The 72,089-nt window shown below is 40.1% G+C and overlaps 1 protein-coding gene and 1 long non-coding RNA gene across 4 annotated transcripts; one reads left to right on the plus strand and one right to left on the minus strand.

The window, feature by feature from the left end:
- Positions 1 to 36,602: 36,602 nt before the first annotated feature.
- Positions 36,603 to 40,317, minus strand: LOC134738997 (uncharacterized). Its single transcript, XR_010125351.1, has 3 exons — positions 40,077 to 40,317; positions 39,199 to 39,269; positions 36,603 to 37,517 (listed from the first exon to the last, which is right to left on the minus strand). It is a non-coding gene; the product is annotated as an uncharacterized LOC134738997 (long non-coding RNA).
- Positions 40,318 to 64,675: 24,358 nt separating this feature from the next.
- Positions 64,676 to 70,085, plus strand: PBDC1 (polysaccharide biosynthesis domain containing 1). Of its 3 annotated transcripts, none has more exons than XM_054473121.2 (6): positions 64,676 to 65,119; positions 65,512 to 65,577; positions 66,795 to 66,854; positions 67,377 to 67,517; positions 68,765 to 68,876; positions 69,500 to 70,085. In XM_054473121.2, the coding sequence occupies exons 1-6, from the start codon at positions 65,090 to 65,092 to the stop codon at positions 69,790 to 69,792; spliced, it is 702 nt and encodes a 233-aa protein (XP_054329096.1). In that variant the 5' UTR covers positions 64,676 to 65,089; the 3' UTR covers positions 69,793 to 70,085. The 3 variants fall into 3 exon arrangements, with proteins under 3 accessions (XP_054329096.1, XP_063516753.1, XP_063516754.1); XM_063660683.1 differs by having other exon boundaries at positions 64,967 to 65,119; positions 69,573 to 70,085; XM_063660684.1 differs by lacking the exon at positions 68,765 to 68,876 and having other exon boundaries at positions 64,967 to 65,119.
- The last annotated feature ends 2,004 nt before the right edge of the window (positions 70,086 to 72,089 follow it).

Below are 72,089 nucleotides of genomic sequence, written 5' to 3' on the forward strand. Positions count from 1 at the left end.
TGGGGATTTTGAGGCTACGGTGAGCCATAATTGTGTCACTTCACTTCAGCCTGAGTGACAGAATGAAGCCCTATTTCAAAAAAAATAAAAAAGAGAGCCCTTGTCATCCCAAATTCCAAGTCTTCACTCTTAAATTGGACTTCTAGACCTGCTCTGGGACAAAGAAGAGCCCACTGCCCTGAAAGGTAAGTCCCAAGGCTGGTAGCATTCACCATGAGGTCACTGAAGAGTTCTTGGGCCTTAAGTAAACATTGGTGGTAGTTTGGCAGTACTCTCCATGGGCCTGTGGTGGTGACAGCCATGAGGAGAGGCTCCTCTGTCTGTGCAAAACAAAAAGGCAAAGTGAGAACTTTGTCTCATGGTTTGAGTGCCAGGTTAGCCACAGTAGAATAGAGCACCAGATTAATTTCTAAGGTTTTTGGCTCAAGGCCTTGGCTCCCAGACCACATCTTAGGACCTGGTAGAGGCCTGGGAGAATGCACTACCTTGAAAAGAAAAACACAAACCTGGCTGTCTTTATCACCTGCTCATTGTAGAGGTCCAGAACCTTGAGAAAACATAAGTGGTAGCCTGGCAGTGGTTACAGCAGGCCTTGGGCAAGTGCAATACTGGCTTCAGTTTTGACCCAGTGTATTCCTACTGGTGGTGGCCACAGATATGCTTGTGTCACCCCTCACCCAACTCCAAATAGCTCAGCAGAGAGAGAAACACACTACTTTTGTTTGGAAGAAAGTAAGGGATGAGAACAAAAGTCTCTGCCTGATACTCTAGAAAATTCTTCCAGATCTTATCGAAGACCACCAAGGTGGTACCTCTACAAGTCTGCAAAAACCACAGTGTTACTGGGCTTGGGCTTCCTCCTAATGCAGATACATCTTAGATCACAACATCCAAGTCCCTTCAAATACCTGGCAAACCTTCCCAAGAAGGATGGTACACAGAAACCCAGTTAAGTATAAGAAATACCTAACTCTTCAATGCCCAGACACAGATGAACATCTACAAGCATCAAGATTATCCAGGAAAACATTACTTCACCAAATCAATCAAATACAGCACTGGAGACCAATCCTAAAGAAATAGGGATATGTGACTTTTCAGACAGAGTAATCAAAACAGCTGTTTTGAGAGAATTCAAATAAATTCAAGATAACACAGAGAAGAAAATGTAAAAAAGAAATTGAAATAGTAAAAAACATATTCTGGAGTTGAAAAACGCAAATGAGTCCAGATTCAGTTTCTACTACCCTAACTGACAAGAATGGCTCATTGTGCCTAAACTGTTTGTACAAACAATATGATTCATGCTGAACACCTGCTTTCCTTCTGGAAGTCTGAATTTTGGTAGATGCCAGGCAGGGAATGCCTATGTGGTCAGTCCCCAGTAAAAACCCTGGGCACTGAGTCTCTAATGAGCTTCCCTAGTTAGCAACATTTCACAAGTGTTGCCACAACTTGTTCTTAGGGGAATTAAGCATGTCCTGTGTGACTCTACTGGAAGACATCCTTGGAAGCCTATGCCAGGTTTCCACCATATTTTGCCCCATGTTCCTTTTCCCTTTGCTGATGGTGCCTGGTATCCTTTTGCTGTAGTATATCATAGATGCAAGTACAATCATACGCTGAGACCTGAGTCCTCTTGTGAATGACCTAACCTGTGAGTGGTCTTGGGGACCTCCTGATACAACTTAGCACTTCTGGGAGCTTACTATATCCACACAAAATTATATATATACAAGATTGTTCATTATAGTATTATTGTAATAAAAGACTAAAAACAAAAAAAAAAAAAAAAAAAAGAAAAACGCAAATGAGAAAGAATGCATCAGAATTTCTTAAGAGAGTTCGTTAAGCAGAAGAAAGAATTAGTGAGCTTGAAGACAGGCCCTTTGAAAATACACAGTCAGAGGAGGCAAGGAAAAACAATAAAAAACAATAAAGCATGCCTACAGCATCTAGTAAATAAGCCCCAAACAGCAAATCTAAGTGTCATTGGCCTTAAAAACGAGGTAGAGGAGATAAGTGTAGACCGTTTATTCAAAGGGATATCAGAGAACTTCCCAAACCTAGAGAAAGATATCAATATTCAAGTACAAGAAGGTTATAAACACCAAGAAGATTTAATCCAAAGAAGACTACCAAAGGCATTTAATAATCAAACTCCCAAAGGTTAAAAGTAAGAAAGGATCGTAAAAGCAATAAGAGAAAAGAAACAAATAAGATAAAATGGAGCTCCAATACATCTGACAGCAGACTTTTCAGAGGAAATCTTACAGGACAGGAGATAGTGGCATGACATATTTGAAGGGCTGAAGGAAAAAATCCTTATATTCTTGAATAGTATATCTGGCAAAAATGTTCTTCAAACATGAAGGACAAATAAAGATTTTCCAGACAAACAAAAGCTGAGGGATTTCATCGATATCAGAACTACCCTACAAGAAACGCTAAAAAGAGTTCCTTAGTGAGAAAGAAAAGGCCATTGGTGAGAAAAAAAGAAATAATCTGAAGGTATAAAACTCACTGATAGTAGTAAGTACACAGAAAAACACAGAATATTGTAACACTGTAATTGTGGCATGCAAACTCTTATCTTCAGTAGAAAGACTAAAAAATGAACCAATTGAAATAATAACTATAACTTTACAAAACATAATACAAAAAGATATAAAAGAAACAACAAAAAGTTAAAAAGCATGGGGATTAAGTTAAAGTGTAGAGTTTTTTATTTTACTTTAAGTTCTGGGATACATATGCAGAACATGGAGGTTTGTTTCATAGGTATACATGTGCCATGATGGTTTGCTGCACCCATCAACCCATCATCTAGGTTTCAAGCCCCACATGCATTAGGTATTCATCCTAGTGATCTCCCTCCCCTTGCCCTCCACGCCTCAACAGGCCCCGGTGAATGATGTTCCCCTCCTTGTGTCCATGTATTCTCATTTTTCAACTCCCACTTATGAGTGAGAACATGTGGTGTTTGGTTTTCTGTTCCTGTGTTAGTCTGCTGAGAATGATGGCTTCCAACTTCATCCATGTCCCTGCAAAGGACATGAACTCATAAAATGTAGTTTTTATTAGTTGCATTTTCACATGTTTGTGTGTTTTTTATGCAATTATTGCAAATTTTTATCAGTTTTTATAAATTGGTTTTAAGATAACATTTGGAAGCCTTATGATAAACTCAAATCAAAAAACATACAAGGGAAACCAAACAATAAAAAGAAATAAATTAAATCATACCATCAGAGAAAATCACCTTTACTTAAAGGAAGACAGAAAGGAAGAAAAAGAAGATCACAAAGCAACCAGAAAATAAATAACAAAATGGCAGGAGTAGGTTCTTACTTATTATAAATAACGTTGGAGGTCAATGGACTAAACCCTCCAGTCAAAAGACATAGATGCCTTAACGGATTTAAAAAACACTCAACAATCTGTTGCCTACAGGACAAACACTTTACCTGTGAAGACACACACAGACTTGAAAAAATAGGAAAACATATTTCATGCCAATAGAAACAAACAGAGAGTAGGAGTAGCTATACTTATATCAGACAAAATATATTTCATGATGAAAATTATAAGAAGAGATTAAAGAGATAATAATACCCATGACATTATCACTATATAATGATGAAAGGGTCAATTCAGTGACAGGATATATCAACTGTAAATATATGCACACCCAACACTCAAGTACCCAGATATATAATGCAAATGTGATTAGAGCTAAAGAAAGAGATTAACCCCAACACGATCATAGCTGGAGACTTCATCACCTCACTTTCACCTTTGGACAGATCTGTCAAACAGAAAAACAGAGATATCAGATTGAATCTGCACTATACACTAAAAGGACCTAATAGATATTTACAGAACCTTTCACTCAACAGCCAAAGAATACACATTATTCTCTTCAACACACGAATTATTCTTAAAGACAGACCATATATTAGCTCATAAAACAAGTCTTAAAACATTCAAAAAAATTTCAATAAAATCAAAAGTCTTCTCTGACAATGATGAAATAAAACTGAAAATAAAAAAGAAGACGAATTTTGAAAACGATACAAACAAATGGAAATTAAACAATATTCTGAATGACCAGTGGGTCGGTGAAAAAATTAAGAAGGAAATTGAAAATTTTCTTGAAGCAAATGATAATGGAAACACAACATATCAAAACCTATGGGATACAGTGAAAGCAGTACAAAGAGGGAAGCTCCTATACAAAAAATTTTGAAAAACTTGAAATAAACAGCCTAATGCATCTTAAAGAATTAGAAAGGCAAGAGCAATCCAAACCCAAAACTGTAGAAGAAAAGAAATAATAATAAAGATAAGAGCAAAAATAAAATATAAATGAAGAAAACAATACAAAAAATCAATGAAAGAAAAAGTTGGTTTTCTGAAACGTTAAACAAAATTGACAAAATTATAGCCACACTAAGAAGGAAAGAGAGAAGACAAAGAAATAAAATTGGAGATAAAAACGGAGACATTACAACTGATACTCCAGAAATTCAAAGGACCATTAGTGGCTTCTATGAGCAACTATATTCCAATAAATTGGAAAAACTAGAGGATATTGATAAATACATAGGCACATACAACATACCAAGATTGAATCATGAATAAATTCAAAACCTGAACAAACCAATAACAAGTATCGAGAGAAAAGCCATAATAAAATGTCTCTCAGCAAAGAAAGTCTGGGACTCCATGGATTCACTGCTAAATTCTACCATACATTTAAAGAAGAAGTTATACCAATCCTACTGAAACTATTCTGAAAAATAGAGAAGGGAATGCTTTCAAATTAATTCTATGAGGCCAGTGTTGTGGTTTTGTGTGTGTGTGTGGTTTTTTTGTTTGTTTGTTTGTTTGTCTGTTTTGAGATGGAGTCTTGCTCTGAAACCCATGCTGGAGTGCAATGGTGCGATCTCAGCTCACCACAGCAACTGCCTCCTGGATCAAGAGATTGTATTGCCTCAGCCTCCCCAGTAGCTGGAATTACAGGTGCACACCACCATGCCCAGCGAATTTTTCTATTTTTAGTAAAGACAGCATTTCGCCATGTTACCCAGGCTGGTTTCGAACTCTGACTTCAGCTGATCCCCCACCTTGGCTTCCCAAAGTGCTGGGATTATGGGTGTGAGCCACTGCACCCGGCCAAGGCCAGTATTACTGTGATATCAAAACCAAGAAAAGACACATATTAAAAAGAAAACTACAGGCTAATATTACTGATGAATATTGATGCAAAAAATCCTCAACAAAATACTAGCAAACTGAATTCAACAACACATTAAAATGATTATTTATTATGACTGAGTGAGATTTATCCCAAGAATGCAAGCATGATTCGACATACGCAAATCAATCAATGTGATACATCATGTCAGCCTAATGAAGGACAAAATTCATGGGATCATTTCAGTTGATGCTGAAAGAGCATCAGCTTCCCTTTATGATTTAAAAACCCCTCAGAAAACTGGGTATAGATGGAACGTGCCATAATAAAATAAAAGCCATATATAACAGACTATTATCATACTGAATGGGCAATAACTGAAAGCCTTTCCTGTAAGATCTAGAACAAGACAAGAATGACCACTTTTACCACTGTTATTTAACATAGTACTGAAGTCTCAGCTAGAGCAATCAGACAAGAGAAAGAAATAAAAGGCATCCAAATTGAAATGGAAGAAGTCAAAATATACTCGTTTGCAGATGATATGGTCTTATGTTTGAAGAAACCTAGACTCCACCAAAAAGTATTAGTTCTGGTACACAAACTCAGTAAAGTTGCAGGATAAAAATCAACATATAAAAATCAGTAGCATTCCTATATGCCAACAGCAAACAATCTGAGTAAGAAATCAAGAAAAATTCACATTTACAATAGCTACAGATAAAATTAGATACCTAGCAATAAACTTAACCAAAGAAGTAAAAGTTTTCTATATTGAAAACTATAAAACACTGATGAAAGAAATTGAAGAGAATACAAAATAATAGAAAAAATATTCTATTGTTTATGTAATGGAAAAATCAATGTTGCCACAATGTTCATACTACTCAAAGCAATCCACAGAGTCAGTGCAATCTCTATCAAAATACCAATGGCATTCTTCATAGATATAAAACAAAATAATTCTAAAATTTATATGAATCCACAAAAGGCTTAGAATAGCCAAAGCAATTTTGACCAATCCTGAGCAAAAAGAACAAAACTGAAGGAATTACATTTCCTGACTTCAAATTATACTTCAAATTAACTTCAAATTAAACCATAACAGTGTGTTACTGTCATAAAAACAGACACATAGACAAATGGAACAGAATACAGAACTCAGAAACAAATTTGTACATCTACAGTGAACTCATTTTCAATGAAGTTGCCAAGAACATACATTGGGAAAAGAACAGTTTCTTCAATAATCAGTGCTGAGAAAACTGAATATCCATATGCAGAACAGTAAAATTACACCCCTATCTCTCACCATATACAAAAATCAAATCCCAATGCATTGAAGACATAAATCTAAGACCTCAAACTATGAAAGTATACAAGAAAATACTGGGGAAGCTCTTCATGACATTGACCTGGGCAAAGATTTCTTGAATAGTACCCCACAAGCACACGCAACCAAGGCAGAAATGAACAAATAGAATCACACCAAGTTGAAAAGATTCTGCACGATGAGGCAAACAATCAACAAATTGAAGAGACAACCTTCAGAGTGGGAGAAAATATTTGCAATCTACCCATCTTACAAGGGATTAATAATGATAACATATAAAAAGCTCAAACAATTCTACAGAAAAAAATTAATAATCTGATTTTAAAATGGGCAAAAGATCTGAATAGGCATTTTTCAAACAAAGACATACAAATGGCAAACAGGTATATGAAAATGTGCTCAACATAATTGATCATCAGAGAAATGCAAATGAATACTACAATGAGATACCACCTCACTCCAGTTAAAAAATGGCTTTCATCTAAAAGACAGGACAATAATAAATGCTGGTGAAGATATGCAGAAGAAAGAACCCTCATATACCATTGGTGGGAATGTAAATCAATATATCCCCTACAGAGAAACACTTCGGAGGTTCCCAGAGCTATAATATAATCTAGGAATCCCAGTGCTATGTATATACTCAAAAGAAAGAAAGTTTGTTTATCAAAGGGATATCTACACTCCCATTTTTATTGGACCATTATTTACAATACCCAAGATTTGGAAGCAACGTAAGTGTTCATAAATTTTAAAATGTGGTACATATAAACAGTTCAGCCATGAAAAAGGAGATTCTGTCATTTGCAACAACATGGATAGACCTGGAGGACATTATGTTAAATAAAATAAGTCAGGCACAGAAAAAGAAACTTCACATGTTCTCACTTATTTGTTGGAGCTAAAAATTGAAACAATTGAACTCATGGAGATAGAGAGAAAATGGATGGCTACTAGTGGCTGGGAAGGGTGTTTGGGGTGTGCGGCTGAAGTGAGGACGATTAATGGATACAAAAAGTAGTTAGAAAGAATAAATAAGATCTAGTATTTTATAGCAAAACAGTGACTATGGTCAACAATAATTTAATTGTACATTTTAAAATAACTGAAAGAGTATAATTGGATATTTGTAACACAAAGGATAAATTATTGAGGTAATAACCTATTTCTGCTGATGTTATTATTACATATTGCATGCCTGTATCAAAATATTTCATGTGTCTCATAAATATATACACTTACTATGTACCTACAAAAATTAAAAATAGAAACATTTAAAAATAAAATGAAATGGACATGGTGAGGTAGGAGGCCTTAGACCTACATTGCAAATATTCAGTTCTCAAATTAATGCAGGATGGGTATTGATAAAAGTAGGAAAATGTCCATAAAGAATATAAATCACCTCCTGGGCCATAAAACAAACTTCAATAATTTTAAAAGAATTGAAATTTTACAGAGTACATTGTCTAGTCAGAATGGAATAAAACTAGAAAACAACAGATAGACAAAAAGAAAATCCCTGAGCACTTGGAAAATAGACAACACACTTACAAATAACCAATGGATCAAATAAAAAATCTAAAAGGAAACAAAATGTAAGTACAACTGAATGAAAATATAGATGCAGCATATCAAAATATATCAGATTCAGCTAAAGTCGTTCTGAGAAGACAATTTACAGCACTAAATCCTTATATCAGTAAATAAGAAAGTTCTCAAATCTATAATCTCAGTGTCTAACTCCAGAAACTGGAAAATCAAGAGCACAATAAACACAAAGAAAGCAGAAGAAAGCAAATAAAGAGCAGAAATTAATAAAATTGAAAACAGACTTAGCTGTAAAAAGATGTGAAATACTGTCATTTGCAGCAACAGGGATAGAATTGAAGGTCATTATGTTATGTGAAATAAGCCAGGTGCAAAAAGACAAATGTCACATGTTTTTTTCTTATACATGGGAGCTAAAAGATGTGTATCTCATGAGGAGAGAAAGTAGAATGGTCATTACCAGAGGCTAGGAAGGGACGGACGGAAGAACAGATGAAGAGAAGTTGTTTAATGGGTACAAAAATACAGTTACATAAAAGGAATATGTTCTGGTATTCAATTATATGGTAGGGAAAATATAGTTAACAAGAATTTATCATATATTTCAAAATAGCTAGAAGAGAAGAATTGTAATGTTTCCAACAGAAAAAAAAAAAAGATAAATGTTTGAGGTGATGAATATTGCAATTATCCAGATTTGATCATTACACATTGCCTACAGGTTTCAAAATATCACATGTACTCCCAAAATACATACATCTACTATATGTCAATAAAAAGAAAATATAAAGAAAATCCATTTTAAAAGGCTACTCCTTCAAAAAGATGGTTTATATTTATAAATCTATTGTAAGACTGACAAAAATTAAAAGAGAAAAGATAAATTACCTTAGACATAATACAAAGGATATTACTATAGATACTAGAACCATTATAAAGATAATAGAGGTAATATTATGATTAATTTTACACACAAACTTGATAATTTAAAACAAATGAAATAATTCCTCAAAAACCACAAACTGTAAAACTCAATAAAGATGAAACAGACAACTTGAATAGTTCAAAGAGCTAAAGGTAACAATTTCTCATGAAAACCATGTGTCACTAAATAGAGAATATTAATAAAGAGATAGAAAGTATAAAAAAGGAACCAAAAGGAAATTCTGGAATTTAAAAGTAGAGTAATTAAAATGAAAAGTACACTAGATGGCCTCAACAGTGGATTTGAGCCCCAGAACATGAATGAACCTTGAAACCCTTATGCTAAGTGAAAGAAACAAGACATAAAAAGAAACAGCTTATAAGAGTCTATTTATATTATACATTCAGAAAAAAGCAATTTCATAGAGGCAGAAAGCAGACTGGTGGTTGACAGGGGGTAGGGACAAAGAAGAATGAAGAATGACTATGATATGATTTGGGTGTTTTGTCTCCTCCAAATCTCACGTTGAAATGTGACCTCTAATGTTGGAGGATCATGGCGAATCAATGTTTGAAACATGGGGGTGGATCCCCCATGAATGGCTTACTGCCATCTCCTTGGTAAGGAGTGAGTTCTCGCTGTTAGTTCCCATGAGATCTGGCTGTTTAAGAGTGTCTGACACCTCACCCTTCTCTTTCTTGCCCCCTCTCTCTTGTTCCTTCTCTTGCTATATGATGCTCTGGCTCTCCCTTCACCTTCTGCCATGATTGTAAGCTTCCTGAGTCCCTCATCAGAAGCTAAGGAGATGTTGGTGCCATACTTGAACAGCCTGCAGAACTGTGAGTCAAAATAAACCTCATTTCTTCATAAATCATCCAGCCTCAGATATTGCCCTATAGCAATGCGAATAAACTAATACAGAATACTAATGGGTACTGGATTTCTTTTAGTGGTGATAAAAATTTCTGAAATTAGATAGTGGTAATAGAAGCACAACCTTGTAAATATGCTAAACAGTCTACTGAATTGTATACATTAAAATGGTGAATTCTATAGTATGTGAATAATATCTCAATAAAAGAGAAATACCACTATTGAAATAGCTGGCATAAAATTAGTGATAACACATATTGATGAAGATGTGGAGAACTGGATCCCTCATACATTACTAGTTGGAATGTAAAATGTCCCAGTAACTCTTGAAAATTATTTGGCAATTTCTTATAAAACCAAATACATGACAACTGTATGACCCAACAATTGCACTATGGGGCATTTATTTTGAAGACAAGAAAACATTTTTCCCCACAAAAACCTGTACACAAATGTTTAGAGCAACTCTATTCCTAACAGCCCCAAACTGGAAACAACACAGATTGCTTCAACGAGTGAATGCTTTTTTAAAAAAAGCTATGGTACACATACCACGGAATACTAACCACCAATAAAAAGAATAAACTATTGATATAACCAACTTGATTGAATCTCAAGGCTATTATGCTAAGTGAAAAAATCAACTTCCTAGTGTTACATACTGATATGGTTTAGCTCTGTGTCCCCATCCAAATCTCACCTTGAGTTGTAATAATCCCCATGTGTCAAGGCCGGGACCAGGTGGAGATAATTAAATGATGGAGGTGGTTTCCCCCATGCTGTTCTCATGATAGTGAGTTATCACGAGAGCTGATGGTTTTATAAGGGGCTTCTCCCTTTGCTCAGCACTCATTCTATCTCCTGCTGCCCTGTGAAGAGGTGCCTTCCACCATGATTGTAAGTTTCCTGAGCCCTCCCCAAAACTGTGTATCAGTTACACCTCTTTTTTTTATAAATTACCAAGTCTTGGGTATATCCTTATAGCAGCATGAGAATGGACTAATACACATACCGTATAATTCCATTTATATAACACATTTGACATGCCAAATTTATAGAGATGGTGAAGAGATTTGTTGCTGCCAAGTGTTAGGGACAGGGGCAGGAAGCAAAAGGAATGGAGGCAATTGTGGTTATAAAAGGTCAACACTTGGGGAGTCTTTGTGGTAATGGAACTGTTCTATATCTTGACTATGGTGGTGAATTCAAAAGCCTACATATGATAAAATTGTGATAAATATATACACATTCACAAATGAGTACTATACAAATATAATTAGAGAAATCTGAATTAGATTAGTGGATTACATTAACACCAGTTTGCTGGTTGTGATATTGTACCATATCTTTGGAAGATGTTATCATTAGGGAAATCAGGATAAATAATACATGTGCTCATAAAACTGTGTATGAATCTACAATTGTCTCAAAATTTCAAAATTGTAGAAAAATTATGCATAACTTAAGATATTCCTAAGCAAGTCAGGAAATTTATAATTCACAGAGAAAAAAATGATACATTCAACTCCATAAAATTAATAATTTTAAATGGCAAAATATTCAACCCAATTTTTAAAATATGCAAAGGATATCAATTGTCCATTCACAGATTAACAAATTCAAAACACCCAGGAAGCATATGAAAAAATGCTCATTCTCACTAATAGAGGAATATGAATTAAAACTAAACTCAGATGTTCTTTATAACCCTTATTATTGGCAAAAAGTTTCAAGTGTGATAATATTTAGCTCTGAAGGTAAGGTGGGACTTGGTGAAAATGAGTGTTGTTACATCTCTGTGTATGTATATGTAAATAATCTGGTAATGTTAAATATTAAAACTATAAATACTCTTCTACATAGCAACCCTATGACTTGGAATTTATCAAAAAAATGAAGAATGTTTATTGTAACATTATGAGTAGTGGCAAAAACAAAAAAGGTAGAAACAAAGTGAATGTTAATAAATGGGGAAATGATTGAGTTAAATAGAGGAATAGCCATACCGTGGAGTATTTTTTGTGGCTATATGTTGACTTTGAGAAATTGCTAAGAGAGCAAAGCAAGTCATGGACACAGCTCAGGTTATAATAATAGCTTATAAGAATTTTGTGGCTATTAAAAAGAGTGAACACTCTTATCAGTTGACTTTGAGGAAATTCTAAGAGAGTAAAGGAAGTCATGGACACAGCTCAGGTTATATTAATGGTAACCTGGAACTTCCTGAAGACAGAAAGCAGTAGCAGAACATTTGTAATTTCTTGGCTCATAGACCAAATGAAAAGCTTTAAGTACAGAATAACTCTGGCTTGCACGAGTTGGTGTAGCAACACATACTCATATTCCTACTTTCCTAGAAATTGGTTCTCACCCACAGATAATTATAAGGCATAATTTAGCATGTTTATAAGACATGCCACTCTGCTGGTGTTGGACTTCCTGTGGCAGATTTGGGGAAATCCATTTACTAGCTGGGTATCCCTGGGCTAAATATTTAACCTCTCTCTCATGTATAACATAGGGACAATAGCAGTACCTATCTCATAGGGTGCTTCTGAAGATTAAATGAGTCAATATGTGCAACATGCTTAGAATTGTGCCTGAGACAAAGTAAGCGCTAAATAAATATTGATGTCTTTTTAATTATCATTTCCACCCAGATGATTAAAATTGGCTTTTTACTCAATCTCCTTCCTTTTGGAAGGAAGCCTCTCCTTCCTTCAGTCTCTGGTCATATCTGGTAGGGTCTATGTAATGAGGATAATATTGTTAAGGGGAAAGAGAGCAGCAGTTACAGATTCCAGGGGAGACCCTGGACCCCTAGTCCAAAGGCCTGCTTGGTTATTCTTCTTTGTCTGATTGTCTATTTAATGGATATCCCTTCCCTTCTATTTCCTATGAGACTTCTAATGTGTACTGTGTAATAGGAGACAGAAAGTGTCCTGACAGAGAAGGATCAAGAGGTCTAGTTCCAATTTAACAAACATATGGACTGACAAAGAGAAAGATAGCACAAATTACCTGTAACATAATTTCTAAAGCAGAGAGGGAATTGGGGGCTTAGGAAAGTCTAGCAGAAGTGAAGTCTACAGCTTTAAAAATTTTCCCCATGTTGCTGATCTCCTAAGCAACCGTAACCCCCACACTCTGGGATGTATTATAAGATTGGTATAGTGGTTTCAAGGATGGAATTGGGAAAAATTCTTGTGATACAAGTCTGACTCTTCCTGGGTGGTCTAGGTAGGCAAGTTTTCTCTTTGAATGTGTACAGAGACTAACATTTTCTCTCCCTCCTTATTCATCTTAGTCTTGCCCCTTGCCAATATCCTGATATAGTGACTTAAAGTATAACAGATAAAACACAAGTTTCCTAGCCTTTGAAAACTAAAAAAATTGTTTTCTACAGATATGTGAAGTGCTTTAGAACTGAAGGCTCCATTAATCATTCTAGACAGTGTTGACTATTGCCTTTGTTAAAATTTTAATGATTTAATAAAAAGTGTTATTCTATTGCTGTTTAATTTGTCCTTTTAAAAAATTACTTCTGAGATTAGGCATTTTCTTCCACTGTTTATTGTCTATTTGGCTGTCTTTTTAATTGAAATGCCTACATTAATCTATTTTTCTATTAGGTTTTTTATGGTCTAATAAAATTTATTACTTCCTCCACGTTAAACTAACATATCATTATTGTTGAGAATTTGAAAAATTCACCAATGCAGAAGCTAGAGTGAAAAATAACTCATGATCACTCACTATTATTATTTTGGTGGATTTCTGTGGTGTTTTCCAATATTATTTTCTCTATTGGCATGTAATCCAGATAATTACACATACATGTACCCACATACATAATGAAATGGTGGTCATATTTTATAGATTTATATGTGATGTTTTGAATTAATGAACATTTTTTCATCTCTTAAAAAATTCTTCCAGAACACACCTCAACATAATAAAAGCCATGCATATATGGCAAACCAACAGCAAACATAATACTGACTGGCAAAAATTTAAAAGAATTCCCCCTCAGAACTAGAACATGACAAGGATGCCCACTTTCATCACTTCTACTTAACATAGTACTGGAAGTCCTAGCCAGAGCAATCAGACAAGAGGAAGAAATAAAGGGCATCCAAATAGGAAGGGAGGAAGTCAAACTATCTCTGATTGCTGATAATATGACTGTATACCTAGAAAACCCTACAGACTCCTCCAAAAGACTTTTATATTTGATAAATGAATTTGATAATATCTCAGATTAAGAAATCAACATACACAAATCTGTAGCACTGCTATGCACCCACAAGAACCAAGCTGAGAATCAAATGAAGAACTAAATCCCTTTCATAATAGCTGCAAAAAATGTACCTAGGAATATACTTAACCAAGGAGGTGAACGATCTCTACAGGGACAACTATTACATGAAACACTAATGAAAGAAATCATAGATGACACAAACAAATGGAAATATATCCAACGCTCATGGCTCATGAATTGAAAGAATCAATATTGTAAAAATGACCGTACTGTCCAAAACAACCTACAAATTAAACGCAATATCTATCAACATACCAACATTATTATTCACAGAATTAGAAAAGATCAATCCTAAAATTTATGTGGAATCAGAAAAAAGCACAAATAGCCAAAGCAAACCTAAGCAAAAAGATTAAATCTGGAGGCATCACATTACCTGATTTTACAAAGCATACAAAAACATAAATTGAGGAAACAACACCCTATTAAATAAATGGTGCTGTGAAAACTGGATAACCACATGTAGAAGAATGAAACTAAATCCCCATATCTCACCATATACAAAAATCAACTAAAGATATATAAAACATGTAAATCTAAGACCTGAACCCATTAAAATTATAGAAGAAAACTTAGGAAAAACTCTTTTGAATATTTGCTTAGGCAAAAAATTTATGATTAAGACCTCAAAAGCAAGAGGGTCCAGGATGGCTGATTGGAAACAGCTGTGGTACATAGCCCTCAGGGAAAGGAATAAAAGGAGTGAGTGAATTTAGCACCTTCAACTGATATATCCAAGTTCTTGCATTGGGACTGAATAGGAAAACAGCTCGACCCATGGAGAGCAAAGAGAAGCAGGGTGGGGTGATTGTCCACCCAGGAGCAGCATAGAGCCAAGGGAACCCTCAACCCCAGCCAAGGGAAGTAGTGAGTAACTGAGTGCTCCCACCCGAGAAACCACACTTCTCCCATGGATCTTTGCAACCCACAGATCAGGAGATCCCCTTGTGAGCCCACACAACCAGTGCCTTGGGTCCAATAAATGGAGCTGTGCAGAGTCTTGCCAAAATGGCCACGCGGGCAAACAGAGAGACCCCAAAGTTTTGCATACACCAGCCCCAGGATCCATGGCAATGTGGGAGATCTATCCATGCATGTTCACGGGAAGGGGTCTAGATCTAGGGAGCCAAGTGACATTGTTCTGCGGTCACCTCATGAGTTGAGACTCACTGGCTTGGAATTCCATCCAGCCAGTGGCAGCAGGCTGGAGTCTGCCTGAGTTGGGACCAAGTTCCTGGGGGGAAAGGCAGTCACCATCTCTGCAGTTCAGTAGACTCAGTCGTTTTAGCCCACCTGCTTTGAAGAATACAGGCACTCTGGACAAAGAGATGTCCCCCCAGCACAGCACAGCTGCCTTGCCAGATTGTGGCTAGACTGCTTTTTTAAACGGAACCCTGATCCATCCCTCCCCAGTGGGCGAGACCTCCCTGCAGGAGCTTCAGCCACTCCAGCAAGAGTTCTAGAGACAGAACTCTGAGCTCTAGTGAAGAGGAGCAGCCACAACCTCTGTGGTTCAGTAGACTCAACCATTTCAGTCTGCCAGCTTTGGAAAATACACACGGTCTGGATGAGGAACGGTCTCACCCAATGCAATGCACCTGCTCTACCAAAGGGCAGCCAGACTGCTTCTTTGGAGGGGTACCTGATCCTGTTTCTCCTGGCTGGGTAAGACCTACCAGCAGGGGTCTCCAGGACATTCTACAGGAGAGTTCAGGCCAGCAACAGGCCAGTTATCTTCTAGGTTTGAGCTGCCAGAAGAAGAAGCAGGTTGCTATCTTTGCTGTTATCTTTGCCTTCACTGGTGATAGCAAGCTGTTATGTTTGCATTCACTGGTGATACCTCCAGGTATGCGAAACACTGAGGCAAGTAGGGTCTGAAGCAGACCTCAAGCAAACCACAGCAGCCTTATGGAAGAGGGGCCTGACTGCTAAAAGAAAACCAAACAAATAGAAAACAACAACTGCAACAACATCAACAAAAAAGACCTCACAAAAACCTCATTCAAAGTTCAGCAACCTCAAGGATCAAAGGTAGAGAAGCCTACAAATATGAGAATCAATGCAAAAAAAGCTGAAAATGCAAAAAGCCAGAGGGCCTCTTCTCCTCCAAATGACTGCAACACCTCTCTAGCAAGGGCACGGAACTGGGCTGAGGCTGAGATAGCTGAATTGAAAGAAGTAAGCTTCAGAAAGTGGGTAATAATAAATTTTGCTGAGCTAAAGGAGCATGTTGTAATCCAGTGCAAAGAAGCCAAGAATCATAATAAAACAATGCCAGAATGGATAGTCAGAATAGCCAGTATAGAGAGGAACATAACTGACCTGGTGGAGCTGAAAAACACATCATGAGAACTTCACAATGCAATCACAAGTATTATTAGCAGAATAGACCAAGTGGAGACAAGAATCTTAGAACCTGAAGACTATCTTTCTGAAATAAGGCAGGCAAACAAAGAATACAGAAAAAAGAATAAAAAGGAATGAAAAAAACCTCTGAGGATTATGGGATTATGTAAACAGACTGAACCTACAACTGATTGGAGTACCTAAAACAGATGAGGAGAATGGAACTAAGTTGAAAAACATACTTCAGGATTTCATCCTGGAGAACTTCCCCAACCTAGCAAGACAGGCTAACATTCAAATTCAGGAAATGCAGAGAACACCACTAAGATACTCCATGAGAAAATCAACTGCAAGACACGTAATAATCAGATTCTCCAACTTTGAAATGAAAGTAAAAATGTTAAGAGAAGCCAGAGAGAAAAGCCAGGTCACCTAAAAAGGGAAGCCCATCAGACTAACAGTGGATCTCTCAGTGGAAACCCTACAAGCCAGAAGAGATTGGGGGCCAATATTTAACATTCTTAAAGAAAAGAATTTTCAACCCAGAATTTGACATCCTGCCAAACTAAGCCTCATAAGTGAAGGAGAAATGAGATTATTTTCAGACAAGCAAATGCTGAGGGAATTTATCACCACCAGGCCTGCTTTGCAAGTGTTCCTGAATGAAGCACTAAATATTGAAAGAAAAAACCATTACCAGCCACAACATAAACATGCTGAAGTACACAGACCAGTGATACTATGAAGCAACCACATAAACAAGTCTGCAAAATAATCGGCTAACATCATGATGACAGGATTACATTCACACATAACAATACTAACCTTAAATGTGAACGGGTTAAATGCCCCAATAAAAAGACAAAGGAGGGCAAGCTGAATAAAGACACACATAGGCTCAAAATAAAGGGATGGAGAAAAATTTACCAAGCAAATGGAAAACGGAAAAAAGCAGGGGCCACAATCCTAGTTTCTGACAAAATTCTTCAAACCAACAAAGGTCAAAAACGACAAAGAATGGTAATGCCTAGGTTTTCTTCTAGGGTTTTTATGGTTTTAGGTCTAACGCTTAAGTCTTTAATCCATCTTGAATTAATTTTTGTATAAGATGTAAGGAAGGGATCCAGTTTCAGCTTTCTCCATATGGCTAGCCAGTTTTCCCAGCACCATTTATTAAATAGGGAATCATTTCCCCATTTCTTGTTTTTCTCAGGTTTGTCAAAGATCAGATAGTTGTAGATATGTGGCATTATTTCTGACGGCTCTGTTCTGTTCCATTGATCTATATCTCTGTTTTGGTACCAGTACCATGCTGTTTTGGTTACTGTAGCCTTGTAGTATAGTTTGAAGTCAGGTAGTGTGATGCCTCCAGCTTTGTTCTTTTGGCTTAGGATTGACTTGGCGATGCGGGCTCTTTTTTGGTTCCATATGAACTTTAAAGTAGTTTTTTCCCATTCTGTGAAGAAAGTCATTGGTAGCTTGATGGGGATGGCATTGAATCTGTAAATTACCTTGGGCAGTATGGCCATTTTCACGATATTGATTCTTCCTACCCATGAGCATGGAATGTTCTTCCATTTGTTTGTATCCTCTTTTATTTCCTTGAGCAATGGTTTGTAGTTCTCCTTGAAGAGGTCCTTCACATCCCTTGTAAGTTGGATTCCTAGGTATTTTATTCTCTTTGAAGCAATTGTGAATGGGATTTCACTCATGTTTTGGCTCTCTGTTTGTCTGTTATTGGTGTATAAGAATGCTTGTGATAGGCATGGGCAAGGACTTCATGTCTAAAACACCAAAAGCAATGGCAACAAAAGCCAAAATTGACAAATGGGATCTAATTCAACTAAAGAGCTTCTGCACAGCAAGAGAAACTACCATCAGAGTGAACGGGCAACCGCAAAATGGGAGACAATTTTCGCAACCTACTCATCTGACAAAGGGCTAATATCCAGAATCTACAATGAACTCCAACAAATTTACAAGAAAAAAACAAACAACCCCATCAAAAAGTGGGTGAAGGACATGAACAGACACTTCTCAAAAGAAGACATTTATGCAGCCAAAAAACACATGAAAAAATGCTCACCATCACTGGCCATCAGAGAAATGCAAATCAAAACCACAATGAGATACCATCTCAGACCAGTTAGAATGGCAATCATTAAAAAGTCAGGAAACAACAGGTGCTGGAGAGGATGTGGAGAAATAGGAACACTTTTACACTGTTGGTGGGACTGTAAACTAGTTCAACCATTGTGGAAGTCAGTGTGGCAATTCCTCAGGGATCTAGAACTAGAAATTCCATTTGACCCAGCCATCCCATTACTTTGTATATACCCAAAGGACTATAAATCATGCTGCTATAAAGACACATGCACACATATGTTTATTGTGGCATTATTCACAATAGCAAAGACTTGGAACCAACCCAAATGTCCAACAATGATAGACTGGATTAAGAAAATGTGGCACATATACACCATGGAATACTATGCAGCCATAAAAAATGATGAGTTCATGTCCTTTGTAGGGACATGGATGAAATTGGAAATCATCATTCTCAGTAAACTGTTGCAAGAACAAAAAACCAAACACCGCATATTCTCACTCATAGGTGGGAATTGAACAATGAGAACACACGGACACAGGAAGGGGAACATCACACTTCGGGGACTGTTGCGGGGTGGGGGAGGGGGAAGGGATAGCATTGGGAGATATACCTAATGCTAGATGACGAGTTAGTGGGTGCAGCGCACCATCATGGCACATGTATACATATGTAACTAACCTGCACATTGCGCACATGTACCATAAAACCTAAAGTATAATAATAATAATAAAAAAATTAAAAAAAAGACAAAGAAGGGCATTTTATAATGGTAACAAGTTCAATTAAACAAGAAGAGCTAATGATCCTAAATATATACATACCCAATACAGGAGCATTCAGATTAATAAACCAAGTTCTTAGAGACCTACAAACAGACTTAGATTTTCACAAAATAATAGTGGGAGATGTCAACATTCCACTGTGAATATGAGACAGATCATCATGACAGAAAATTAACAAAAATATTCAGGACCTGAACACAGCTCTGGATCAAGTGGACCTGATAAATATCTACAGAACTCTCCACCCCAAAACAACAGAATACATATTATTCTCATCACCACATGGCACTAATTCTAAAGTCGACCACATAATTGGAAGTAAAACAATCCTTAGCAAATGCAAAGTAATGGAAATCATAACAAACAGTTTCTCAGACCACAGCACAATCAAATTAGAACTCAAGATTAAGAAACTCACTCAAAACCACAAATCTACATGGAAATTAAGCAACCTGCTTCTGATTGACTCCTGGGTAAATAATAAAAATCAAAAAGTTCTTTGAAACCAGTGAGAACAAAGAGACAACGTACCAGAATCTCTGGAATTCACCTATTGCAGTGTTAAGAGGAAAATTTATAGCACTAAATGCCCACATCAAAAAGCTAGAAAGATCTCAAGTTAACAGCCTGACATAACAACTAAAAGAAATAGAGTACCTAGAGCAAACACACCCCAAAGCTAGCAAAAGACAAGAAATAACCAAGATCAGAGTGGAACTGAAGAAGATAGAGACATAAAAACCCCTTCAAAAAATCGACAAATACAGAAGTTTTTTAAAAAATTAATAAAATAGATAGACCACTAGCTAGAATAATAAAGAAGAAAAGAGAAAAATCAAACAAAAACCATCAGAAATGATAAGGGGTTTATCACCACTGAGCCTGCAGAAATACAAACAACCACCTGAAAATACTATAAAAACCTCTATGCAGATAAAGTAGAAAATCTAGAAAAAAAATGGTTAAATTCCTGGACTCATACACCCTCCCAAGACTAAATCAGAGATAAATTGAATCCCTGAATAGACAAATAACTAGTTCTGAAATTGAGGCAGTAATAAATAGCCTACCAACCAAAAAAAGCCCAGGACCAACAGATTCATAGGTGAATTGTACCAGAGGTACAAAGAAGAGCTGGTACTGAGAGACAGGACTAGCTGGATTTCCTAGGCCAACTAAGAATTCCTACACCTTGCTGGAAAAGGTAACCACACCTACCCTTAAGCACGGGGCCTGTAACTCAGCTCACACCCAACCGATCAGGTAGTAAAGAGGGCTCACTAAAATACAAATTAGGCTAATGCAGGAGGTAAAGAAATAGTCAAGTCATATATTGCCTGAGAGCACAGGGGGAGGGACAATGATTGGGATATAAACCCAGGCATTCGACCAGGGAGGAGCAACCCCCTTTGGGTTCCCTCCCATTTTATGGGAGCTCTCTTCACTCTATTTAAATCTTGCAACTGCACACTCTTCTGGTCCGTGTTTTTTTATGGGTTGAGCTGAGCTTTCACTCACCATCCACCACTGCTGTTTGCCGCCATCACAGACCCACTGCTGACTTCCACCCCTCCAGATCCAGCAGAGTGTCCACTGCACTTATGATCCAGCCAGGCGGTGCCCATTGCTGCTCCCAATTGGGCTAGAGGCTCACCATTGTTCCTGTGCAGGCTAAGTGCCTGGGGTTCATCCTAATCAAGCTGAATAGAGCTGTAACATTCACCGCATGGCCCAAGATTCCATTCCTTGGAATCCATGAGGCCAAGAACCCCGGGTTAGAGAATAAGAGGCTTGCCGCCATCTTGGAAACAGCCCACCACCATCTTGGGAGCTCTAAGAACAGGGACCCCTGGTAATAGTACCATTTCTACAGAAACTGTTCCAAAAATTTGAAAAGGAACAACTCCCTAACTCGTTCTATGAGGCCAGCATCAGCCTGATATGAAAACTTGGCATAGATACAACAAAAAAAGGAACTTCAGGCCAATATCCTTGATGCATATCAATGCAAAAATCCTCAATAAAATATTGGGAAACTGAATCTAGTAGCACATCAAGGAGCTTATTCACGACCATCAATTTGGCTTCATCCTGGGATGCAAGACTGGTTCAACATACACAAATCAATAAGCACAATTCATCACATAAGCAGAACTAAAGACAAAACCACCTGATTATCTCAATAGGTGAAGAAAAAGCTTCCAATAAAATTCAACCTCCTTTTATGTTAAAAACTCTCAACAAACTAGGTATTGATGGAAATATATCTCAAAATCATAAGAGCTATTTATGACAAATCCACAGCCAATATCATACTGAATGGGCAAAATCTGGAAGCATTCTCCTTGAATACCAGCACAAGAGAAGGATGTCCTCTCTCACCACTCCTACTCAACATAGTATTGGAAGTTCTGGCCAAAGCAATCAGGGAAGAGAAAAGAATAAGGGGTATTCAAATAAGAAGAGAGGAAGTCAAATTGCCTTTGTTTGCAGATGACATGATCCTATATCTAGAAAAACCCATCATCTCATCCTGAAAGATTCTTAAGCTGATAAGCATCTTCAGGATACAAAATCAATGTGCAAAATTCACTAGCATTCCTATACATCAACAATAGGCAAGCAGACAACCAAATCCTAAATGAACTATCATTCACAATTGCTACAAAAAGAATAAAATACCGGCTGGGGTTGGGGGCTCACTCCTTTAATCCCAGCACTTTGGGAGGCCGAGGTGGGTGGATCGTGAGGTCTGGAGTTCAAGATCAGCCAGGCCAAGATGGTGAAACCCATCTCTACTAAAAACACACACAAAAAATTACCGGGCATGGTGGCGTGCACCTGTAATGTCAGCTGCTAGGGGGGCTGAGGCAGAGAATTGCTTGAACCTGGGAGGCAGAGGTTGCAGTGAGCCGAGATCGTGGCACTGCACTCGAGCCTGGACAACAGACCGAGACTCTGTCAAAAAGAAAAAAAAAAAGAATAAAATACCAAGGAATACCAAGGAATATATTTGACAACTGAAGTGAAGGACCTCTTCAAGAACCACAAACCACTGCTCAAATAAGTCAGAGAGGACACAAACAAATAGAAAATATTCCATGCTCATGAGTAGGAAGAATCAATATCGTGAAAATGGCCATACTGCCCAAAGTAATTTATAGATTGCCATTTCCATTGAGCTACCACTGACATTCTTGACAGAATTAGAAAAAACTTTTTTAAAATTTATGTGGAACCCAAAAAGAGCCTGAATAGCTAGAAACAATTCTAAGCAAAAAGAACAAAGCTGGAGGCATCACACTACCTGACTTCAAACTATTCTATAAGGCTACAGTAACTAAAACAGCATGGTACTGGTACAAGAACAGACAGACAGACCAATGGAACAGAATGGAGAACTCAGAAATAAGACTGCACACCTACAACCATCTGTTCTTTGACAAACCTGACAAGAGCAATGGAGGAAATATTGCCTATTTAATAAATGGTGCTGGGAGAACTGGCTAGCCATATGCAGAAAATTTAAACTGGACCCCTTCCTTACATCATATACATAACTTAACTCAGGATAGATTAAAGACTTAGATGTAAAACACAAAACTATAAAAAACCTAGAAGAAAATCTAGGCAATACCATTCAGGACGTAGGCACAAGAAAAGATTTCATAATAAAAATGCCAAAAGCAACTGTAACAAAAGCAAATTTGGCAAATGAGATCTAATTAAACTAAAGAACTGCTGCACAGCAAAAGAAACTGTCATCAGAAAGAACAGACAGCCTACAGAATGGAAGAAAATTTGTGCAATCTATGCACCTGACCAAGGTCTAATATCCAGAGTCTACAAGGAACTTAAACAAATTTACAAAGAAAAAAATTAAAAAGTGGGCAAAGGACATGAACAGACACTTCTCAAAACATACATGTGGCCAAGAATCGTGGAAAAAAATCTCAACATCACTGATCATTAGAGAAATGCAAGTCAAAAACGAGATACCATCTCATGCCAGTCAGAATGGTGACTATTAAAAAGTCAAAAGCAACAGATGCTGGGGAGGTTGTGGAGAAAAAGGAACACTTTTACACTGTTGGTGGGAGCATAAATTAGTTCAACCATTGGGGGAGACAGAATGTGGCAATTCCTCAAAGACAGAGAGGCAGAAATACCATTTGACCCAGCAATATCATTACTAGCTATATACCCAAATGAATATAAATAATTCTATTATAAAGATACATGCGCACGTATGTTTATTGCAGCACTATTCACAAGAGTAATACATGGAATCAACCCCATTGCCCATCAGTGATAGACTGGATAAAGAAAATGTGCTACATATATACACTATGGAATACTATGCATCCATAAAAAGGAAGGAGATGATGTCCTTTGCAGTGACATGGATGGAATTGGAGGTCACTATCCCCAGCAAACTAATCCAGGAACAGAAAACCAAACACTGTATATTTTCACTTATAAGTGGGAGCTGAATGATGAGAACACATGGACACATGGGTTGGGAGGAAATACACATCTGGTCTGTCAGAGGGGGTGTGAAGGGACGGAGAGCATCAGGAAAAATAGCTAATGGATGCTGGGCTTAATACCTAGGTGATGGGATGATCTTTGCAGCAAACCACTGTGGCACACGTTTACCTATGTAACAAACCTGCACATAAGGCACATGTACCCCTAAACTTAAAATAAAAGTTGAAGGAAAAAAGAAAAGAGAAATAAAAAGATCCCAAAAGCAAATGCAACATAAAGAAAAATAAATAAATGGGACCTAAGTAAAACTAAAAACTTTTGCACTACAAAAGAAATAATAATCAGAGTAAACAGGCAACCCACGGAATGGCAGAAAATATTTGCAAACTATGCATCCAACAAAGGACTGATATCTAAAATCCACAAGGAACCCACACAAATTAGCAAGAAAAAAAAACTCAAATAATCCCATCAAAAAGTGGGCAAATGACACAAATAGACACTTCTATAAAGAAGATATACAAATCACCAATAAACATATAAAAAATGTTCAACATCAGTAATCATCAGGGAAACGCAAATTAAAATCACAATTAGATACCACTTTACCCTAGGTACATTGAATATTATTAAAAAGTCAAGAAAACAATAGCTGTTGGTATGGATATGGTGAAAAGTGAACACTTTTACACTGTTGGTGGGAACGGAAATAGAGGTTGTTAGTACAACCTCTATGGAAAATGGTACGGAGATTTCTCAAAGAGCTAAAAGTAGATCTAACATTCGATCCAGTAATCCCACTACTGGGTATCCATCCAAAAGAAAAGAAGTCATTATATCAAAAAGACACTTGCACATGTATGTTTATCACAGCACAAATCAAATTTGAAAACATATGGAACCAACCTAAGTGCCCATTAACTGATGAGTGAATAAAGAAAATGTGGTATATATACACACACACAAACACACACACAATGGAATACTACTCAACCATAAAAAAAATGTATTTTCAGCAACATGGATGGAGCTGAAGGCCATTATTCTGAATGAAGTAACTCAGGAATGGAAAGCCAAATACCTTATGTTCTCAATTATAAGTGGATACTAAGCTGTGGGTATGCAGAGGCAGACAGTAGTATAATAGACACTGGGGACTCAGAAGCAGAGAGGGTGGGAAGGTGTGGGGAATAAAAAACTACATATTGGGTACAATGTACACTACTCAGATGTTAGGTGCACTAAAATCAGACTTCACCACTATACAATTCATCCTTGTAACCAAAAACCACTTGTGCCCCAAAAGCTATTGAAATAATATATATTTATACATAATAAAATCCAAAAATTCTTCCAGAACAGTGTTTCTAAAGGTTGCCAAATAATTCACCTGCCAAAGATGCATATCTTATCATTTATTTACTCACTGTCTCATCACACATTTATCTCTTCGTATTTCATTATCATTAATAAAGTACAATGACTATCATCTTTGTATACAATGATTAGGGAATGTACTTTAGTTGGTAAGATTATACATAAGGATATCAATTTTGTATCATGTATATTGTAAAGTTTTCCAACTTTATCATTGTCTATTTATTTATTTATTTATTTTAATTTTTGAGACGGAGTCTTGCTATGTCACCAAGACTGGAGAGCAGTGGCGCGATCTCGGCTCACTGCAAGCTCCGCCTCCTGGGTTCACGCCATTCTGCTGCCTCAGCCTCCCCATTAGCTGGGACTACAGGTGCACACCATTACGCCCAGCTAATTTTTTTTCTTTGTGTTTCTCTATTTTATTTTTTATTTTTATTTTTTATTATTATTATACTTTAAGTTTTAGGGTACATGTGCAAAATGTGCAGGTTAGTTACATATGTATACATGTGCCATGCTGGTGTGCTGCACCCATTAAGTCATCATTTAGCATTAGGTTTATCTCCTAAAGCTATCCCTCCCCCCTCCCCCCACCCCACAACAGTCCCCAGAGTGTGATGTTCCCCTTCCTGTGTCCATGTGTTCTCATTGTTCAATTCCCACCTATGAGTGAGAACATGCGGTGTTTGGTTTCTTGTTCTTGCGATAGTTTACTGAGACTGATGATTTCCAATTTCATCCATGTCCCTACAAAGGACATGAACTCATCATTTTTTATGGCTGCATAGTATTCCATGGTGTATATGTGCCACATTTTCTTAATCCAGTCTATCATTATTGGACATTTGGGTTGGTTCCAAGTCTTTTCTATTGTGAATAGTGCCGCAATAAACATACGTGTGCCTGTGTCTTTATAGCAGCATGATTTATAGTCCTTTGGGTATATACCCAGTAATGGGATGGCTGGGTCAAACGGTATTTCTAGTTCTAGATCCCTGAGGAATCGCCACACTGACTTCCACAATGGTTGAACTAGTTTACAGTCCCACCAACAGTGTAAAGGTGTTCCTATTTCTCCACATCCTCTCCAGCACCTGTTGTTTCCTGACTTTTTAATGATTGCCATTCTAACTGGTCTGAGATGGTATCTCATTGTGGTTTTGATTTGCCATATGTAGAAAGCTGAAACTGGATCCCTCCCTTACAGCTTATACAAAAATTAATTCAAGATGGATTAAAGACTTAAACGTTACACCTAAAACCATAAAAACCCTAGAAGAAAACCTAGGCATTACCATTCAGGACATAGGCATGGGCAAGGACTTCATGTCTAAAATACCAAAAGCAATGGCAACAAAAGCCAAAATTGACAAATGGGATCTAATTAAACTAAAGAGCTTCTGCACAGCAAAAGAAACTACCATCAGAGTGAACAGGCAACCTACAAAACGGGAGAAAATTTTCACAACCTACTCATCTGACAAAGGGCTAATATCCAGAATCTACAATGAACTCAAACAAATTTACAAGAAAAAAACAACCCCATCAAAAAGTGGGTGAAGGACATGAACAGACACTTCTCAAAAGAAGACATTTATGCAGCCAAAAAACACATGAAAAAACGCTCACCATCACTGACCATCAGAGAAATGCAAATATTTTTGTATTTTCAGTAGAGACGGGGTTTCACCGTATTAGCCAGGATGGTCTTGATCTCCTGACCTCATGATCCACCCGCTTCGGCCTCCCAAAGTGCTGGGATTACAGGCGTGAGCCACCGCCCTGGGCCCATCGTCTTTTTAAAATAAAACTTACTGAAAAGGTAACATATTTCATGTATCAAAAACCAAATAGAAGTATAAAGTATCTCTTCCAGCTTAATCTCCCATCTTCCCAGTTCCCACCTTCTCTACCCACACAGTTAACTTTTATTCATTTCTTTTGTAAACTTTGTGTGTGTTTACATAAAGAGATAGCCCCCACCCACTTTTTCATACAATTTGTAGCATACAATATACACTTTTTTTTCTTTTCTTTTCTTTTCTTTTTTTTTTTTTTTTTTTTTTAAGACGGAGTTTCCCTCTTGTTGCCCAGGCTGGAGTGCAGTGGAGCGATCTCGGCTCACCGCAATCTCTGCCTCCCAGGTTCAAGTGATTCGCCTCCCTCAGCCTCCCGAGTAGCTGGGATTACAGGCATGTGCCACTATGCCTGGCTAATTTTGTATTTCTTTTTTTAGTAGAGACGGGGTTTCACTATGTTAGTTAGGCTGGTCTCGAACTCCCGACCTCAGGTGATCCACCCGCCTCGGCCTCCCAAAATACTTGGATTACAGGAGTGACCCACAGCGCTAGGCACAATATACACTTTTTAACTCACTTAAAATATATCTTATTGGTCTTTCCATGTCAGTACATTGAACACTTCCTTGTTCTTTTTGTAGCTTCATTGTATGGTTGTACCATAATTTATTTAATGTGTCGCTCTGATGATAGACACTAAGGTTTTGCTCTTACAAACAATGCTTCAGTAAACAACCTGGCACATATTTTTTTTAAATATATATAAATACCTGCATTTCTGTGGGATAAATTTCCAGAGGTTAATTTGTTTTGTTAGAGCCTTATGCATTCATAATTTGATAGACTCCCTAAATTGCCTTCAACAGGTGTGCCAAATTATACTGTCACCAACAATGTGTAAAAATTTCCCATAGCCTTGCTAACAGTATTTTATCAAACTTTGGGTGAATTTTTTTGTAATTACAATTGGTGAAAAAATAGTCACATATCTTTGATTTTTAGTAATGGGTTTCCAGCTTAAAATGGTCTTTAATAAGCAGTACTTGATGTTGCCTTTCTTGGCTTCTGACTAATATACAAAAGAAGATCCAGAAGAGGAGGAAAGCTTGCAGTAACTCTGAAAAGTAAGACTGAGAATGAACTCATTGCCAGAATATATGAAACATTCCCATAAATTCTAAATTGAGTGATGTAGTACCCAATTATTGAATACTCACTATATGTGGAGGAACGTATATCTATTTGTGTACACACACACACACACACACACACACACACACACACACACACACACTTCACTCATTTCTCCCTTGGAATTCTTCATAATGATCCTGTGAGTATGTGAAATTATGAGCCATATTTGACAAGTGAAGAAACTTTGTCTTGGAAAACTGAAGTGACTGACTTGCCTAAGGCCATGTAATAAGAGGCACATCTGAGGTTCAAACACAGGCCTGCCAGACTCCAAACTATAATAGAACTCTTTTCAATATTTCACATGCTTTATACCTCTCACACTTTGATTCCTGGCTCAGCAACCGAAAAGTTATACCAGTCAGAAAATTTGCCATCTCCCTCAAAACTTTATTAGCACTGATATCTGAGGTCGTTCAAAATACCTTTCCTTTTTCTATTCCTTCCCACAGATAGTATCTTCCTTTCTCTATCAATAAAGAAACTAGAACTTGGAAACTCAAAGTGTATGTGCAAGATAGGAGGCTAGATGTAGAACTGACAATAGGGTTGCAGCTGGCAGCCCATTGCATTCTGGCAAGTGGAGAAGATAACCCAATATAATGATGATGGTTAATATAGATTGAGCTTTTACAGTGGTCAGGGACTTCGCTAAGTGTTTTCCAGGCATTAGTTTATTACAACAGATTCTTGGGGTAGGTAATATTATTATTCCCTCATTCTAGATGAGGAAATGGAAGCTTGAATAAGTGAAATTACTTGCTGGGATGTTTGTAAAAAGATCTTCGCTCTGGAAGTCAGGAGGCTTCTGTGATACTGCTGCTAGTTTACTTTATAATTTTGTATAAGTGGCTGTCCCTTTCCTTGCTTCAGTGTCTGAACCTGGAATTTTTTTATGTGGTTTCTGAGACTCTAAGGTCATTGGGGTGGAATTTGGAAGGGTGGTCAAGCATGAATAGGACTAGAAGGGAACACAAATATTTTTTGCTCAAGACAGTAGTCTCAGCTGTACCTCCATATGTCTTTGCCCTGCTTTACCCCTTCCTACTTGTTCTCTTGCTCATGGCACTCATTCTCTTCCCTAGTTGTAGATTTAAGTTAAGTCCAGTAGGAACTTGACACACTTAGAAAATGGATGAAAACCCAAGGGGATGCTACTTTTGGGACCATTTTCTGAGCTTTTTTGGGTTACTTCCCACCTGTCACAGTTTAAGAGATGTGGAGAGCCACTCATGGCTGTCAGAGGCTGTGCCAAGGAAACAATATTCTGGTAATGATTTTTATTTACCATGAGGGTTTGGTTTCCTCTTCTGGTGCCTACTTGGACTTCCCTAATAATTAGTTACCTTGGTTCTTGGGCTTGGCATCAGCCCACAGAGCATGGAGCCAGTCAAGTACCATAAGTCCTTAGAGATTTAAATTTCCTGGTGGCAGCATTTCTGGCACAGGCTTATGTTTTCCTATGGTTACTTAAGCCCTTTATTAATGCACTCTGAGTTTCTCTCATGGTTTGGCTCCTCAAGAAGTCAGGCAGTAGCGTTCAAGATATGGGGAAGGTATCAGGTCAAGACAGAAATATTTGGCAGCTTTAGGGATTTTCTGTTTCCACTCTTAAGGTGTGCCCTGAATAAGAGCTGTAGAAGAGTCATCTGGGGCTGACTTCTTTGAGGCCCCAAAGGGTCTGGCCTGGGCTTCAAGAGATCTGAGTCCTAGAATATGCTCAGCCACGAACTCCCTGGGTGACCTTAGGCAGACAAATTCACTTCCCTGAATCTCTGTTTCCTCAAACTTCTTCCATCTCAAACATTCTATAATTCATGAAAGCTGAATAGTACTGGAAATTCTTCTGCTCAGGATAATGATTTGAGCAGAGAAATGAACAGGCTGGGTAAACTGTGACCTTCCCAGGCTACATAAAATGTTTTTCCAATTAAATGAACATTTCCTAAATCAGTTCCCAATTAGTAGAGCCGGTGTGTGTTAGCCTTGTGATGGGGCTGCCTAAATAGCAATTCAGAATCCAGGAAGAAAGTGGCCAATAGGCCCACTCTGCTTCTTACCTGTCATAGCAAAAAAGGAGTATGGTGCTCACAGCTGAGCATCACATTTTAGAGAGGACACCATGAGGCTGGAGCTATTTCAGGGCCATAGCTAAGGTGATGAGGGAACTCTGAACTATGCCATATGAGGAAGAGCAGAATGGCCTGGGGGTAAGTAACCAAGAGAAGACCTCCAGCAACATCTTGGCCCATGTTTTTGGCTCCTATGGGGAAGAGGGTGTATTAGTTTGTTTTCTGTTGCCTATCAAAGAATGCCTGAAACTGGATAATTTATAAAGAGAAGGAATTTATCTCCTACAATTATAGAGGCTGAGAAGTCCAAGTTTGGGGGCTGTGTCTGGTGAGGGCCTTCTTGCTGGTGGGGACTCTCTGCAGAGTCCTGAGGTAGCATTAATAAAGGGCATAAGGAACTCCAGAAAAACATCACATGGTGAGAGGGCTGAGTGTGCTTGCTCAGGTCTCTCATTCTCTTCTTATAAAGCTACGAGTTCCACTGCCATGATGATCCATTAATCCATTAATCCATGAATGGATTGATCCATACATAAGGGCAAAACCCTCATAACCCAAACACTTCTTAAAGGCCCTATCTTTCCATAGTGCCACATTGAAGATTAAGGTATAATACATACAATTTTGGGGACACACTCAAACCATAACAGAGGTGTGTTGTGGGGAAAATGGAGTGACTTCAAACCTGACCAAATAGCTATACTGCAGGTTCAGTAAATAGATGCTACCAAGAGACAGATTTCACACCAAAGTTCAGGAAAAATTTCAGAGTAAAATCAGTTTTATGTGGAATTAGATGGTTAATGATCTATAAACCAGAAGAAGATAATCTGAATTTCAGCTGGAGGAAATTTTGGACAAAAGCCTGGATCTGTCTAAGGGCATGGTCCTTGCACTGTTTGACCTCTAGGGAGAAATACAACTGAATTTGTACAAATGATGGGTGCACCAGGTAGCAGATGAGAGTGTTGTGACAAAGTGAGCTACTTAACCATGTGTGGGAGTGCTAATGCATCTCTCTCTTAAGTATGTGTGAAAGCCCTAATGAAACTTCAATAAATACTCCTGATATTTCATTGGGAGAATAGACATGGTCTTGAAATATTGCATGGGAGTGAAATAAGAGAGATATTACATTTTCAGGGACCTCTCCAAAATTCCGATAATATAAACTTTTATGTTTAACTTATGGGTTTAATTAATCTCCACATCTCACATATCATTAATTCTGGAATAGAGCAAGGCATGCCACTTTACAGTTAATACAAAAGTGCCTATCAAATCACATCAAATAGAAAATTCCAAATTATTGTGTCTCAGTGATAATTCAGCATTGTTATGACATACAATAATCCCTCAGGCTACTTAGGTAGTCCTTTTACGAGAAATATATAACACAAGCATGTCCTTGTGGATCTTATTTAGTGTGGCTGCCATTAGTTTTGTGTCCAACACATAAAACCTATGTGTGACCTTTCCAGCCTAGATGAATAGAACACTTACTGATATATTACCAATCTGCTTGACTTCTATGCAAGGCCTTCTTGGGAGACTCTGGAGTTTTTAGTTGAGCTGTTCTACACATGGGCCTGGGTTTTGCCCATGTTCACCTCAGCTTACCTCTAAGCAGAACATAATGATCACAGTTTCCACATAGGGAATACTCTGGGGAAGGAACACATCTTCTAGGACCTGGGACTCAGGATACTGAGACAGACTCTCACTCAGATGCCTAGAACATAGGAGATGGTAAACTTAACAGGCTGAAATAAGGCAGCCTACATTTTTTGGTATGACCTCATTCTTCATCTGTTAAAACTTCTTTAGGCTGCAGTGACCAAATGTATGGTCATTGACCTGCAGGTCTGTATTAGACAGTTCAGGCTGCTATAACAAAGCAAAGTGGGTGGCTTATAAGAAACAGACATTTATTTCTCACAGTTCTGGAGGCTAGAAGTCCAAGATCAGTGTTTTTTTTATATATATATATACTTTAAGTTTTAGGGTACATGTGCAAAATGTGCAGGTTAGTTACATATGTATACATGTGCCATGCTGGTGTGCTGCACCCATTAACTCGCCATTTAGCATTAGGTATATCTCCTAATGTTATCTCTCCCCCCTCCCCCCACCCCACAACAGTCCCCAGAGTGTGATGTTCCCCTTCCTGTGTCCATGTGTTCTCATTGTTCAATTCCCATCTATGAGTGAGAACGTGTGGTGCTTGGTTTTCTGTCATTGCGATAGTTTACTGAGAATGATGATTTCCAATTTCATCCATGTCCCTACAAAGGACATGAACTCATCATTTTTTATGGCTGCATAGTATTTCATGGTGTATATGTGCCACATTTTCTTAATCCAGTCTATCATTGTTGGACATTTGGGTTAGTTCCAAGTCTTTGCTATTGTGAATAGTGCCGCAATAAACATACGTGTGCATGTGTCTTTATAGCAGCATGATTTATACTCCTTTGGGTATATACCCAGCAATGGGATAGCTGAGTCCAACGGTACTTCTAGTTCTAGATCCCTGAGGAATCGCCACACTGACTTCCACAATGGTTGAACTAGTTTACAGTACCACCAACAGTGTAAAACTGTTCCTATTTTTCCACATCCTCTCCAGCGCCTGTTGTTTCCTGACTTTTTAATGATCGCCATTCTAACTGGTGTGAGATGGTATCTCATTGTGGTTTTGATTTGCATTTCTCTGATGGCCAGTGATGATCAGCATTTTTTCATGTGTCTTTTGGCTGCATAAATGCAAGATCAGTGTTTTGATGAAGATCCTATTCCAGGTTGCAGAGTGCTGAATTCTCATTGTATACTCACATGGTTGAAAGAGAGACAGCATGCCACCCTCATGACCTAGATTTACCTCCCAAAGACTCCACCTACAAATGCTGCTACCCTGAGAATTAGATTTTAGCATATAAATGTTGATGGAATATAAAAATTCAGTCCAAAACAAAACCTCACCAAAGTATCGCCGCTGAGTCACTTAGACAACCTTTGTCTGAGTTCATCTTTTTTATTCTTTTTGCAAACTGGGTAGGAATTTGGAATGTTGTAGAGAGATGCATATTAGTTCTTGCACAGAGCTAAGGTGTGAGATGGATCACCCAAACTAAAAGAAGAATTTAGAATAAAAGCAAGATGCTCAAGTACTTCAAGTTCATGAGCCACATATTTCAGAAGAAAAATTGCAAGGTCATTCCAACACAAAGTGAAAACTACACCACGTCTGAATCAGGAGACATGCAGCTAAATTCCAGAACGAGTTTAATGATGATGGAGGGCAAGGCAAAGATAAGCTGTCCCTAGACTGATTAGGCTGATAAATCAGGCTTGTCTTGAATAACAAAGCTAAAGGACAGAAAATGAGAAAGAAACATACCTGAAGTGATTTAAAGCCAGGATGTGATACAAAACTATTTATATACACGTATTGCTAAACTGAATAGGAGACACTTCCCAGGTAGTAAAAGGAAGGATGTAGAAGAAAGTATGTATAAGTCAAATGACCTCTTTGTTTTTGATATTGTAGTTGGTGCCCACTAGGACTTGCTTTGGATAGAAATAAATAAGAAGGCAAAAATTGAGAGGGTTCAGTCAAGCTGATCAGGTTAGAGAAAGATGCAAGAAAAGTTTGACAGATTCTCATTAATACAAGACATGTAAGATGAAAATAAACAAAGATAATCATTTTTGTGAAAAGACCCAGTAGATAATCTCACAGCTTCTTTTTCCGGCAGAGAATACGGATGTGCTAAGATGAAAGGCACTTGTCATCACCAATCTAATGGGCTCAACTGGGACAAGTGATTGCATTTTTCTTCTCAGATGGTGGGCTACTTAACAAGAATTTAGCATTAGACAGGTATGCCAGTGTTGCTGCTGGTGGAAAGTGCACCAATATACATGCTACTCCAGGATAAGATTGGCAGATATGCTTTGGTCAAACGTTGGCATGCACAAGGGACGAACAAACAAACGTAGACAGCCGTCATATCCTGCCATCAAGAACGAGATTTAAGAAAAGACCTGTGGCCGTGGTCATGTATGATGTAGCTCAATCACCCCAGAAACAGAAGATGTTATTAAAAGTATAAGCTGATTCCAGTTTGGCTCCGGCAGAGTGAGGGCAGAAGAGAGGACAACGTGTTGGAGGGGAAGCCAGAGAGTTAACCAGAGATTAAATCCTGTTGGATCTTAGCGGACATAGACTGGGCTTTTACTCCGAGTGAGATCAGAAGCCATTGCTGGGCTGGGACCGGAGGAGATACACAGCTCACAAAACACATCAATACAGAGAATTCAAACTTCTGAAAAACATATTGGATGAAGAAATCAAGTCCAAATTAAAATAAGGAATTCTAATCAGATGACGAACTTGAACACAAAGAGCATGCCATTGATCACTAGTTGGCCACAGATGTGGATTTAAGTTTTCTAGCTGCCAGAATGTAAAGAGGGAAACATGATCCTCTGCAGGACTCAACAGTATCCCTGAGATCGAATCTGACAAACTGCTCAGAAGGGGCACCTATGCTTTTCCCTGAGATGAATGTCTCCCATCGTCAGATGTCAGATTCTGGATCTATTTTGACAAGAGAGCTCAAAGGATTTCTTCACAGATGGAAATGAGGGGTGAGTAGAACAGTGGCGTGAAGGATCACCCTCAAGTCTACAGCATGAACAATTGGAAGGATAAGAGTGTCCTTAACTGTGAGGGGTGGGGCGAGGGGGGACGCTGCAGTGGGAGGAGGTTTCTAGGGGAAGATGGGAGAGTTTGATTTTTGACTTGTTAATTTGGGTTGACTCTTAGGCAATTTTCTCAGCGAATTAGAAAGGAAGGTCAGAGGCTGAATGTGAGGAGTCGGGAGGCAGTGTTGGACGCTTGCAGAGAGAAAACAAGTTGTGAAATAGAAGGGTGAACGGAGACGAAGGCTTGAGAGAAATGAGCAGTTGGAAGATTTGGACTACAAACCTGGCAGAAAGATGTTTTGGTTAAAATGGATAGGGACCCTGGGTGTTTCCAGATCAGACAATGTTCATTCTTTATGATCCAGCCAGAAAACTGTGGCTTTTGCTAGCCTTTCCCACCTCTGAACACAGGTTTCCCCTTGCTGGTGAGGGTGGCGTGGAGAGATCCGAGTGAGGAAAGAAGTTGTCAGTGTTTACGCTTATTTCTTCAGTCATGCTGAAGAGGCCGATAGGCCTAACACATAATAGCACAGAACACAATCCACCCGGACTTCCGCCTTACGCACAACTGCACTTTCAGTTTTGCTCATAGAGATAGAGCTCACACAATTAGGTAATCGGGCCCAAATCTGAAAGTGAGAAACAGGCCAGAAAGGACACCCAGAGGATGAAAAGGGAAACCAGGAAGCCCCACTGTTTCATACGCCGTTGTCATCATGGTTTTACGTTCGTGCTGACCCATAGAATTCCTTAAACCATCACAGCCCTGGTCATTTGTGCCAATTCTACAAGGCCTCCAAAACTACACAGGAGATACTGCACCGTGGGCCCATTCCAAACACTTATTCGGAATTAAAATTCCACTGGCTTTCCATTGATAGCACTAGAGGTCTGTCTGTGACACGCTGCTCCATTACAGCAAAGCAAAGCCCCATAACGACCTAATCCGGAAGGATAAGATCCCAGGACCCATAGAACAAGGAGGCCAGAGGGAAGGCAGGCCACAAAGAAGAAGGAAACCAGACTTCCCCATCCCTCTGGGCTCCTGGGGGGGTCAGTGGAAAAAGGCCTTTAACCTAAGTGCTCAAGGCCCTCACCTAACAACAGCTTTTGTTATTCACGCTGGAGTGCTGGCACTTCCTGACCCCGCTTAGTCCTTCTATTAGAATTTTGTACTCTGATGCTAGTTTTCAGAGTATAGGAGCAACTGCAGGGAATGAAGCAGCAGACCTATCAATATTTTGTGGTGATCTAAGTCTCTGTTAATAAGCCTGAGACAAGGCAAAACCAGGAAGAAGCCTTGACCCTTATCAAGGTCATCAAAGCCATACAGGACCCTTCCTAATGTCTTCAACTGTCATTTTTGAAAGAAGCCGAGTCTGACCACCAAGTATAAATGGGTATAACATCCACCGCATTTCTTTGTCATATTGTCACAGGAAAGGGGTCTTGATCCAGACCCCAAGAGAGGGTTCTTGGATCTCGCGCAAGAAATAATTCAGGGCGAGTTCACAGTGCAAAGCAAAAGAAAGTTTATTGAGAAAGCACAGTGGTGAAAGGACAGCTACTCCATAGACGGAGTAGGACGTTCCCAAAAGTAAGAGGAGGAACGCGTCCACCCTAGGTACAATGCTTGTTATATGAGGAGATGTGCTCTGCTACAAGGGTTTGTGATAGAGGATTAATTTTCTTAATTACTATGTTTTGCAAGAATCGGCGTTATTATCTTTAAAGCAAAATTAGGAATACCTTTCTTCTCCAGATATCGGGATATCCGGACACTCCCAAGTCTGGGTCTGTTTAGTAAACGTTATTAATTTGTTCCCTTAACCGTAAACATCTAGAGGCTAGGAATACCTAACTTTCTGGGAATGCAGCCCAGCAAGCCTCAGCTTCATTTTCCTAGCCCTCACTCGGAACGGAGTCGCTCTGGTTCAAACGCCTCTGACAATATCACCCCGTTTTATTTTCTCACTATCACTTACCACTATCTGAAATTAAGTAGATAATTTATTTGTTTACTGTCTGTCCCCACCCACTAGAATGAGAACGCGGCCCTTGCATCCTTACGTGTGTCTGGCATATAAGGGGTGCTCAATGATTATTTGTTTCATGGATGAACAGATTTACGGATGGCTGGGTGGATGACGATCTTAGAAGGGGTTCCAGGGCTAGCTGGCTTTCTGTTTCTCCCACTCAAGCACCCCAAGCCCTGACCCACAAAGTAAAGGAACAGGCGAAACTTCTCGCCAAATAGCTTCAAGGCAGAAACTACGCAGCTGGCTTGGGAATTCCGTACAACGCGAATGCGCATGCACAGGCAGGACTGAGCGTGTCCATCTTCGCATTACTCCCGGAGATGACTCTCGGAAAGGGTCCGAGGACTAACGTCTTTCTCTTCCTCGCCCTCATTCCTCCCAGTAACGTCCGCTACAAAAGAAACCACGCACAAAATAAACTCGGGCGGCGGGTAGAAAGGAGAGAGCCGAATTCCCTACACCCATGATCAACACGCCCACACCTCCCATCAGGCACGGGGCTCCCGCCTCCCTGAAGAGGCGATGGAACCTGGGGGGCGGGGGTGCTGGGGGAGGGCTGGCGGGGGAAGGAGCGGGGCGGGAACGTCCTTCTGCTACTGCTATGGCTTCCGGGGCAACACTTCGGAAGACCGCCGGCCTCCCAATTGCAAATCCACTTCCGGGGCACCCCCACCGGCTGCCCGGTGGGTTCTCTGCTCGAACTTCTGTCGCTTTTCCCTTCCCGTTTATCTTGTTCAGATCCCTCAGTGGACTGCTCCGGATCTAAAGAGCAGAAATTGGGCCGCAAAGAGAACGTCCTCCCAGACTTTCTCCGTCGCGGTGAAATTATGCCCGTTTGGTGGCAGTATGTATTCACAGACGCGTGCAGCTCTGCTCTTACCCCGCCCTTCGCGTTTAGAAAAAAAGCGCCGTTCCTCAGCGTCAAAACAAAGTTTCTTTCCGCTGTAGAGGCACAGCTTTTAGGGTGGCCTACTAACTCCCGCTTTTTCTTTTCTGAAATCTCTGTGCCAATCTGATGGACAGAAGAGCGACAAAAAATATTTTTAACGTGAGATTCTTTGTTGACTAGCCTGCTTGTAAACTTTCTGACATATGCCTCTGACATATGCCTTTTTTTTTTTTTTTTTTTTTTTTTTTTGCCGTAGGGCTGTGAACCCCTGATAGATCTGAGACGTGTCTCAGTCAATTTAGAAAGTTTATTTTGCCAACGTTAAGGACGCGCCCGTGACAGCCTCAGGAGGTCCTGACGACATGTGCCCAAGGTGGTCAGGGCACAGCCTGCTTCCATACATTTTTGTGAGACATGAAACATCAATCATTTTATGTAAGATGTACACTGGTTCGGTCTCTAAAGGTGGGACAACTTGAATTGTGGAGGGGACTTCCTGGTCATAGGTAGATAAAGACACACTGGTTGCATTCATTTGAGTTTCCGATTAGCCTTCCATATTTTTTAAATTGAAAAATACCCAGTTAATGTCATAACTTATCTTACTATAAATTTAGAATCTAAATTATAACAAGTTTTTTCTAAAAGCATTTATCTCATTACATTTACCTACTTATTGTAATAGTTTACCTAGATTATTTATGAAACTGAGATAGTCATTTTAAGTTATTTCCTTTTCAACCATTTTATAGCCTGTGAATTTCAGGTGTTTACCTAAGTAAGAGCCTTAAGATTAAATATATGTTTATTTTACTGAATAAGTGGCTATTTAGCGATTTTCATTAATCCAATATTAATTTTTTTTATCAAAAATTACACAAGCAAAAATTCTGTTTTTGCCGGATTTATAGTTTTGTAACCCTCGTGCCAAATTTTGATAAGTATGAAATTGCTTGATTAATAAATGCAAAAATGTATGCTGGCAATTTTTAAGAAATTTCTGTTATTAGTTTACCAATAATTTTTAAGCAAGCATATGATAGATTTTACTTAAGTCATGTAAACATGAAAACCATTTGGGCTAATTAATTTGTGAGTACTTGTTAAGCCAGTGTGGTACCTTGTGGCCCAAAACACAACAAAATACGTGTACATACACGTGAACACACACATACTCACTTACACAGCTGTTCCCGGTCCAAACTGAGGGTCAGCCTACTTATTCCTGCTACCCGGTAATGACATGCAGATGAACTGGGAAAGAAGAGAGTTTATATAAGCTCAGAAAACTTTGTAATTTTTAGTTGGTCTGGCAATATTTTCGAGGCCTTCTCCCTGTGGAAAGATTATCGTCAGACCAACTCAAAATTACAAAGTTTTCCAGAGCTTATATACCTTCTAAGCTATATGTTTACATATAACTGCATTCATCTAAACATATAAGTTACTAACTTCTTCTAATCTACAACTAAGTTCTCAGTTTTGAAGACCTTCCTCTGGAGCCTCAGTACATTTACTTAATCTAGATGAGTCCAGGTGCTTGGGTGATTACCCTTATCTTGTCTGCTGTAAATCATAGAGGTTTTAGAAGTTCCTTTAGACCACCAGTAAAACTTGTTTGTGGAGGTCTGGGGAGTTTCTTCAGACCTCCAATAAAAACTTGTTTAATCCTAAAGGGGTCCTGTTAAGAATTCCTTTATCTTGTCATGCTTCAAGGCCCAGGAGGACATAGGCAAAACTCTTCGTGGGCTTTTGTTAAATCCCAGCCTTTGTATAAGGGCACTGGCTCAACCAGGCAGTGCTGAAACAGTTGTTAAGGAGGCCTCCCTGTTCAGGTGTGAGACCTGGCCTGCCACACAACCAAAAATCCTATAGCTTTTACTTCAGAACTCTAGTCATGAGATATTAATACAAACTCATTGGTTTACAAAAACAATAACAAAATGAAATGGATGGATGCAAATGGTGGATTTTATCTCAGTAGAAACGTAACAGCAGACTTAATGCAGGCAGAAAAGAAAGCAGAGCCATACACAGAGAACTTAGGAACTTTATACTCACAGATGGACCTTTGGGATCTGAATTTTCCTTGCTGTAATTGCGCAGAAAAGGACCACAGTATGTCAATTTTACACAAACATTCGCAAGAAGAGGCCCGATAAAACCAACAGAGTGCCTGAAAGGGGGTCATTCTTGTTTTTCCTCTTTCTTAGATTTATTTTTTGAAGGAAGGAACTTTAGCTGTGGCCTAAGGTTTCAGTGGAGTGGGTCCAAGTATCCAGGTTGTGGGCGGGACTCCACAGTGTGTCACCACAGAGTAATTTCCGCCTTATGTGTCTCATTTTCTCTATATGGAGGAGGTCTAGCATCTATGGGAGGGGTCAAAGCAGAGTGACCAGCTCTAATAGGCATTTCCTGGATGAGGTTTTTAAAACTATTTTGTTGTAGGTTTTCTGTAGGGCTGCTGGTTGTCACGGGGGTCAACAACCCCAGACACTCCCACTGGGCCCCCAGTCACCCAGGGGTGCCTTTCTGCTGGGAGGAGCAAAATGCCCTTTCCCTTTGGAGGTCAGGAAACAGTCTCTCGTTTATCTATGAAAACAACAGTACAGCTCCTCGCGCAGATGCACACACAAAACAACAAGATTAATTTGGGGAGGAAAAGCAATGGAGAAAACACTTTAGAATGCATCTCCAAATTAGAATTCGGATCCTAAACAATAACTTCCTAAGAGGGGAAAAAAGAGGGGGGCAGCTATGACCATTTCCTGTAAACTCTTCAGCCACTTGTAATTTTGTAGCTCTCATCTACCATTACACATGCCAAGGTCAAATCCTCTCACAGCACAAGGTCCTTTCCCGACCGAAACACTTTACATCTTACATAAAATGATTGATATTTCATGTCTCACAAAAATGTATGGAAGCAGGCTGTGCCCTGACCACCTTGGGCACATGTCGTCAGGACCTCCTGAGGCTGTCACGGGCGCGTCCTTAACGTTGGCAAAATAAACTTTCTAAATTGACTGAGACACGTCTCAGATCTATCAGGGGTTCACAGCCCTACGGCAAAAAAAAAAAAAAAAAAAAAAAAAAAAGGCATATGTCAGAGGCATATGTCAGAAAGTTTACAAGCAGGCTAGTCAACAAAGAATCTCACGTTAAAAATATTTTTTGTCGCTCTTCTGTCCATCAGATTGGCACAGAGATTTCAGAAAAGAAAAAGCGGGAGTTAGTAGGCCACCCTAAAAGCTGTGCCTCTACAGCGGAAAGAAACTTTGTTTTGACGCTGAGGAACGGCGCTTTTTTTCTAAACGCGAAGGGCGGGGTAAGAGCAGAGCTGCACGCGTCTGTGAATACATACTGCCACCAAACGGGCATAATTTCACCGCGACGGAGAAAGTCTGGGAGGACGTTCTCTTTGCGGCCCAATTTCTGCTCTTTAGATCCGGAGCAGTCCACTGAGGGATCTGAACAAGATAAACGGGAAGGGAAAAGCGACAGAAGTTCGAGCAGAGAACCCACCGGGCAGCCGGTGGGGGTGCCCCGGAAGTGGATTTGCAATTGGGAGGCCGGCGGTCTTCCGAAGTGTTGCCCCGGAAGCCATAGCAGTAGCAGAAGGACGTTCCCGCCCCGCTCCTTCCCCCGCCAGCCCTCCCCCAGCACCCCCGCCCCCCAGGTTCCATCGCCTCTTCGGGGAGGCGGGAGCCCCGTGCCTGATGGGAGGTGTGGGCGTGTTGATCATGGGTGTAGGGAATTCGGCTCTCTCCTTTCTACCCGCCGCCCGAGTTTATTTTGTGCGTGGTTTCTTTTGTAGCGGACGTTACTGGGAGGAATGAGGGCGAGGAAGAGAAAGACGTTAGTCCTCGGACCCTTTCCGAGAGTCATCTCCGGGAGTAATGCGAAGATGGACACGCTCAGTCCTGCCTGTGCATGCGCATTCGCGTTGTACGGAATTCCCAAGCCAGCTGCGTAGTTTCTGCCTTGAAGCTATTTGGCGAGAAGTTTCGCCTGTTCCTTTACTTTGTGGGTCAGGGCTTGGGGTGCTTGAGTGGGAGAAACAGAAAGCCAGCTAGCCCTGGAACCCCTTCTAAGATCGTCATCCACCCAGCCATCCGTAAATCTGTTCATCCATGAAACAAATAATCATTGAGCACCCCTTATATGCCAGACACACGTAAGGATGCAAGGGCCGCGTTCTCATTCTAGTGGGTGGGGACAGACAGTAAACAAATAAATTATCTACTTAATTTCAGATAGTGGTAAGTGATAGTGAGAAAATAAAACGGGGTGATATTGTCAGAGGCGTTTGAACCAGAGCGACTCCGTTCCGAGTGAGGGCTAGGAAAATGAAGCTGAGGCTTGCTGGGCTGCATTCCCAGAAAGTTAGGTATTCCTAGCCTCTAGATGTTTACGGTTAAGGGAACAAATTAATAACGTTTACTAAACAGACCCAGACTTGGGAGTGTCCGGATATCCCGATATCTGGAGAAGAAAGGTATTCCTAATTTTGCTTTAAAGATAATAACGCCGATTCTTGCAAAACATAGTAATTAAGAAAATTAATCCTCTATCACAAACCCTTGTAGCAGAGCACATCTCCTCATATAACAAGCATTGTACCTAGGGTGGACGCGTTCCTCCTCTTACTTTTGGGAACGTCCTACTCCGTCTATGGAGTAGCTGTCCTTTCACCACTGTGCTTTCTCAATAAACTTTCTTTTGCTTTGCACTGTGAACTCGCCCTGAATTATTTCTTGCGCGAGATCCAAGAACCCTCTCTTGGGGTCTGGATCAAGACCCCTTTCCTGTGACAATATGACAAAGAAATGCGGTGGATGTTATACCCATTTATACTTGGTGGTCAGACTCGGCTTCTTTCAAAAATGACAGTTGAAGACATTAGGAAGGGTCCTGTATGGCTTTGATGACCTTGATAAGGGTCAAGGCTTCTTCCTGGTTTTGCCTTGTCTCAGGCTTATTAACAGAGACTTAGATCACCACAAAATATTGATAGGTCTGCTGCTTCATTCCCTGCAGTTGCTCCTATACTCTGAAAACTAGCATCAGAGTACAAAATTCTAATAGAAGGACTAAGCGGGGTCAGGAAGTGCCAGCACTCCAGCGTGAATAACAAAAGCTGTTGTTAGGTGAGGGCCTTGAGCACTTAGGTTAAAGGCCTTTTTCCACTGACCCCCCCAGGAGCCCAGAGGGATGGGGAAGTCTGGTTTCCTTCTTCTTTGTGGCCTGCCTTCCCTCTGGCCTCCTTGTTCTATGGGTCCTGGGATCTTATCCTTCCGGATTAGGTCGTTATGGGGCTTTGCTTTGCTGTAATGGAGCAGCGTGTCACAGACAGACCTCTAGTGCTATCAATGAAAAGCCAGTGGAATTTTAATTCCGAATAAGTGTTTGGAATGGGCCCACGGTGCAGTATCTCCTGTGTAGTTTTGGAGGCCTTGTAGAATTGGCACAAATGACCAGGGCTGTGATGGTTTAAGGAATTCTGTGGGTCAGCACGAACGTAAAACCATGATGACAACGGCGTATGAAACAGTGGGGCTTCCTGGTTTCCCTTTTCATCCTCTGGGTGTCCTTTCTGGCCTGTTTCTCACTTTCAGATTTGGGCCCGATTACCTAATTGTGTGAGCTCTATCTCTATGAGCAAAACTGAAAGTGCAGTTGTGCGTAAGGCGGAAGTCCGGGTGGATTGTGTTCTGTGCTATTATGTGTTAGGCCTATCGGCCTCTTCAGCATGACTGAAGAAATAAGCGTAAACACTGACAACTTCTTTCCTCACTCGGATCTCTCCACGCCACCCTCACCAGCAAGGGGAAACCTGTGTTCAGAGGTGGGAAAGGCTAGCAAAAGCCACAGTTTTCTGGCTGGATCATAAAGAATGAACATTGTCTGATCTGGAAACACCCAGGGTCCCTATCCATTTTAACCAAAACATCTTTCTGCCAGGTTTGTAGTCCAAATCTTCCAACTGCTCATTTCTCTCAAGCCTTCGTCTCCGTTCACCCTTCTATTTCACAACTTGTTTTCTCTCTGCAAGCGTCCAACACTGCCTCCCGACTCCTCACATTCAGCCTCTGACCTTCCTTTCTAATTCGCTGAGAAAATTGCCTAAGAGTCAACCCAAATTAACAAGTCAAAAATCAAACTCTCCCATCTTCCCCTAGAAACCTCCTCCCACTGCAGCGTCCCCCCTCGCCCCACCCCTCACAGTTAAGGACACTCTTATCCTTCCAATTGTTCATGCTGTAGACTTGAGGGTGATCCTTCACGCCACTGTTCTACTCACCCCTCATTTCCATCTGTGAAGAAATCCTTTGAGCTCTCTTGTCAAAATAGATCCAGAATCTGACATCTGACGATGGGAGACATTCATCTCAGGGAAAAGCATAGGTGCCCCTTCTGAGCAGTTTGTCAGATTCGATCTCAGGGATACTGTTGAGTCCTGCAGAGGATCATGTTTCCCTCTTTACATTCTGGCAGCTAGAAAACTTAAATCCACATCTGTGGCCAACTAGTGATCAATGGCATGCTCTTTGTGTTCAAGTTCGTCATCTGATTAGAATTCCTTATTTTAATTTGGACTTGATTTCTTCATCCAATATGTTTTTCAGAAGTTTGAATTCTCTGTATTGATGTGTTTTGTGAGCTGTGTATCTCCTCCGGTCCCAGCCCAGCAATGGCTTCTGATCTCACTCAGAGTAAAAGCCCAGTCTATGTCCGCTAAGATCCAACAGGATTTAATCTCTGGTTAACTCTCTGGCTTCCCCTCCAACACGTTGTCCTCTCTTCTGCCCTCACTCTGCCGGAGCCAAACTGGAATCAGCTTATACTTTTAATAACATCTTCTGTTTCTGGGGTGATTGAGCTACATCATACATGACCACGGCCACAGGTCTTTTCTTAAATCTCGTTCTTGATGGCAGGATATGACGGCTGTCTACGTTTGTTTGTTCGTCCCTTGTGCATGCCAACGTTTGACCAAAGCATATCTGCCAATCTTATCCTGGAGTAGCATGTATATTGGTGCACTTTCCACCAGCAGCAACACTGGCATACCTGTCTAATGCTAAATTCTTGTTAAGTAGCCCACCATCTGAGAAGAAAAATGCAATCACTTGTCCCAGTTGAGCCCATTAGATTGGTGATGACAAGTGCCTTTCATCTTAGCATATTTATACTGCCTGCTAGAAAAAAAAATCTGTTAAACTACCTACTGGTAGCCATTCATCTCTGCTTTTCTCTTTGCATCTGATTCCAACACACTTTCATGTTACATGTAGTTAGACACACATTAGAGGGGCAGGAGAGTCCTTTTCCCCAATACGCACTGGGAATGTCACGTGATCGGGTGATGGTTCAACAATTATCATATTGCCTGTCTAAAAATGGTACTTTGGCACCTGGAGTCAGGGAGAGATAATCTCCTGCTGATCTACAGCTGTTAACATTAACGTGGTTAACTGAATGCCAGGTAGAAACAAAAAGGGCTTCCAATAAAATCAAGTATTGTGGAAGTGAGCTCAAGCATGTGAATTAAGACACAAAATGACGGAGTATGACCTTGCTATTGACACTTCACCAGAAAAGTGAAGAAAGCCTCAGGCGGGAATCCGTACAACTTCCTAAACCCACCGTGCATGCTCGCCTCCCAAGGGTAAGGAGGGTACCGTGCATGGGGCAGCACAGTACCCATGGGAAGAATCATGGTAAATGAGCCAGTCTATGAAGTTCCAGGATCAAGGTTAAACACCACACTTGACCTTCATGTGCCCACTTGGGCCTCTTCCAAGTGTACTTTCTTTTATGTTCTAAACGCTTTTTAAATAAATTTCCACTCCTGCTCTGAAACGTGCCTCGGTCTGTTTTTCTGCCTTCTGCCTCTCAGTGGAATCTTTCTTCTGTGGAGGCAAGAATTAAGGTTGCTGCAGACCCATGTATGGATTCGCTGCCGGTGGTAGCTCAGATACCTTACCCCGGTCACATTCACAGTTCCTTTCTCCTAACTAACCCGTTTTGACTGTTTACTCCCTATTTGTAATATCTCCAGCAAGCTAATCTGGGTTTTAGGAATGGAGTATTAAACATACCAATGGCTAGACTTTCAGGGGCACTGTGACATTTCTAAGACATTGCTATCTTGAAAAATCTAGCCTATTGACAGCACACATCTACATCTATCTGATCTTCAACAAACCTGACAAAAACAAGCTATGAGGAAATGATTCCCTATTTAATAAATAAAAATAAACAGGAATAAAAAGGGTTTAGAACAAAAAAGCTAGGAAAACTGGCTAGCCATATGCAGAAAACAGAAACTGGACCCCTTCCTTATACCTTACACAAAAATTAACTCAAGATGGATTAAACACTCAAATGTAAAACCTAAAACCATAAAAACCCTAGAAACATACCTAGGCAATACCATTCAGGACACAGGCAAGGGCAAAGACTTTATGACTAAAATGCCAAAAGCAATGGCAACAAAAGCCAAAATTGACAAATGGAATATAATTAAACTAAACAACTTTTGCACAGCAAAAGAAACTGTCATCAGAGTGCACAGGCAACCTACACAATGGGAGAAAATTTCTACAATCTATCCATCTGACAAAGGTCTAATATCCAGAGTCTACAAGGAACTTAAACAAATTTAAAAGAAAAAAACAACTCCATCAAAAAGTGGGCAAAGGATATGAACAGACACTTCTCAAAAGAAGACATTTATGCAGCCAAAAAACATATAAAAAAAGCTCATCACCACTGGTCATTAGAGAAATGCAAATCAAACCACAATGAGATACCATCTCACACCACTTAGAATGGTGATCATTAAAAAGTCAAGAAGCAACACATGCTGGTGAGGCTATGGAGAAATAGGAATGCTTTTCCACTGTTGATGGGAGTGTAAATTAGTTTAACCATTGTGGAAGACAATGTGGCGATTCCTCAAGGATCTAGAACCAGAAATACTATTTGACACAGCCATCCCATTACTGAGTATATACCCAAAGGATTATAAATCATTCTACTATAAAGACACATGCACACGTTTGTTTATTGCGGCACTGTTCACAATAGCAAAGACTTGGAACCAACCCAAATGCCCATCAATGATAGACTGGATAAAGAAAATGTGTCACATACATACCATGGAATACTATGCAGCCATAAAAAAGAATGGGTTCATGTCCTTTGCAGGAACATGGATGAAGCTGGAAGCCATCATTCTCAGCAAACTAACACAGGAACAGAAAACCAAACACCGCATGTTCTGACTCATAAGTGGGAGTTGAACAATGAGAACACATGGACACAGCGAGTGGAATATCACGCACCAGGGCCTGTTGGGGGTTGGGGGACAAGGGGAGGGAGAGCATTAGGACAAATACCTAATGCATGCTGGGCTTAAAACCTAGACGAGGGGTTGATGGGTGCAGCAAACCACCATGGCACATGTATACCTATATCACAAACCTGCATGTTCTGCACAGGTATCCCAGAACTTAATGTAAAATAAAATAAAATAAAGAAAGAAAAAATAAAAGGAGAGAAAAATCCTGCCTATTGGGCTCATTTATAGAACCACTTGAAAACCGCCCTTGTCAAGTAAAAACTTTCCAACAAGTAACCCCTTAGAAATGCAGCCTTCTTGTATACACATTATAGGATTTCATCAGTGTACAGGTGCACCAGGTGGCCTTGGGGTAAAGATAGATTAAAGATCATAAATAATTACCTGCATTTCAGTGTTAAGGACCAGAAAGCTTCTCTTGCTTCCTTTTACCTCAGTGAATGCCCTCAGGCAATGCTTCTGGAGCCAGCTTACTCAATCTTTTCTCACCAGTAATGCCAGCCCTTCATTCCAGATTTTGTTGTTATATTTAACCCACCATATGCACTTGAAATCTTTACTTGAGAAAACTTGGAAAGTAGGGGAAGGTTTTCACAATAAATGAAAAGGTTGCCATAATTCTACAACCAATGTATAATGACTCTTAGTTCTTTAGTTTACTTCCCAATTGACTCTTTTCTATGCGAGTAAAATAATGTTGTATGCATGCTACTATGATGATATTAAATGGTGTCACTTGCTACATTTCAGGTATTGTTGGGTATGTGTGGTTACTGTCATAAATGACTTTCCTGCTTTCTTTCGCCCACTCATCTTTCACAGAAAAAGATACTTAATATCAAAGTTAATCAGGTAATAAAAATTTTAATCATGGTGAGATACTATTTCTTTTCTATCAGATAACTCTTTGATTTGGGGACTAAAAGGGATACTAGAAAATAACATCCTTAGGAAGTAATATCCAGGAAGCTCAGCTTGGCCAACTACGTAACACTGTGGCTGTTTGAGGAAAGTGGTGATTTTGAAGAGAGGACTACATTGCCTTCTCAGGTGTGTCTCCTTTGCCCAGCTCCCATGGGATCAAATATGAATCCAGTGAGGGCTGCAAGTTATATTTATGAGTTCAGAAACAGTGCAAGTCACTTGGCACAGCCTAAATAACTCTATCTCAAGGCAGTTGGTCAGTGCAACTGGTGGGCCAGTGGTCAAAACAAAGGTTACTCTTGTGCCACCAGCACCAAGGAGCCATTCTTAGAGATGTCTGGTTATTCCTTGGTCCAGAGCCCTGAATTATCCTGTAGATGTGTCTGAATCAGAACAGAGTAAACACCAAGTTAGCAGGAAAAGCTCATCACTACTCTCATTCTTATCTCTCCTCTGGCTGCTCACCTAGTGAGCTCTGCAGCAATATGCTTAATAGCCCCAGCCAGGGTGTGATGGCCAGCAATGTTATCACCAGGCTTAGACAGAGGAAGGCTTGATGATATATTCTGACATAGAGTGCCATATCCTTACCTGAGAATGGAATGGAATGACAAAGGAGATCTCAATTATGGGTGTGAGAAAAGTTTCAGACAATTCTGAGTGAAAAATTAGTCCAATTCCTAAATGACCAAATTGTTCTGATTAGTTAGAAAAAAAGCACAACGGAGGCAGAAACTTTTCTACATTTCTAGCTGAGAAAATTTAAAGATGGGGCTTGAATTACCAAGTGTTAATAGTATTTAAAAATGTTTTATGTTTCTATGAAAAATTGCTCTGTGACTACAAGAAAGTAAAACAAGAAAGAAGGAAGAAAGGAAGCATTGAGACAGAGTAAACAAAGCCAATGAAGGGATGGAGAAAACAGGGACTATATATAGAGAAAAAGCATGGGCTCAGTTCATTTTCCTCTTTAAAATCCAGAGCTGCCTGCCTCTAAAGTTCAAAGTCTTGTCTATAACATCCTGGTGTTGTGCTTTCTGAGTGGGGCTTTCAGAACTTCCCTTGGGGAAAGCCTATGATGCACTGCAAAGAGATGGGCATGTCTGGGGTCAGTGCGCATCCAGTGTGATAGCCCCAACTCACCACAGTATCAAGAAGTTGCAGCTGGACCCACAAGTACTAGGGCTAACATATGCCTATTTCTCCCCCATGCTCAACCTAGGTATCTCCCTTAGCAGATGTGGAGCAAAATAACCTTTGCAGAAAATAATCTTAGAGTTTAAACCTGAGCTATGTCTGGAAAGTCCATGGCATTCTGAATGATCTATAATTTACTGAGCATTTGCTGTATTCTAGTCCCTGTGCTAAGAGCTCATACATTCATGTCTTATATAATTCCATCATTGAAATAAGCACATAAGTCAAGTGCGTCTGTAATCTTCACTTTCAAAGTGAGGAAGCCAAGACTCTGCATTTAAGAGACTTGCCTAAAGTCACATAGATAATAAAACTCAGTTGCCTCCGAAATAAAAGATGACATAACTTTAACCACAAACCATCACGGCCCTGAGACTGAGTATGAGAGTAAGGTTGGTAACTTCCAAGGAGGATGTGAATTTAAATCTATCCTGATTCCAGATCATTTGTACTGCCCCTGGTATAGTTGGAGAGGTGTCACTGTTTTTCTTTTTCTTTTCTTTCTTTCTTTTCTCTCTCTCTCTTTTTTATTTATTTTTTTTTTGAGATTGGGTCTCACTCTGTCACCCAGGCTGAAGTGCAGTGGCATGATCTCGGTTCACTGCAACCTCCACCTCCCAGGCTCAGGTGATCTTCCCACCTCAGCCTCCAAAGTAGCTGGAACCACCACGCCCAGCTAATTTTTTGTATTGTTAGTAGAGACGGAGTTTCACCATGTTGCCCAGGCTGGTCTCGAACTCCTGAGCTCAAGTGATCCACCCTTCTTGGCCTCCCAAACTGCTGGGATTACAGGCATGAACCACCACACCTGACCCACTCTTTTTCTTAAATGCATTCATGCACATGGATATGTACATATGTGCACACACATACTCATATACTAACACAGACTGGTATGGAACAGTCTGAGTCCCATGTGATCCATAGTCAGCAGTTGACATTAATTATTTCTGTACCCTTACCTATGGAAGACATTCAGTCAAAAGTGGCAATTGCTAAGGTTTTCATGGGAACTTAATGTGTCAGGAGCTTTTAACCTTAACCTTAAGATGTATTCACTTCAGGAGTCAAGCGCCTTCCAGCATGGTCACAGGATAGGTTTCATGTCTTTGTCTTCCAGTAATGCTTTGAATGTATTGTCCATTCATGCAACAAAAAGTCATGGCACTCCTCTAATATGTGTCAGCCACTGTGCTATTCCTTGGAATCACTATCATTATAATTACTACTGTCTTTTTTTTTTTTTTTTGGTAATGGTCAGTTTTAGTATAACAACATATCACACTAAGATGAGTACATTATAAGAGGGTACTGTGCATTTTTCATCACTACATGTCTAGGTCTTAGAAACATATGGACATAGCTCTGAGTAGGCGATCAACAAATATTGGGGATTAAATTACAAATTTCATGGGGTGTATAGCATATGTAAGAAATAAGGAACACTGGAGCCCTGGCTGGCAAGATGGCCAAATAGGAACAGCTCCAGTCTGCAGCTCCCAGCGAGATCAATGCAGAAGATGGGTGATTTTTACATTTTCTACTAAGGTACCCGGCTCATCTCACTGGGACTGGTTGAACAGTGGGTGCAGCCCAAGTAGGGTGAGCCGAAGCAGAGTGGGGTGTTGCCTCACCAGGGAAGCGCAAGGGGTCCGGGAGCTCCGTCTCCTAGCCAAGGGAAGTCATTAGGGACTGTACTGTGCACTTCGGCCCAGATACTGTGCTTTTCCCACAGTCTTGGCAACCCACAGACCAGGAGATTCATTCTGGTGCCCACGCCACCAGGGCCCTGGGTTTCCAGCACAAAACTGGGCGGCCATTTGGGCAGACACTGAGCTAGCCGCAGAAGTTTTTCATACCCCAGTGGCTCCTGGAATGCCAGCAAGACAGAACTGTTCACTCCCCTGGAAAGGGGGCTGAAGCCAGGGAGCCAAGTGGTCTGGCTTGGTGGGTCCCACCCCCAAGGAGCCCAGCAAGCTAAGATCCACTGGCTTGAAATTCTCACTGCTACCACAGCAGTCTGAGCTCGACCTGGAATGCTCCAGCTTGGTGGGGGGAAGGGCATCTGCCATTGCTGATGCTTGAGTAGGTGGTTTCACCCTCATAGTGTAAACAAAGCCCCCTAGAAATTCCATCTGGGCAGAGCCCACCACACCTCACTCAGCAAGGCCACTGCAGCCAGACTGCCTCTCCAGATTCCCTCCTCTCTGGGCAGGGCATCTCTGAAAACAAGGCAGCAGCCCAATTCAGGGACTTATAGATAAAACACCCACCTCCCTGAGACAGAGCACCTGGGGGAAGGGGCGGTTGGGGGCACAGCTTCAGCAGACTTAAATGTCCCTACCTGGCAGCTCTGAAGAGAGCAGCGGATTTCCCAGCACAGTGTTCGAGCTCTGATAAGGGACAGACTACCTCCTCAAGTGGGTCCCTGACCCCCATGTATCCTGACTAGGAGGCACCTCACAGTAGGGGCCGACAGAAACCTCAAACAGGAGAGCTCTGGCTGGCATCTGGCAGGTGCCCCTCTAGGAAGAAGCTTACAGAGGAAGGAACAGACAGCAATCTTTGCTGTTCTGCAGCCTCCACTGGTGATAACCAGGCAAACAGGGTCTGGAGTGGACCTCCAGCAAACTCCAGCAGACCTGCAGCGGAGGGGCCTGACTGTTAGAAGGAAAACTAATAAAGAGAAAGGAATAGTATCATCATCAACGAAAAGGACATCAATTCAGAGACCCCAGCAGAAGGTCACTGACTTCAAAGACCAAAGGTACATAAATCCACAAAAATGGGGAGAAGTCAGCACAAAAAGGCTGAAAATTCCAAAAACCAGAATGCCCCTTCTCCTCCAAAGGATCACAGCTCCTCTCCAGCAAGGGAACAAAACTGGATGGAGAATGAGTTTGATAAATTAATAGAAGTAGGCTTCAGAAGGTGGTTAATAACAAACTCCTCCGAGCTAAAGGAGCATGCTCTAACCCAATGCAAGGAAGCTAAAAACCTTAAAAAAGGTTAGACAAATTGCTAACCACAATAACCAGTTTAGAGAAGAACATAAATGACCTGATGGAGCTGAAAAACACAGCACAAGAACTTTGTGAAGCATACACAAGAATCAACAGCTGATTCGATCAAGCAGAAGGAAAGATATCAGAGATTGAAGATCAACTCAAAGAAATAAAGTGAGAAGCCAAGATTAGAGAAAGAACAGTGAAAAGAAAGAAACAAAGCCCTCAAGAAACATGGGACTATGTGAAAAGACTAAATCTGTGTTTGATTAATGTACCTGAAAATGACAGGAAGAATGAAACCAAGTTGGAAAACACTCCTCAGGATATTATCCAGGAGAACTTCCCCAACCTAGCAAGGCAGGCCAACAATCAAATTCAGGAAATACAGAGAACACCACAAAGATACTCTTCAAGAAGAGCAACCCCAAGACACGTAACTGTCAGGTTCACCAAGGTTGAAAGGAAGGAATAAAATACTAAGGGCAGCCAGAAAGAAAGGTTGGGCTACCCACAAAGGGAAACCCATAAGACTAGCAGTGGATCTCTTGGCAGAAACCCTACAAGCCAGAAGAGAGTGGGGGCCAATATTCAACATTCTTAAAGAAAAGAATTTGCAACCCAGAATTTCATATCCAGCCAAACTAAGCTTCATAAGTGAAGGAGAAATAAAATCCTTTACAGACAAGCAAATGCTGAGAGATTTTGTCACCACCTGGCCTGCCTTACAAGAGCTCCTGAAGAAAGCACTAAACATGGACAGGATCAACCGGTACCAGTCACTACAAAAACATACCAAATTGTAACGACCATCGACACTATGAAGAAACTGCATCAACTAGTGGACAAAATAACCAGCTAGGATCACAATGACAGGATCAAATTTACACATAATCATATTGACCTTAAATGTAAATGGACTGAATGCCCTAATTAAAAGACACAGACTGGCAAGTTGGATAAAGAGTCAAGAATACAGCATCAGTGTGCTGTATTCAGGAGATGCATCTCACGTGCAAAGACACACATAGGCTCAAAATAAAGGGAGGGAGGAATATTTACCAAGCAAATGGAGAGCAAAAAAGAAAGCAGGGGTTGCAATCCTAGTCTCTGATAAAACAGACTTTAAACCAACAATGATCAAAAAAGACAAAGATGGGCATTACATAATGGTAAAGGGATCAATACAACAAAAAGAGCTAACTATCTTAAATATATATGCACCCAATACAGGAGCAGCCAGATTCATAAAGCAAGTTCACAGAGACCTACAAAGAGACTTAGACTCCCACACAATAATAGTGGTAGACTTTAACACCTCATTGTCAATATTAGAAAGATCAGTGAGACAGAATATTAACAGGACTATCCAGGACTTCAACTCACCTCTGGACCAAGCAGACCTAATATACATCTACAGAACTCTCCACCCCGAATCAACAGAATATACATTCTTCTCAGCACCACATTGCACTTATTCTAATATTGCCCATATAAATGGAAGTAAAACACCCCTCAGCAAACGCAAAAGAACGGAAATCATAACAAACAGTCTCTCAGACCACAGTGCAATCAAACTAGAAGGTAGGATTAAGAAACTCACTCAAAACCACACAACTACATGGAAACTGAAGAACTTGCTCCTGAATGACTACTGGGTAAATAGCAAAATGAAGGCAGAAGTAAAGATGTTCGTTGAAAACAGTGGGAACAAAGACACAACGTACCAGAATCTCTGGGACACAGCTGAAACAGTGTTTAGAGAGAAATTTATAGCACCAAATGCCCATAAAAGCAAGCAGGAAAGATCTAAAATCAACACCCTAATATCACATTTAAAAGAACTGGAGAAGCAGGAGCAAAAAATTCAAAAGCTAGCAGAAGTTAAGAAATAACTAAGGTCAGAGAAGTGAAGGATATAGAGACATGAAAAAACCTTCAAAAAATCAATGAATCCAGGAGCTGGTTTTTTGAAAAGACCAAAAAAATAGATAGACCACTAGCCAGAATAATAAAGAAAAAAAAAGAGAAAAGAATCAAATAGATGCAATAAAAATGATAAAGGGGATGTCACCACTAATCCCACAGAAATACAAACTACCATCACAGAATACTATAAACACTTCTATGCAAATAAACTAGAAAATCTAGAAGAAATGGATAAGTTCCTCGAAACATACACTCTCCCATGACTAAACCAGGAAGAAGTCAAAACCCTGAAGAGACCAATAACAAGGTCTGAAATTGAGGTAGCAATTAATAACCTGCCAACCATAAAACGTCCAGGACCAGACAGATTCACAGCCAGATTCTACCAGAGGTACAAAGAAGAGCTGGTACCATTCCTTCTGAAAATATTCCAAACAATAGAAAAAGAGGGAATCCTCCCTAACTCATTTTATGAGGCCAGCATCATCCCAATACCAAAACCTGGCAGAGACACAACAAAAAAAGAAAATTTCAGGCCAATATCCCTGATGAACATCGATGCAAAAATCCTCAATAAAGTACTGGCGAACCAAATCCAGAAGCACATCAAAAAGCTTATCCAACACGATCAAGTCAGCTTCATCCCGCGGTTGCAAGGCTGGTTCAACATATGCAAATCAATAAACGTAATCCATCACATAAACAGAACCAACGACAAAAACCACATGATTATCTCAATAGATGCAGAAAAGGCCTTCCATAAAATTCAACAGCCCTTCATGCTAAAAACTTTCAATAAACTAGGTATTAATGGAAGATATCTCAAAATAATAAGAGCTATTTATAATAAACCCACAGCCAATATCATACTGAATGGGCAAAAACTGGAAGCATTCCTGTTGAAAACTGGCACAAGATAAGGATGCCCTCTCTTACCAATTCTATTCAACATAGTATTGGAAGTTCTGGCCAGGGCAATCAGGCAAGAGAAAGAAATAAAGTGTATTCGATTAGGAAAAGAGGAAGTCAAATTGTCCCTGTTTGCAGATGACATGAATGTATATTTAGAAAACCCCATTGCCTCAGCCCAAAATCTCCTTAAGCTGATAAGCAACTTCAGCAAAGTGGCAGGATACAAAATCCATGTACAAAAATCACAAGCATTCCTATACACCAATATAGCAGATCAACAGAGAGCCAAATCATGAGTAAACTCCAATTCACAATTGCTACAATGAGAATACAATACCTAGGAAAACAGCTCACAATGGATGTGAAGGATCTTTATAAGGATAACTAAAAACCACTGCTCAAGGAAATAAGAGAGGACACAAACACATGTAAAAATATTCCATGCTCATGGCTAGGAAAAATCAATATCGTCAAAATGGCCATATTGCCCAAAGTAATTCATAGATTCAATGCTATGCCCATCAAGCTACCATTGACTGTCTTCACAGAATTGGAAAAAACTACTTTCAATTTCATATGGAACCAAAAAAGAGCCCGTATAGCCAAGACAATCCTAAGCAAAAACAACAAAGCTGGAGGCATCACACTACCTAACTTCAACTATACCATAAGGCTACATTAACCAAAACAGCATGGTACTGCTACCAAAACAGATATATAGATCAATGGAACAGAACAGAGGCCTCAGAAATAACTCCACATGTATACAGCCATCTGATCTTTGACAAACCTGAGAAAAACAAGCAATTGGGAAAGGATTCCCTATTTAAGAAATGGTGTTGGGAAAACTGGCTAGCCATATGCAGAAAGCTGAAACTGGATCCCTTCCTTACACGTTATACAAAAATTAACTCAAATGATTCAAAGATTTAAACGTAAGACCTAAAACCATAAAAACCCTAGAAGAAAACCTAGGCAATACCATTTAGGGCACAGGTATGGGCAAAGACTTCATGACTAAAACACCAAAAGCAATGGCAACAAAAGTCAAAATTAACAAATGGGATCTAATTAAATTAAAGAGCTTCTGCACAGCAAAAGAAACTATCATCAGAGTGAACAGGCAACCTACAGAATGGGAGAAAATTTTTGCAATCTATCCATCTAACAAGGGTCTTATATCCAGAATCTACAAAGAACTTAAACAAATTTACAAAAAAAAACCCAAAAACCAAAAAAACCAAACAACCTCATCAAAAAGTGGGCAAAGGATACGAACAGACACGTCTCAAAAGAAGACATTTATGCGGCCAAAATCATATGAAAAAAAGTTCATCATCACTGGTCATTAAAGGAATGCAAATCAAAACCACAATGAGATACCATCTCATGCCAGTTAGAATGGCAATCATTAAAAAGTCAGGAAACAACAGATGCTGGAGAGAATGTGGACAAATAGGAACACTTTTCCACTGTTGGTGGGAGTGTAAATTAGTTCAACCATTCTGGAAGACAGTGTGGTAATTTCTCAAGGATCTAGAACTAGAAATACTATTTGACCCAGCAATCCCATTACTGGGCATATACCCAAAGGATTATAACTCAGTGTACTATAAAGACACATGCACATGTATGTTTATTGTGGCACTGTTCACAATAGTCAAGACTTGGAACCAACCCAAATGCTCCTCAATGATAGACTGGATAAAGAAAATGTGGCACATATACACCATGGAATACTATGCAGCCATAAAGAAGGATGAGTGTATGTTCTTTGCAGGGACATGGATGAAGCTGGAAGCCATCATTCTCAGCAAACTAACATGAGAACAGAAAACCAAACACCACGTTTTCACTCATAAGTGGGAGTTGAACAATGAGTACACATGGACACAGGGAGGGGAACATCACACACCAGGGCCTGTTGGGGGGTAGGGGGCTAGGGGAGAGGGAGCATTAGGAGAAATCCCTAATGTATGTGACGGGTTGATGGGTGCAGCAAACCACCATGGCACGCATATAGCTATGTAACAAACCTTCACGTTCTGCACATGTACCCCAGAACTTAAAGTATATATATAGAAATAAGGAACACACAAAGGAGATAACATGTAAACTATGTGAAATGCAAGCCCCACTAAGGGTAAAACGATGGTATCACACTGAAAGTGGATACCATCTCTTGTGCTACCCTAAAATGCTCCACAAAATGAACCATGGTCTCTACACTAAGATATTAATACATCTTAGATAGGATGGCGAAAGAACATCCAGCTGTATAATGAGAGCCCTCGCTTATCAATCTCAGGTCTCTTTGAGGCCTGGTCTGTTGATTGTGACATAATCTCCTACAACACCAGGGACAGTGTAAGTGAGATGTGAAAGATAAATATCTCCATGGAAGGAAGGAAGCCCTTCCTTCTAGGATACTTTCGACTCTGACTCACTGGCCTCTCTTGCTGGTTTCTCAAAGTATAAAAAGTTTTGTACCCTCAAAACCTGCTTGCACAAAACCTACATGCTCCCTAAGTATGCACAGGGTTGAAGGGCCAATTTTTCTTCCCAGTTTCCCCAGAGATAGTAGAATTTATCTGTGAGTTCTGTTGGTTGGGCCCATCTCATATTCTTCAGGTTCCATTTATTTATAAGACATTGCTGCTTTCAATGTGTCATCAAATCTTTCTGCTCTCCGAGAAGCCTGAAATGTCTTATGGTTCCTGGCACAGGGTTCAAGGATGATGCAGGGCTTTTTTTTTTTTTTTCAGTTGTGCTGCAGATAGCATGAGGGAGCAGCCCATAATTTCTGCATGCAGCTGCTTATTACAGTAAATAAAATCATAGTATCTTAGTTCATTTGTGCTGCTTTAACAAAATACTACAGACTAGGTAATTTATAGACAGTAGAAGTTTATTTATCACAGTTCTGGAGGTTTGGAAATCCAGCATCATGGCACCAGCTGGTGAGGGCCTGGCCTCTCTGCTTCTATGAATGATACTTTGTTGTTGCATCCTCTGGAGGGTAGGAACTCTGTGTTGTCTGTCGCATGGCGGAGGGAACAGACAAGGCAACAAGGGGTGAACTTCCTCTTCAGGCCCTTTTATAAGATCGCCTAATCCCATTCATGAGGGCTCTACCCCAATCACCTCCCAAAGGCCACAACTCCTAATACTGTTGCTCTGGGGATGAAGATTCAAAGTCAGTTTTGGAGGGCACGAAAACATTTGTACTGTAGAGTATAACTTCCACTAATTGAGCCAGTCTCCTAATTAGATTATGTTCTGCACTACATGAATGATTTCAGAATAATGCCACAGTTAGGTATTTTTGTGCTCATTTAATTCTTTTAAATGAGACCCTGTTCTAAAATGGTATATAAAAGAATTAGGACTTGATTTCAAGGTCTAAGTTTATCACTAGATGGTATTATGGATACTGGATGGTTTTTCTTGAGTTTCCCTTCCTGAGAGGCAAATCTGTTTACCAGCTACAATATGGCAGTACCTGTAGTTCATGGCCAGCCTGGCAGCACTATCTTACTACAGTACCCTTTGGAGCACTAAAGTTACTGTTAATGACAAAGAGAAAGGATGGAGAAGAAATTCTGGATATGACAAAATGCCGAGAGGGGTTTATGGAGACTAGTGAATGTAAAAGGGAGGGACATTGATGGCATCCGTGTCATGATGGCCACTGCACCTCAAGACAACAAGATCTTCAGGGATTTGTGAGTCCTCAAGTCATAAGGGATGCAATACATTGTGTCATCTCCTGTAACAACTGTGTCAGGTTGGCCAGAATGGCATCTCAAAGAACTGTTGTACTTACCCCTGACCACAAAACAGTCTGGGGACAGGATCACCATTCTCACATGTAACAGTTTCAGCAAGATGGCACAAACCACTTATTTTACTTGCTCCCCATTACATTTTGTTAACCAGGTTTTCTCCTCTCATGGAATACTCTATCACAATATTTCTGACCACAGCCCCAGGTTTTTTTTTTCTTTTGCTTCCAGCTTTTGGTAACAGGTTTCTAAGCCAACCAAGTTTGCTTTCCTGTCTGTAGTCTAATAGCCAAATAGACCATAAGAATCATGTCCCTGAAGAATGACCACATGGCCTATTTTGCTACTCAATTCATGTTCAGTAACTCATTGAGCTCATTATCCCAGGTATGGCTAGTTTATACCTAGTTCATACATCAATTTAGGCTAGAAGCCATACCTGGTATTAACTCTTTGTTACTTTTTGAGACATACTGCACCACATGTTGTAATGTAATTATTATAACTGTTTCATGGATGCTTGAAAATAATGCATAGTATATAATTGTTGGGTTTAGGGTTGTGTACTCATGAAATCAAGTATTTTTATTATGTTGTTTGAAACTTCTAAATTCTTATTAAATTATTGGCTGTTTGATCTATCAATTGCTGAGAGATGTGTTAAAATATATCTTTTAATGACTTGCTTATTTCTGCTTGTACTTTTTTCAATTTTTGCTTTATATATCTTGAAGCTGTACTACTACAAAGTGTCTGGGACAAGGCTTAATCTGGGAAGGCATCCCGAGGTCACTGTTGCACTTTCTCCTGACCATAGAACATGTCTTGTTAACATGATTAATAGAGATATCCTCTTTAACATCCTGCTTTCACATTAAGCAGCCTTATAAGAGGATATGAGTTATCTCCTGTAATTATCATGAACCACACCTGTCACAACAAACACTTTTATTATCCAGATTTTATATTTTTATAGCAAACTAACTTACATGATTTCTCACTGTAGCCCTATTTTTACTCCCAGCTTTTAATGACCAGCTTCAACATTTTTCAAATTGCCTGTCTCATATAGTCTGACAGCCACCAAGACCATGTAATCCATTTTCTTAGGTAGTATGTACATGGTTTAACCAACTGCAAATAGCAGTACTCATCTAACTACTGTGCTACTGACAAACCCATGTTTGATAACTCACTGCCTTCCTCTGCCCTGTCTCCTACCAATTATAATTTTTACCTTCTCCACTCTCCTTGGATACCTTGTGTTATAGATGCCTTAGCCTTTTAATCAGGACTGGTGATGCCTTTTGGTTCCACCGATGGCATATTCCCATTACCCGTATAGGAAGCTAAAGAACAACTCATTGGAGTCCTTCCAAAAAATAGAGGAAATTATACCAGTGGATTTCCATCCCCAGTTTTCTTACTCAACACCAAAAGGTCTTTTCTTGATGTAGGTTTTTTTTTTTTTTTTTTTTTTTTTTTTTTTTTTTTTTGGAGACGGAGTCTTGCTCTGTCACCAGGCTGGAGTGCAGTGGTGCGATCTTGGATCTTGGCTCACTGCAACCTCCACCTTCCCAGTTCAAGCGATTCTCCTGCCACAGACTCCTGAGTAGCTGGGACTACAGGCGTGCGCCACCACGCCCGGCTAATTTTTTTTATTATTAGTGGAGATGGGCTTTCACCATGTTGGTCAGGATGGTCTCGATCTATTGATCTCATGATCCACCCACCTCGGCCTCCCAAAGTGCTGGGATTACAAGCCTGAGCCACCGTGCCCAGCCTGATATAGCTCTTAAAGTCCACCAACCCTCCCTTTTTATTTCCTGCCTTTCGTTCTTGACTGATTCCTCTCTCCTTTGTTTTAACAGCTAACTATTTTGAGTCTATCCAAAATAAGGTAAAGGCAAACACATATTCTGATAACTTTGCCTAGGCTGGTTTCCTTGCCTGGCAATATGAAAAGCTCCAGGTGACAATTTTATCTCCTGCTGTTTTGGGATACAGAGGCAGTTGGCTTTTGCAATATTGGGAGGAGTCAATTCCTGGTCTCTACAAGTATCTAAGTCTGAGTGGTTGAGTAGTAAGTATTTATCTTATTTTATAGTTATGTATGTATGTATGTATCTATGTATTTATTTGAGGTAGAATCTTGATCTGTCACCCAGGTTAGAGTGTAGTGGCACAGTTGTGGCTCACTGTAGCTAGCCTTGGCCTCCCAGCCTCGAGCAACCCTCCTGCCTCAGCCTCCCAAATAGCTGAGACTACAGGCATGTGCCAACACTCCAGGCTAATTAAAATTTTTTTTTTTTGTAGAAATGGAGTTTCACCATATTGCCCAGACTTGTCTCAATCTTCTGGAGTCAAGCAAACCGCCTGCCTCAGCCTCCCAAACTGCTGAGGTTACTGGTTTGAGCCACCACATCCAGCCTAGTTACCTTATTTAAAACAATAAAAAATAACCCTAAAAAACAAAGTATTCACATATTACACATTTTAATGGGTTTTTAAATTGAAAGGCAGGCAAGGGGCAGTGGCTCACACTTGTTATCCCAGCACTTTGGGAGGCCGAGGTGGGTGGATCATTTGAGGTCAAGAGTTCGAGACCAGCCTGGTCAACATGATGAAACCTCGTCTCTACTAGAAATAAAAAAAAAAAATAGCCCAGCGTGGTGGTGCGCACCTGTAATCCCAGCTACTCGGGAGGCTGAGGCAGGAGAATCACTTGAACCTGGGAGGCAGAGGTTGCAGTGAGCTGAGATCGTGCCACTGCACTCCAGCCTGGGTGACAAAGTGAGACTGTCTCAAAAATAAATAAATAAATAAATAAATTAATTAATTAATTAATTAATTTAAAGGCAATTAATTTCCTCAAAATATTAGATAAAGCAAATTACTCAAATGCTTCCTCAAGTAAAAGACCAGTTGGGTCTCTTGGATTTATTCATGTCTATTTATTATGCACCAATTTGGCCATCAACTTGAGTCTATACCTCTATGCTACTCTATTGACCTCCTGGTAATGCTTCTGCATTTACTAACATTCGGCATACATGTGGATGATTCATCTTACATTCAGAGTTCTGTATTATATGGAGACTGCTGCCTTTGAAAAATCATGTCCTCCAGCTTTAGCGGTTCCCTAAAAACTTCCCTCCATCTCCCTGTTTGATTGGTTCTTCCACTCCCCTGAGTTGCTATTCAGAGCAAGCAAATTGTTAAAGACAAGACTTTAACATATTCCCTCTTGCGCTGAGCTGCCCTCTTACACTTTATGGAGAAAACAGAAGGTGTCTGGAAGGAACACCACAATTTCCTATTTTTGCTATCTCTCTTCATTCATGAAGTTTCTCTGGAGATAGACCTAGCTCATCCTCCAGGACGGTATTTTGCATAAGGCCAGTTACAAAGTACTCTTAAGTTTCTCTAAACTGAAAATAATTTTTGAAGTGCCTGGGTTTCCTAAAACATTAAAAATAAGACCCATTAACCATATGATTAATTATATGATCCAGTGATCCCAATTCTGGGTAAATATCCAAAAAAAATGAAGGCAAGTTCTCACAGTGATATTTGTACACTCATGTTCATAGTAGCATTATTCACAATAGCCAGAAGGTGAAAGCAACCCAAGTGTTTATCGATGAATAAATGGATAAACAAGATGTTGTATTTACATACAATGGATTTTTTTTTTTCTTGAGATAGAGTCTCACTCTGTTGCCCAGGCTGGAGTGCAGTGGCGTGATCTCGGCTCAGTGCAACCTCTGCCTCCCAGGTTCAAGCAATTATCCTGTCTCAACCTCCCAAGTAGCTGGGATTACAGGCACCCGCCACCATGCCTGGCTAATTTTTTTGTATTTTTAGTACAGACGGGCTTTCACTGTGTTAGCCAGGCTGGTTTCAAACTCCTGATCTCAAGTGATCCGCCTGCCTCAGCCTCCCAAAGTATTAGGATTACAAGCATGAGTCACCGCACCCGGCCTTAATGGAATATTATTCAGCTTTAAAAATGTAAGAAATCCTGTCATATGCTACAACGTGGATGAAAGTTGAGGACATTATCCAGTCCCCAAAAGAAAAATACTGTATAACTCCAGTTATATGCAGTGTCTAACATAGTTAAATTCATAGAAACAGAAAATAGAATGGTGGCTACCAGGGGCCAAAAGGAGAGGAAAGTGGAGAATCATTCTTTAATGCATACAGAGTTTCAGTTTTGCAAGATGGAAAAGTTCTGGAGATCTGTCACACAACAATGTAAACATACTTAACACTACCTAAGTGTACACTTAAAAGTGAATAAAACGGTAAATTTTTATATTATCTGATCTTTACCCCGATTTTTTTTTTAAATCCCTAGACCTCATGTTTCTTTCTAGCTGCACCTGTTTTGGAAGAACTTTCCATGATCACTAACATCTCTTCTTTATCTCCTACTCCCTCTTCAACCCACTACCATCTGACTTCTGCCCTTGTTCAGGTTGTCAATGACCATTCCACTAAACCTGCTCTTGCTAAGGTTGTCAACCTCCCTATATTTTTATGCTTAGTATACTCAACTGAGAGTATTGGGGTCTGGTCACCACTTATTTCTAGAAGCTCTTACATCCTTTGGTTTCTGTGAGGCTCTGCCTTGTTCTTTGACAGACAATCGACAACTTTTTTTTTGTCTTTTTTTTTTTTTGCTGCCTTTTTTCCTTCATAAATGCTTGACCTGCTGCTTTTTATGTCTTTACAGTTCTTTAGAGTCTTCTTATGAAAGCTCAACTAAACCTGAAGTACCAACTATCAAATTTATCTCTGATCAGATCTCCCTCTGCCTGGTCAATTCTATCTGAAGGACCCATAGGCTCTTCTAACTTAACTTCTCAAATTAAACTCATCATTTCTCCTCTGTGTTCCCTTGCTCAACGATATTTATGCCCAAATCCTATTCTGAAATCTGGGAGTCATACTAGAATCCTAATTCCCCTTTATCCTCTACATGAAATTAGTCAAAAAGTTCTATTGATTCTAAGCCCCATTAATTCTCAAAATTCATCTCAACTGCCACTGCTTTAGTTTAGATTTTCATCACCCACTGCCTTCAAGCTGGTGTCTCTGTCTCCAATTTTGTCTTCCTCAAATTAATCTTCTATGTTGTGTTAGAGTGATCATAAAAGTTAAATCTGACCATGAAGCTGGCCTACTTAAAAATCTTCAGTAGCTTACTGTTGCTCTAAGGGTAAACTCTCTACTCCTTAACATTCAGCATACCAAAAGCCCTGTGCTCCCTCAAATGATTATAGATGACTCCACTTTGGATTCAGCTATACTGTTTCTGTAATTCCCAGCAAGGTGCCACTAATGGCTTTGTTTGTGCTATTCCCTCTGCCTGGACTGTCGTTCCCTGTCTGCTTGGCTAAGCTCCCCTTCGTGATTAGGCTTAGGTATCCCCCATTCATGCTCCCACATCATCCGATGCTATGCTGTGAGCACTACTGTATCCGGTCCCTCACTATATCTAGTTCTTCCAAGGCAGGGACTAAATTCTTCATTCCTGCACTCTGCGCCCTAGCACCATGCATTTTCGTGAATCACTCCCTGGTTCGGGGTACTGGTGTGTATGTGTATGCGCATGTGCGTATATGCGCATATGAATGGAGAGTAAATTTGAATTTTTTGCTGGGCACACGGCGCAGTGAAGACAAGAAAGGGGCACTATTTTAACACAACCTTTTCCCGTGATCACCACCGAAAATTACTGACGAGTCAATCACCTCAGATCTCTCAAGCAGTCCAGCCTACGCAACAGTACTCCACCTCTGCGCCTGCGCAGAGAGGGTAAGGCGGGGCCAGCAACGTCCTCAGCGGGAGGGAGAGCTCACGGTGGAGCCGCCAGTTGAGGACTCTGATACCGCTCAGCTTTCCAATCAGCTGCGGAAGGAGCCACGCTTTCTGGGTTGCAACATGGCGGCCACCAGTGGAACTGATGAACCGGTGAGACGCTGCTCTGGGGTCGGGTGAGTGGGGAGGTCGATCCAGGTGGAGCCTTTTTTTTTTTCTTTTTTGAGACAAGGTGTCACTCAGTCGCCCAGGCTGGAGTGCAGTAGTGGGATCACGGCTTACTGCAGCCACGACCTCCGGGGCTCAGGTCTTCCGCCCACCTCAGCCTCCCGAGGAGCTGGGACTACAGGCCCGTGCCACCACGCCCAGCTACATTTTTTGTATTTTTTGTAGAGACGGGGTTTCGCCATGTTGCCCAGGCTGGTCTCAAACTCCTGGGCTCAGGCGATCCGCCCGCCTCGGCCTCCCAAAGTGCTGGGATTACAGGCACGAGCCACCGCGCCCGGCCTTGGGGGGAGCCTTGAACTCTTTTTCCTCCTTTCTAGGTTTCCGGGGAGTTGATGTCTGTGGCACATGCGCTTTCTCTCCCAGCAGAGTCGTATGGCAACGATGTGAGTATGACTCACCCACAGCTCCCACCCACTCAGCTAGCCTGGAATCTGCAGGACCTGCCACTAAGTTATAACTTCATGTCCTGATAATCTGCTGCAGACCCTCTCCACTTACACCAGAAACTGCACCTTCGTTCAGTTCGTTTTAATCTTGGTCCACAAACGCAGGACTAATGCCTGTGGAAGTGGTTCCCCAAGTTGGCCACGCTTTGGAATTACTGGGGAACTTTTAAACATCCCGCTGCCTAGATTGCAGTTCATACCACCTAAATCAGAATGTCTGGAGAATGAGAGCCAAGAATCAGTATTTTTAAAGGGTCTCTGAGGGACTCCATTGTGCAGCAAAGTTGCACTGGCTTATGGTGTGTCTGGTTTAGAAAATTACTGAGAAGGTATATGAGGTATTTTCCAAAACAAGACAAGGGGATGTGAGAATAGTAAAAACACCCAAATAAGAGTATGATACATATAATGAGTGGGTCAGGCCATAAGATCCAAATAATTTAGCTGAAGGAGAAATCCCTAAGGGGCCAAGGCAGTGGAAGACTTGACTGAGGAAATGGAGCTTTACCTGTATCCTCAAAGTGTAGGTGGACAAAGGACATGGATTGGCACGCAGGAAAAGTGCATGGTCTAAGGCATGGAGGTAACGAATGTAAATGGCTTTTTCTGGAGTCAGTGAAATAGCTCGGTCTCGTTGGAGTGGGAGATTCCAGTGGAACCTCCAGTGGGGTGCTTGGTAAGACTTATTATAACCTTGACCTGTTTCATGTGCAAATTCATTTCTAGGTGTTACAGTATGGGGAATTGGCTGTTTGGTAAACAAAAATGATTACGACATGCTTCAGTCTTAAAAGTGAAAAGTAATTTTCATTTTGATTCTTTGTTCTCCCAACAGCTCAGTGGAATTGATGGGTATATTATTTCAGTTTTACAATGATTTAACTCAATCCTGAGAAGGTAATTTATCTGCTGCTTTATTTAGTCTCCCAGCTTTCACTAGCAGCTGGGAAAAGATAGCCGGTGGCTCATTGTGTTCATTATACTGTGTAGGTAGCTTCTTTTGGTTGTCATACAGACAAAATAATTACTGTCCAAATTTATTACTCCAGTTTTTATCATTTGACAGTAACATCAAGTTTGGTAGCCCTCTTGAGCATTAACTAGACATCCATATACTTCCTTTTTATGACCTGGAATTCTTCACTCCTTTGCAGCCTGACATTGAGATGGCTTGGGCCATGAGAGCAATGCAGCATGCTGAAGTCTATTACAAGGTGAGTTGTCTTTCTTCATCATTAAGCAGAATTAAACATGTAATTATAGTGTATGATGCTCTGCTTATCACTATTCTCAGCAAGTTAAACAGTTGTGTTTTGGAGATAGTTTTTATTAATGTAAGTTCTTACCCACAGACAACAGAGGAGCGAAGGCAAATTTGTTTCTACAATGAGTTCTGCTGCTTTCCCAGCATTATAATGCTAACTGACAAAAGGGCGTCTGGCCCATACATAGTAGGCACTTAATAAATGTTTGTTGAATGAATGAACAATCCACAGAGGGCAATAGCCAGGCAGTACTATGGTTAAGTAAGCCAACTGCCAAATTGGTGGAATGGATTGTAATAATATATTATAGCCTTAAACTGTGTCATGATTTCATCCAGGATGTAGACTGTCGACACTTCCTGAAGAGATCTTCTGCCTTGAGAATCATAAAGGTTTTCTGGTGGGGATGGGGAAGATAGAAGTATAGTAAATTACAGACCAGCATCTGTATGTTGTCTTACTGTTTCGCAGCTGATTTCATCAGTTGACCCACAGTTCTTGAAACTCACCAAAGTGGATGACCAAATTTACTCTGAGTTCCGGAAAAATTTTGAGACCCTTAGGATAGATGTATTGGACCCAGAAGAACTCAAGTCAGAATCAGCCAAAGAGGTAAAAATTCTCTTTCTTAAATATTACTTAGCATTTAACCAACAATTTTTTATTGTGAATTTTTTTTACATTTAAGCTCTTTTTTTGTTTGAGAAAAATATGTAAAGAACCAGAACTTCTTTTCTAGTTGTAATCAACTAAGTTAGGAAATGAATGTTTTTCCAGTTTATGGACTTTTCATGTTGTGTCTATTTTTTTCTCCTTTTTGTCTTGGACATTTTAAATCTCCACCCATCAGCCCTTTCAGAGGAGGATGGATCAGTTTATTTAGGTAGTATAGCCAGAAGGCTTGGATGGGGAGTGGCAAATAGGGTATAGGAAGGTGTTTTGATTCTCTGGATTTAAGTTCATGTGATTACAGGTCATGGGTAACTGGAAAACTTTTGTTTTTCATTGCTTATGTGATTATCCTATACTTTGATAGGAAACTAACACTTTTACAGTTAGGAAAAAAAAGTTTTCCTTGCGAGTAAACCCTTGGCTAATGAAAAATCTAAAGTTTTTGTTTGTTTTTTTTTGTTTGTTTGTTTTTTGTTTTGATACAGGGTCTCACTCTGTTGCCCAGGGTGGAGTGCGGTGGTGCCATCTCAGCTCACTGCAACCTCCACCTCTTGGGCTCAAACAGTCCTCCTGCTTCAGCCTCCCTAGTAGGTGGGACTGCAGGTGCATGCTACCATGCCCAGCTAATATTTTGTGTTTTTGGTAGAGACAGGGTTTCACCATGTTGACCAGGCTGGTCTTAAACTCCTGAGCTCAAGCGATCCGCCTGCCTTGGTCTTTCAAAGTGCTGGGATTGCTGGCGTGAGCCACCGCACCCAGCCAAGAATCTACAGTTTTAACTCCTAGCAGACAGTTTGTGATCTTTGTCTTTGGAAAATTGTCACTACTGAATGGACTTCTTTATTAAAATCATTTGTGTTTTAGTGGGGATAGATGACCATTTTGGGCTGAACTGACCAATAACTTCAAAACAAAACAATTGACTTAAGAAATAATATTTTAATTCTGCAGTAAAGGATTTATATATTTTTCAGAGTAAAATATTGTTCATCTTGGGAAATACCAGTCTAAAGACACAATAGGTAGCACAGAAATGCATTGTTAGTTTCACTGTGAAACCAACAGTCACCTCAATCCTAGTCTCACTATGATTATTTTCCTTACTGGGGAAATGGAAGTCCCTCTCCTGGCCTTAGTACATCAGCCTCTTGCATTTGTCAGCTAAAGCATCGTTTTTGCCTTTGTAGAAGTGGAGGCCATTCTGCTTGAAGTTTAATGGGATTGTTGAAGACTTCAACTATGGTACTTTGCTGCGACTAGATTGTTCTCAGGGCTACACTGAGGAAAACACCATCTTTGGTGAGTTTCTTCCCTCTGGAATTGTTTCTGTGTAAGGAGACTGAACAGTCTGGCTTTACTGATGAATCAGTGACATGTATAGTTAGGTCACCTTATCTTGTTTCATCTTTAAAGATCTTGTTGCTATTTTTTATGTGACTCGAAGATAGTTAAGTATTTTCAATCTCATTAATATGAGATTGGAATTAAAGATCTCTGAAATTTATGACTATACTGGAATGGTTTGCATGTTATTTCAATTTTGTCAGTAGATTTCCAGCATATTTAGGGAAGAGGCCAGGCACAGTGTCTCATGCCTTGTAATCCCAGCACTTTGGGAGGCTGACGTGAGGATCACTTGAGCTGAGGATTTTGAGACCAGCCTGGGCAACATAGGGAGACCCCATCTCTACAAAAACATTTAAAAAATTAGCCAGGTATAGTGGTGAGTGTTTGTAGTTCCAGCTATTCAGGAGACTGAGGCAGGAGGATTGCTTGAACCAGGGAAATTGAGGCTGCAGTAAGCTGTGATTGTGCCACTGCAGTCCAGCCCTGGTCATCAGAGTGAGACCCTGTCTCAAAAAAAAAGAGATTTAGGGAATAAACTGAGAGTAGGATGATAATCAATTCTGTTCACTTTTCAGCCCCCAGGATACAATTCTTTGCCATTGAAATTGCTCGGAACCGGGAAGGCTATAACAAAGCTGTTTATATCAGTGTTCAGGACAAAGAAGGAGAGAAAGGAGTCAACAATGGAGAAGAAAAAAGAGCTGACAGTGGAGAAGAAGAGAACACCAAGAATGGAGGAGAGAAAGGAGCTGATAGTGGAGAAGAAAAAGAGGGAGGAATCAACAGAGAAGACAAAACTGACAAAGGAGGAGAAAAAGGGAAAGAAGCTGACAAAGAAATCAACAAAAGTGGTGAAAAAGCTATGTAAGGTATACAGGGAACAGCACTCTAGAAGCTATGACTCAATTGAGACTACAAGTACCACGGTGCTACTTGCATAGACCCCTTTGGTTAAATGTAAATTCTTGTACAATGGAAGGATACTCAGGAGGACATCTTTCTAGTCTAACAGTCAGGAGCTGCTGTGGTCATTCCCTTGTATGAACTGGTCTAAAGACTGTTAGTGGGGTGTTAGTTGATTTTTCCTGGTATACTGTTTCTTGGCTGACACCCCTGGTCAAGTAAGAAATTTGTAAATAAATTTCTTTTGGTTATTATCTATATCTGTGACTGACTTTAAAAAGGTATTTGACACTTGAAATTTTTTTCAAATATGTAATCTCATCACCATGTCTTACATAAAATAATTTACTCCTGTTTCTTACTGCTTCTCACTGTTTCCTGTAGTGAAGTTCTCTAAGCTTGTTAAGTTATACCTGGTGTTGGGATTAGAAGTCCTTACATAAGAATTGACTCTTAATCTCTGAGTGACTATAACTCCCTGATTTCTTTGCTATATATGACAAAAGATTTGATAAATAGCAGCATCCTGAACCTGTCAGACTAGTGAATGCAGCCCAGTTCATATTAGAAGAGCAAGAGACTGGACATGCTTCAGTATTTGCTTTTCTTTTGGTAGCCAGAATGTTACCTGAAAGGTAGCAAAAAAAAAAAAAAAGGGAAAACCAGATAGAGTGGCTACCCTTTTTTTTTTTTTTGGAGATGAAGTCTTACTCTGACTCCCAGGCTGGAGTGCAGTGGCACAATCTCGGCTCACTGCAACCTTGGCCTCCTGGGTTCAAGTGATTCTCCTGCCTCAGCCTCCCAAGTAGCTGGGACCACAGGTGCGTGCTGCCACGCCCAGCTAATTTTTTGTATTTTTAGTAGAGACGGGGATTCTGTGAAGAAAGTCAATGGTGGCTTGATGGGGATAGCATTATATCTATAAATTACTTTGGGCAGTATGGCTATTTTCACTATATTGATTATTTTCTCTCCATGAGCGTGGAATGTTTTTCCATCTGTTTGTGTCCTCTCTTATTTCCTAGAGCAGTGGTTTGTAGTTTTCCTTGAAGAGGTCCTTCACATCCCTTGTAAGTTGTATTCCTAGGTCTTTTATTCTCTTTGTAGCAATTGTGAATGGGAGTTCACTCATGATTTGGCTCTGTCTATTTTTGGTTTATTGGTGATTTTTGCACATTGATTTTATATCCTGAGACTTTGCTGAAGTTGCTTATCAGCTTAAGGAGATTTTGGGCTGAGACGATGGGGTTTTCTAAATATACAATCATGTCATCTGCAAATAGAGACAATTTGACTTCCTCTTTTCCTATTTGAAAACCTTTTATTTCTTTCCCTTGGCTGATTGCCCTGACCAGAACTTCCAATACTACATTGAATAGGAGTGGTGAGAGAGGGCATCCGGGTCTTGTGCCGATTTCCAAAGGGGATGCTTCCAGCTTTTGCTCATTCAGTATGATATTGGCTGTCGGATTATCATAAATAGCTCTTATTATTTTGAGATACGTTCCATCAATACCTAGTTTATTGAGAGTTTTTAGCATGAAGGAGTGTTGAATTTTATGGAAGGCCTTTTCTGTATCTAATGAGATAATCATGTGTTTTTTGTCATTGGTTCTGTTTATGTGATGGATTACGTTTATTGATTTGTGTATGTTGAACCAGCCTTGCAACCGCGGGATGAAGCTGACTTGATCGTGGTGGATAAGCTTTTTGACGTGCTGCTGTATTCGGTGTGCCAGTATTTTATTGAGGATTTTCCCATCGATGTTCTTCAGGGATATTGGCCTAAAATTATCTTTTTTTTTGTTGTGTCTCTGCCAGGCTTTGGTATCAGGATGATGTTGGCCTCATAAAATGAGTTAGGGAGGAGTCCCTCTTTTTCTATTGTTTAGAATAGTTTCAGAAGGAATGGTACCAGCTCTTCTTTGTACCTCTGGTAGAATCTGGCTGTGAATCCGTCCGGTCCTTGAATTTTTTTTGGTTGCTAGGCTATTAATTACTGCCTCAATTTCAGACCTTGTTATTGGTCTATTCAGGGATTCGACTTCTTCCTGGTTTAGACCTGGGAAGGTGTATGCGTCCAGGAATTTATCCATTTCTTCTAGGTTTTCTAGTTTATTTGCATAGAGGTCTTTTTAGTATTCTCTGATGGTAGTTTGTATTTCTGTGGGATCAGCGGTGATATCTCCTTTATCATTTTTTATTGTGTCTATTTCATTCTCTCTCTTTTCTTCTTTGTTAGCCTGGCTAGCAGTCTATCCA

Source organism: Pongo pygmaeus, chromosome X (assembly GCF_028885625.2).
Source record: "Pongo pygmaeus isolate AG05252 chromosome X, NHGRI_mPonPyg2-v2.0_pri, whole genome shotgun sequence".
Classification (NCBI taxonomy): Eukaryota; Metazoa; Chordata; class Mammalia; order Primates; family Hominidae; genus Pongo; species Pongo pygmaeus.

What these genes read in the sequence shown, in the direction of transcription:
- PBDC1 (XM_054473121.2), top strand. Translation starts at nt 65,090, where the DNA reads ATGGCGGCCACCAGTGGAACTGATGAACCG. An exon ending in CCAGTGGAACTGATGAACCG is followed by an intron (nt 65,120 to 65,511) that starts GTGAGACGCTGC and finishes CCTCCTTTCTAG; the next exon opens with GTTTCCGGGGAGTTGATGTC. An exon ending in CAGAGTCGTATGGCAACGAT is followed by an intron (nt 65,578 to 66,794) that starts GTGAGTATGACT and finishes ACTCCTTTGCAG; the next exon opens with CCTGACATTGAGATGGCTTG.